The sequence below is a fragment of the Momordica charantia genome, assembly GCF_013281855.1.
Source record: "Momordica charantia cultivar OHB3-1 chromosome 8 unlocalized genomic scaffold, Mcharantia_2.0 BLBB01000008.1, whole genome shotgun sequence".
Taxonomy (NCBI): Eukaryota; Viridiplantae; Streptophyta; class Magnoliopsida; order Cucurbitales; family Cucurbitaceae; genus Momordica; species Momordica charantia.
The window spans coordinates 10,259,968-10,327,380 of record NW_028275166.1 but is presented as its reverse complement, the minus strand read 5'-3'; the positions used below and the strand labels follow the sequence as shown (position 1 = coordinate 10,327,380).

At 31.2% G+C, this 67,413-nt stretch overlaps 6 protein-coding genes across 10 annotated transcripts in view; 2 read left to right on the top strand and 4 right to left on the bottom strand.

The window, feature by feature from the left end:
• Positions 1 to 715: 715 nt before the first annotated feature.
• WRKY45 (WRKY DNA-binding protein 45) lies at positions 716 to 3,165 on the bottom strand. Its single transcript, XM_022300835.2, has 3 exons — positions 2,809 to 3,165; positions 2,095 to 2,248; positions 716 to 1,155 (listed from the first exon to the last, which is right to left on the bottom strand). The coding sequence occupies exons 1-3, from the start codon at positions 3,062 to 3,064 to the stop codon at positions 975 to 977; spliced, it is 591 nt and encodes a 196-aa protein (XP_022156527.1). The 5' UTR covers positions 3,065 to 3,165; the 3' UTR covers positions 716 to 974.
• A 17,796-nt stretch (positions 3,166 to 20,961) lies between these two features.
• Positions 20,962 to 26,992, bottom strand: LOC111023414 (NAD(P)-binding Rossmann-fold superfamily protein). 3 transcript variants are annotated; one of them, XM_088128222.1, is made up of 6 exons: positions 26,843 to 26,992; positions 26,574 to 26,665; positions 26,217 to 26,416; positions 24,868 to 25,100; positions 21,637 to 21,935; positions 20,962 to 21,235 (listed from the first exon to the last, which is right to left on the bottom strand). In XM_088128222.1, exons 2-5 carry the CDS (start codon positions 26,663 to 26,665, stop codon positions 21,657 to 21,659), a joined length of 804 nt encoding a protein of 267 aa, XP_087984348.1. In that variant the 5' UTR covers positions 26,843 to 26,992; the 3' UTR covers positions 20,962 to 21,235; positions 21,637 to 21,656. The 3 variants fall into 3 exon arrangements, with proteins under 3 accessions (XP_087984348.1, XP_087984347.1, XP_087984349.1); XM_088128221.1 differs by having other exon boundaries at positions 26,763 to 26,987; XM_088128223.1 differs by having other exon boundaries at positions 24,868 to 25,097; positions 26,574 to 26,983.
• Positions 26,993 to 33,973: 6,981 nt separating this feature from the next.
• On the bottom strand, positions 33,974 to 41,860 carry LOC111023366 (protein LAZY 1). 3 transcript variants are annotated; one of them, XM_022300789.2, is made up of 6 exons: positions 41,702 to 41,860; positions 40,850 to 41,147; positions 37,365 to 37,431; positions 35,981 to 36,717; positions 35,157 to 35,439; positions 33,974 to 34,277 (listed from the first exon to the last, which is right to left on the bottom strand). In XM_022300789.2, the coding sequence occupies exons 2-6, from the start codon at positions 40,874 to 40,876 to the stop codon at positions 34,258 to 34,260; spliced, it is 1,134 nt and encodes a 377-aa protein (XP_022156481.1). In that variant the 5' UTR covers positions 40,877 to 41,147; positions 41,702 to 41,860; the 3' UTR covers positions 33,974 to 34,257. The 3 variants fall into 3 exon arrangements, with proteins under 3 accessions (XP_022156481.1, XP_022156480.1, XP_022156482.1); XM_022300788.2 differs by having other exon boundaries at positions 40,850 to 41,857; XM_022300790.2 differs by lacking the exons at positions 40,850 to 41,147; positions 41,702 to 41,860 and adding an exon at positions 37,510 to 39,395.
• A 519-nt stretch (positions 41,861 to 42,379) lies between these two features.
• YSL6 (YELLOW STRIPE like 6) lies at positions 42,380 to 48,344 on the top strand. The gene is made up of 7 exons (XM_022300797.2): positions 42,380 to 42,984; positions 43,690 to 43,862; positions 44,482 to 44,579; positions 44,739 to 44,876; positions 45,676 to 45,865; positions 46,110 to 46,242; positions 47,194 to 48,344. The coding sequence occupies exons 1-7, from the start codon at positions 42,621 to 42,623 to the stop codon at positions 48,123 to 48,125; spliced, it is 2,028 nt and encodes a 675-aa protein (XP_022156489.1). The 5' UTR covers positions 42,380 to 42,620; the 3' UTR covers positions 48,126 to 48,344.
• Positions 48,345 to 60,786: 12,442 nt separating this feature from the next.
• On the top strand, positions 60,787 to 62,511 carry TCP20 (TEOSINTE BRANCHED 1, cycloidea, PCF (TCP)-domain family protein 20). The gene is made up of 2 exons (XM_088128277.1): positions 60,787 to 62,118; positions 62,213 to 62,511. The coding sequence occupies exon 1, from the start codon at positions 61,067 to 61,069 to the stop codon at positions 61,880 to 61,882; it is 816 nt and encodes a 271-aa protein (XP_087984403.1). The 5' UTR covers positions 60,787 to 61,066; the 3' UTR covers positions 61,883 to 62,118; positions 62,213 to 62,511.
• Positions 62,512 to 66,100: 3,589 nt separating this feature from the next.
• LOC111023368 (cation/H(+) antiporter 15-like) overlaps positions 66,101 to 67,413 on the bottom strand; it is a 3,278-nt gene continuing 1,965 nt past the window's right edge. The window contains exon 3 of the mRNA XM_022300791.2: positions 66,101 to 67,413. This exon is cut by the window's right edge and continues 291 nt beyond it. Within this exon, the coding sequence (XP_022156483.1) occupies positions 66,556 to 67,413 (858 nt within the window). The 3' untranslated portion in view covers positions 66,101 to 66,555.

Here is a 67,413-nt window from a genome sequence, read left to right as displayed (position 1 = left end):
CACCTTGACACACTAATAAGGACCTTTTTTCTGTTATTTTAATTGATTTTAATGATTTTTTTTTAACCAAGATGACACAAATTGTTTAAAATTATTTATTTACATGTTCACTCAAGCAATAAAGTTAGAGTACTCTTTCGAGGATTCATGACTTGATAACAATCACAACAAGAAATAAAGTTTTTCTGATGCTTCAAAACATCAAAAAAATCTTTAAAATGGATGAAATAAAAACGTCAGGAAAAACATCGAGTAAAATGTGTCAGGAAAAAGAACATTCCCGACGTTTTTACAAAAAATATCGAGAAAAGTGATCTTTTTCCGACACTTGAAAAATCGTTAGGAGAAAGTCATGTTTTAATAACAAATGCTTCTGATATTATGTTTTAATTTATGACAATTTAAACCGAGTGAGAGTAAGAAAAAACCCAAAAAAAAAAAAGTCATCATAGAGCGAAACATCAATGTTTACTATAAAACTAGCACATGAATAGCAATTACCATAGGTTTAAAAAAGAAAATAATCACACTTTTTGAACTTATGAAAATGCTCTGTGTTACAAATTAATTCAATTCCAACCAAACTAATTTTAAAAATAACCAATTTTATAAACTTAACTCAATCCATTGAAACCATAAAAGAGAAGAAAAATACCCAAAAAAGAAAAAGTATGAAATCACTTGAAAGAAAAAAGAAACAAACGATGGATATATGTTTCATATCATATCTTCAAACATATATTATTTATTACCAGCTAGCTGCCTTGTGCATAGACTTTATTAATTTCTACAAAAATAACAAGAACAAAAACAAAAACAAAAAACAGCCTTTGTTCTAATTACATGATCCCCAAGTAGCAACTAATGATTGGATTCCATGGTGAGGCTTTCTTTTAAAGCTTCTTCTTGATCTTCTTCTTCTTCTTCTTCTTGTTCTTCATCAAAAATCATGGAAGATCATCAATAATAATTTCTCAGAAAGGAGTGCTGTAAATTTGCATTCTACTCAAGATTTGTTCAAAGTTGTCTGAGGGCTTGTCACTGGGGTGGGTGTGCATGCCTTCATAAGTTGTCACCACCACTCCTTCATCTCTTGTTAGCCTTTGCACTTGCTTCTTCACATTGCACCCTTGGTGTGTGCACCTATAATAGCTCCTGCACAATCAAACACGTGTTCGTAACGCATAATCTCCACACGTGGGGAAGGTACTTGAAGTGGCACGATAAATAAAAGTGTGTCGGTAATATCACTGATTTCTTCGTACTTGTTTCAAGTTTATATCAACGACGATTATGCATACATGTGTTTGTAATATGTAATTTCGAGACCTAGGAAACTAGTGATTGATCTATTTATGCATGCATATGTTTGAAGAAGAGGTGGTGGTACATCCATTTCAAGTTTAGATAGGGACCTTTTTTGTTACGTGTTTTCATATTTTAGATCTATTGAATATCGCTATCCTTTTCAAGAGCTAATTGTTGTCAACTTGTAAACGTTTTCACATGTAGGCCAATCAAGTTTCTATATATTTTATTTGATAATTTCAATAGTTAGACATATTTTGAGATGAAGAAGAGAGAAGTTAATAATTGATGAGTTAAGTGATCAATTATAACACGTCAACGTCGTCATCATCGTCTCTCCTATATATTCTTGATACCATATGTTAAAAAGATATATCCTAATAATGTAGATTAAGATCAAAAGTTCAAAATAATTGTGATGAATGATATTCATCTTTCTATTAAAATACACCTATAAGCTAGAGTCCAGTTAACTAGCTAGACACTGTTAATTAACTACTCTTTTCGTTTTAGTTATAATTATAACTAAGTTAGTTTTAAGTTAAAAGATGATAAATAAGAAATCGAACCATTAACATTTGAGACGACAATAAAGATCTATACTTTGACCGACCGTTACAGCTTTTACTTTACTAAACATGATTTTAAATTTTATGATGAAAATGGAGCTGTTTTTTTTTTTTTTTCCAAAATAACATGCATGCTGATTCAGTAAGATCAAAGAAATGCCAAAAGAACAAAATCAAAAACAAAAACAAAGACAAAGATATTTAATAATTAATTTACCTGGGAAACTTGTTGTTTTTGACAGCTTTTTGACCATATTTTCTCCAACGATAGCCATCGTCAAGAATGTCAACTTGGCTCCTTGTCTGAAATGCATATCTTGGTTTCCTCACCTTCTTCTCCCCTTTCTTTTTGCTCAATTTCACTTCTCCTTCTAAAAATAATATAAAATTACCATCAAATTATATGTACCGTAATTTACCATGATATCAAAGTAGAGGTTCGATATTCTATTTTTTTTCAATTTTATTTCCTCACATGTTCCATTCGGAGTGTCTAGTTTTTAATTATCACACACACAGAGAAACATTCTTATATATTAACATCAATAAATAAAAAGAAAACCAAATATATCATAATCTATCAATTTCTAAGTAGTTTTTTTAGTGTCATCTATAGTTTAACATGATATTAGAACATGAGATTATGTATTCAAACTCAGTTAATTTAATTTCTTCACTTATTTGAATTAGTAATAAGTGTGAGATTAGTCTTTCTCTCCGATATCCTTAATTTTCTTTATCTCTCGAGCATTCTCAACTAAAAAATGAAATGACAAAATAACCCTCTCCTAATTCTTGAATGAGAAGCATAAACATAGTATAAGTCTCAAAATATAAAAATTCAATAAAGAAAAGAAAAAAAAATTAGAGGGAGAAATTAATTAAAATCTTTTTATCTTTTTTAGTTTAATTAGCAACAGTTTTAGTATACCTTCATGGCCGCCGTCACAGCTGATCTGGTAATTCTCGCTGCCATTACCGTCGGCGTCGACCACGGCCATCGCCGCCGCTGCCGCATCGACCTCTGTCTTCAGCCCCAAAAACCCACCTGAACGGAGATCGCCGCCGTGAAAACCGGCAAAAACGGGAGACGCAGCAGCCGCGGCGTCCATGGCGGACGGCAGATCGGGATGATAAGGCGGCAGAGCGCCGCCGGGGCAAGGGAAGAACATCTGGTAATTCTCCATGAAAAATAAAGAAACTGCGATTGTGGCGGCCGCCGGCGAGATGGGTATGGCGGTTTCTGGAGAGATGGAAAAATTGGGGAAAAAGAAAAAAAAATAATGTGGAGAAATGAAGAGGACTAACAAAGTAAATATATAGCCGCCAGTGGTGGCGCCGCGTCGGTGCCGTAGACGCCACGGAATGTGGTTCATACGGATTGGAAAATAAAGGTCGGAATTACAAATTTAGCCTCGGCTCGGGACATGGAGTCGAATTTGGATCATTTAATCTCTATACTTTCGAAAAATTTATAAGGATAAAATTTCGAACCTTCCTCCTTAATTCCTTAATTCCTGTATACTCAGAGTAACATATAGATAAATGGACCATGTAGGAACTATACAAAATTAAAAAAAAAAATTTAGTCTATATATTATTGGACCACGCAGGAATTCAGGAAGAGCTTCCTCTTGAATCTTCGCGAGGGAAGTTTTTTCCAAATTTATAATGAACGAATTTTAAATAAGTTTTGATTGTATACATATCTATTTAGTTTCGTGGCTTTCAAAAAAGAACAATATCTAGGTGCTTGCTAGTTAGTCAATAATGTTCATCTTCAGATCACTAATAAAAATTTGACAGTTTTTTGAAAATTCAAAAAAAATCTCTTTTTGTGCATTTTTTCTCATGCTTGTTAAAAATTTAATAATAATCAGTAAAATATGGAAGCTAACTGATAAGCGTTTATAAGGAATTTTCTTTTTAAAATAGCCCATAAACTTTCAATTTTAAATCATTTGATAGTTATATGACACGGTTAGACTATAGAGCTCAATTACTTCACCATTTACAACCTTCATGTTGGTTGAAGGTTCAAATTCTCACTCTTTCGAAAAAAAGAAAGAAGAAAAAAAACTTACTTAACAGACTAGTGATGTATTATTATGTTCCCAAGCATAGCTTCAAAAGGAGGACGTAGATTTGAATGGATGTTCACACTCCATAGCTCTGATCCGAGGTTATGTTAGAAAATTTTCAAAATAAAACTAAATAATTAAATATTTATTAAAAAAGATTTAAATTAGAGAGGCTAAATAGACAAATTGATCAGAAAGTGACTTGTAATTTAGCCATTGGAAAATAAGAAGAAAAGAGAGAGGGAGAAATGGAATTCATGGGCGGATGTCAAGAAAGAAAAGAAGGGAAAAAAATGGAAAGTAAGGTTTGAAAATGGTGGCGGCTTCATCACTCGACAGCGACACCACTTAATCAAACTTTAAATTAATCAAATGATTGTGCAAAATTTAAAATTACTTGATCGTATCTAAGTTACGATTATCATCTCATATATTATTTAATAAATTTTCTGCTTTCTCCTTTTCTATCGTGTAGACGTTATATAATTTTGAAAGTTTATAGACTAAAACTCGTTATCGAGTAGATTCTAGACCTACCAAATAGACCCCCTCATTTTGGAACACAAGTTCAAGCCTCAACTCGATTACGTGAAGGATGAAGTGGAACGGGTAAAATTACACGTTATTGACCAGAAACAGTTTAGTTTGTTTTAGACCTAAGAACATATGATACCTCCAGCGTGAATCGTGCCAACACCATCCTTGGACAGACGAGTGGTACGGTGTTTGGCGGAAAAATTGATTACACTAGATATAAGTTCCAAAGTAGTAGGGATGCACCTTTCAAAGCTCTCTATGAAAGGCAGAGTCCCACGATGTGCCATCTTAGTAAGTTCGACTCGACATCAGCTTGAACTAAAGTTCTAACTTAAGCTTCAAAGTACATGTGGTCGTGAGCACCACATCAATACAATGTTCTATTTGTGGATAGCCCATTCATCTCTCTTCCATAGCCCACGTCGACTTGTTCATGTGGCATCTAGCTTGTACACATTCGTGCATCAACAATGACCACTATCACGATATTGTTTGACTAATTCTAGATTTTGTTTGACTTTTTGACCCTTGTGATCTAACTCGAGAATTTTCACCCGTTCGTTTGTTTGAATTTTATACAAGAAAATTAATATACTTACATAGGACATGAATTCTAGAATTGTGAGTGTTTTGTTATATTGACATATTCGTGTATTTAATGACTTGTAAAAATTAATGTTATTGTGTAGGACGCATAGAAAACACTATTCCCTACTTCGTAAATTTTTTAAGAATAATAAATAACTCATAAGAATTATTTATTATTATTATTTTTTTTTTTGAGTAAAAGTGGGTGAAAGATTTGAACTCATAACATCATGCGTAAAGACAAATGTTACTTACTGTCATAGAAGCTCATATTAGTTAAAATTAATTTTTTAATTAAAACCATTAGGAATAAATTGTAAAAGTTAATGCATTTTAAATGGAATTAGAACAAGTTATTGAACAAATTGAAAGCTAAAAGTGGTCTTTATATGTTGGTTTAAATTAAAGGTTTAATAATTACATGATTAACTTTATTAACATACATTACACTTTTGTCCCAAACAAAAAAAACATACATTACACAAAAGACAAAAACAAACAATCATCAAGAAAAAAAAGAAAGAAAGACAGAAAGACAAGAATTGAAAACCTATGCATTCAAAAATATTTTGAAAAAATTGGATGTTTACTAGAAAACAAATGAAAGGAGAGAACTAAATTTGGTTTATAAACGGATTATGAACCCCTTTCCATTTCTAGTCAATATTATGGTACAAATCTTAAGTAATTAGAGATGAAACTAAAATTTTATATCGGTAAAAAATAAGAGATCAAAATAAGAAAAATATATATATAACAAAATTGAAGAGAAAATATTAAGTTTAAATCCGTCTTAATTACTAAACGCTTTTTCACATTTATTTTATTTTAATCCTTAATCTTTTAAATATTATATATTTTTTTTAGTACAGGAGAAAATTTGAACTCACAGCCTCTCAATTAAAGATATATGTCAATTACTAACCTATACTACTTTTACTTTTAAATATTATGTTTTAGTTCTTAAATATTTCAAAAAGTTTATTTTAATCCATTATTATTACATTTCATTTACAACAAAATCCTCACCATTTATTAATTTTGTTAATCCTTTAATAAAAATTTAGAATCCATCTTGAATGTCTATTACTTAACCAGCTGCATATAACTTTAAATATTTGCTCATATACTTCTGGTATGAATAAGTAAAGCAACATGTTACAATAATTTATAGGATTTTTTAGTACAACAATTTATTGGAAATGAATGATAAATAAAGGTTAAAATTTAGAAAATAAAATAGAATTATTAGATGAATTAATGGCTAAATATGTTAAATGATCTCTTATCTTTTAAATAATTCTCAATTATATTGCACCCTCAACGTATTAAAATTTCAATTTAAATTCCGTTGTTAACAACGAATAGAAGTTGTAGAACTAAAAAAAAATCCTAACACCATTAAGTATTGAGAAGTAAAATTTGGTACGAAATAACTAATTAGTAGATAATTTTTAATACAATAAAGATAAATTTGAAATTTTGGATGATAGGTTGCGAAATTGAAACCAAGAGGTAATTTGTATGTGTCTAGGGTCAGACGGTTGTCCTAAGATTAGTCGAGGTGTGTGTAAACTGGTCTGGACACTAATAGTTATATAAAAAAAAGAAAAAAATTGAAACCAATAGGAAATAAAAAAAATAAATTTATGAGAGGGGCAGAAAATGGGAAAAGAAAAAATGGGGCTGATTTCATGTGATGTGTGAGTCAAAGGAAAAGACTGGGAGCAGCTGAATTTGATTTTGGACTGCTCTTTCTTAATAAATCTTTTTTTTATTATTATTATTATTATAAATAAAATAAAAGAAAAAGACAGTAGGGGCACACGTGTACATGTGTCTCAAATCTTTGATTTTTTTTCTTTATAAAATATTTAAATATATACTTTATTTTATTTTATTTTATTACAGTGAATGTCTGCGACGGCTCTCTTCTCTCAGTTTCCACGAACTGCCCCTTTTGTTTCTTCATGCATTGCATGTCTCCTGTTTTTTGTTTTACTTTTAAAATATTTATTTTGACTCATAAATTTTATTTACGTTTAAAATATCTATTTTTAAAAATTAACCATTTTAATCTTTTATTTTTATTGTTATCTTATTTCTTTTAATTATAATTTTAATATAATACTTAATTAATTCACTGAATTTTTTGAAATGTAGTCAATGAATTTGTAGTCAAAGATTTTTGTTGAATATAAAATTTGTGTTAAATTTTACAAGAAGAGACCAAATTATTGGTTACTTTCTAAAAATACATAGACTAAAATATATGTTTTGAAAGTACAATGATTAAAATGAACAAAACATGAAAGTAGGGATCTGAATAATTAATATTTTGAAAGTATTGACACTAAAATGAACCAAAATAAAAAATAGAGACTAAAATAGTATTTTAATTTTTTTCTTATTTATTTATTCGTTTTTATTTACACTTAGGTTCTTGCCTTCTTCTTTTTTTTTTCTTTTTCTTTTTTTTATTAGAAATTATGATCTCGCCTAAACGGTGAATCTATGATGTTACTATTATTAAAATATTAACCACACACCTGAACATACAAATTTTGAATCATGTTTTAGTACCAAAATTGAAGATATATGTAGGAGGATATTCACATTTCTTTAAAAATTAATGAGAGTGTGTCAAAAAAAATTTTTATTTCATAATAGTATTATATCTTTTAAGAATCACTTTTAAAATTTGAAATCTAAAATATAGCCAATTAATTAAAAATTTTCAAAAGATTTAGGAACAGATATGATTAAAATGAGAATAGTTTACTCTCATATATAATTTATCAAGATAGAAAATGGTTAGGAAAGTAATCATTCAAAAACTAAGAGATAAAGTTAATTATTTATTTTGTAGAATCTTAAAAGAAAGGAAAAAAAAATCAAATGCTATTGGCCACGATCAAATTGTGGTTCTAAAACCGGAGGAAATAAGCAAAAGAAAAAACAATAGAGAGGGAAATTGATGAATTTCGCCAAGAAGGAAAGTAATTTTTTTTTTTTTGAAATAATATAGTAATAGGCAAAAACACTTTTGCTATTTTTATTGGTGATATCATCAAAAATTAAAATTTAATTTAATTTAATTTATGGTTATATACCTTTTAAAAGATAATATTAATTAAGCCAATTTGAACATAGTTCGACTAATTAAGGCATCTATTATGGACTAAAAATCGTTGGTTCGAATCTCCACCCTCACATATTGTTAAATTAAAAAAACTATCACATTAATTAAGTTTCTAGATCTTTAAATAAAGTTTTAAGGCGTTATTTTGGAAGAAAATAATAAAATGGTAGAGTTATTTATCTCGCTGCGAAGTTGTTGCAATTGGTAATGCTTATTGAATTTTGCTATAACTTATTTTGGGATTCAAACTACAAATAATTTACAAAACTTTTGCAATGTCAAGGAGATTTTGAAGATAAGAGCGATAATAGAATTTTAAAAAATGTAGACTATATAAACTTCAAATTCAGTTTGAACATAGCTTATACTATTCTATCGTAAAAAGTATTATGGATTAAAAAAATTAATACTATATAATTTTAGCATATAACTTCCAAAATACCTCAAATTTTTGAAATTTTTTTATACAATATTATAAATGTGAGGAGAAATTTTGAATTAATTAGCAAAAGTTTTTAGAAGATGAGGGTGTTGAATGAGTTTGGTGGCACATTTCTCAAGATAGTGTTGGTCAAGTTCTTATGGTCAATAACCTTTTAAAAAACAAATACTTAATTTAATGAAAATATATATAATAAGAAAAAATAGAAGGAGAAAGAAGATAAAAGAAGAAAGAGGAATTACTCAAAAAAGGAGAGAAATTATTATTCTATATTTATAAATGATATTATCCTGGTTCTGAATAATCACAATTACCAAAGAGTCCATTCTTGATTGCTAACTTGTTTGAATTCGCACTTCCATGCAGGACCTGCCACGTGGCATTTTAAAGTTCATTCTATAATTTATATTCTTTATATATATATATATATATTTTTTTTATTTATGATATTAAATGTCGAGGCGAAATATGGATGGGAAGATTCATGTGAATAGATATTTTTTAAAAGATTATAAAAATAAAAATTCATTACAAACACTTAAATTAACTGATAAATATTTTATCAGTTTTAAATAAGTTAAAAATTACTAGTATTTTGTTGATAATGTTTATAATTTGTTGTTGGATTTTTTTTCTTTATACTATGGAAATATTGATTCGGATGTCGATTTTGAACCTACAGACATATGAAAATTTCAACATGTCAATAAAAATTATGATTATCCCTCATGTAAAATTTTGGTTAAATTACAAGTTGATCCATAAGATTGTGTTGAATAGATCTTTCAATTTTGAAAAGTATTTAATATGTCCAATAATTCTTAATATTGGATCTAATAGATCATTAAATTTAAAATGTGTCGGTTAGTCCATGAATTTTTAATCTTAGGCTTAATAGCTCCCTAACCCTGTTAGATTTTTATTTTTTGTTTTTTTCTTAATTCATGAACATATTAAACACAAAAATCAATTTGCTATGACCTTTCAATTTTGTGTGCAATGGTCCTTGAAATTTAGAAAATATTTGGATACAGAATTGAAAGCCCAAGGATGAGCTAAATACTTTATAAATTTTACGGATATCGTTTGGTAATGTTCCGTTTCTTGTTTTTTGTTTCCAATTTTTTGGGAACAACCAAAACAAGTTTGTCCTTTCTTGTTCTCATTTCCAATTTATTCCAAAACATAAATAAAAAGATTGTTTTATCATAGTTGAATTCTTGGAGGTTGGAATCATGCAATACATTTTTGTTTATTAAAAATAAAAAAACTGGAACAAGAAACTGGAATGTTACCAAACGAGCCCTTAGAAACTTATTGATACTTTTTAAAATTTAAAAACCTATTAGATACCATTATGAAAGTTTAGAGACTACATTTGAAATTTAACTTAGAAATTTTTATTAATGTGTCAGCTTTTTCGTAAATTAAAAAGTCCCCTGATATGTATATTAGTTAGGGATATTTTAATGTAGCGATCATTTTTTTATTCTAATAATGCTTTTTACCGTGTGCTCGATCAAATTGGAAATTTTCCAACCCGATTAGGTTTGTTCCCCAAATTTTTTGTCATCCCTAATATTAACATTCATATTTTGACCTTCATGTAATTCTTTTTTAATAAATTGAAACAATCTATTTTTATTAACATTAATATTTATTTTTTATAACATTGGACTTTTATTATATGATATATTATAGTTAGCTCTAAATAAATATACATTGAGTTCTTTTCTTAACGCAAAAGAAAGGTTCATGGTTGAATTTTGAATCATATAAAATGTTATGTGACTTTCATGTGTGAGCTAGTAAATAATTTAATTTTATTTCTTCTACAATTAGTTTAACTCTTTGACATTTAAAACCTAAAATATTTAGAGAATTTTTAGCTCACAATTTAAAATAAACATAAGTCTACAAAGTTCAACATGGGAAAGCTTGGGTTTGTATATAATATGTATTAGATTGGTGATTTGTAAAAATTTGTAAATAGTATAAATTGAAAAGGTCGATTTTATAAACTATGTGATTAGTCAATTCTTATGTCATTAATAATAGTCAAATTAATGGTAGCCAACTCAGTCAAAGTTTTAAATGTTCGATGGATATTTCTATAACAATTATAAAAATTAAAAAATTGTAAAAAAATATTTAAATTTACAAATAAATATTTTCTCATTTCTAAAATAGTTAAAAATAATTAATATTAATATTATATATATATATATATACTAGTGAGATTTTGTTGATATTTTTCATATTTTATCGATTTTCTTGTATTATGATAGAAATGTCAAATCACCCCTTATGTCGATGTCGAACCCATGGAAACATGAATACGGCGATGAAAATGTCGACGTGTTGATGGATATTTAGAACCCTAAAGTCAGCATAGTTCCACTGTATAATACATTAATAATCAATAAATTTAATTTTCACCCAAGTTTGAATGGTCATATTAGGAGGAAACAACATATATATATTGTAGAGGAGCAGATTTTTGTAAATTATAATTTGTAATCCATAAATTTTCAACTTGTTCAAATATATGTGTTTTTTTACAAATATTTAATCAAACTTTTTTTTCCATAAAGTACTATAATATAAGATAATATTGTATATATTTTAATATTTTTCTATCCATTCAATCAGCATTGAAGTTAATTTCATGAGATAAATATAAATTGAAAGATTAACATTAATCTAATTCATGACATGGATTTTATTATGGGACGAATATAACTGGAAAATCATGCTTCTAATTGTACTTATTAATAATTTATGAATACATATTTAATTTAATATTTCCTTGGTACGAGTTTATATTAATTTTATAAAGTATATTTAAATTTATATTACAGAAAGATAATACGTAGTATTTGCTATATACTCAAATTCTTAAAAGAAAAATGTACTGGTATAGGATAACAATAATTCAGGGCCCGTTTCATTTCTCTTTTTGGTTTTTTCTTTTTTAGTTTCTGGTTTTTGGTTTTCTGTTTTAAAAAATAAAAACCATATTTGGTAACAATTTTTTGTTTTTTGGTTTAAAAAAATAAAAAACCAAACATGTTTGAAATCATTTTTAGTTTTTTGTTTTAAAAAATTAGAAAGTTGAAAATACATATTAGAGGGAGAAAATTCTATATAGAGTAGAGACGATAATAGTGTGGGTGCGAGTCAGGATGCTCTCCCCATTCTCGTGCGAGTGAAACTTTTTAATCATCGTCTCCACCTCGTTCTTCCGTTCAAAAGATGTTCTTGAGAAAAATCATCGGTTTTATAATTGTTTTTTACTATTTTTAAAATTTAAAAAATAAAAAAGTGTAATAAATATATATTAATTATTTAAAAAATAGAATCAGGGACGAGGTCGGGACATGCATTTCCTATTTTTGGACATGATCCTGTGAAAAATTTTATCATCTTTCATGTAGGGACATGAAAATAAAGTTTAGAGAGATGTAAATAAACTTTTGAAAGATAAATTTTAGAGAGATAAAAAGATTAAAAAAATGAAAAGAAAAGTTAAAGAGAAAAAGAGAAAAATTTTAGAGAAAAAAAGTAGGAGGAAAATATATGTTAAAGAAAAAAAGAAATTAGAAAGAAAGTGAATAAAATTTAGAGATAAAAACAAGATTCAAAATATAATTTTGGAGGAATAAATTGATTAGGAATAGAAAGAAAAGTTTAGAATGAAAAAAAATTTAGAGGATAAAGAAATTTTTTAGCATAAATATGAGGAAGAAAAAAGAAAGTCGAGGGGAAGAAAAAAAAAGATTTTAAAAAACAAAATTCTATTTTTGAAAACCTTCTTTTGTTTTTGAAATCATAGAAATTTAAAATAGTTTTTGAAAAACAAAAAACAAAAAAATGAATTGGTTATCAAACAACTGTTTTTTAAAAAAACTAAAAATTAAAAATTAAAAATTAAAAACTTAAAACGAAATGGTTATCAAACAACTGTTTGTTAAAAAACTAAAAATTAAAAACTTAAAACGAAATGGTTATCAAACAACTGTTTTTTAAAAAACTAAAAATTAAAAATTAAAAATTAAAAACTTAAAACGAAATGGTTATCAAACCGGTCACTCAACAATGCAAATTTTTTTTCCACTCAAAAGCATGTGCTCAAGAATTCTAGCCCAATTTTAGTAACTTAGAAAAATTAAATTACAAACAATTTTTTATAGGAAAAGTTTCACTAAAATTTCATAAACGATTTTACAGAAAATATAACCAAAAATAAATTTTAGTCTCAATTTGAAAAATAATTAATTTTGGTTTCCAAATTATTAGAAAAAATGACTCTTTTCTTTTGTTATTTTTTTAAATATCACTAAATGAAATAAATGATTTTTGGGACAAATTTAAACCATTTTTCAAATTTTAAGAGTAATATATTACTTTTTGAAACTTTTTTTTTTTTAACTTAGGCATATACCAAATGAATGACTTTTTGAATTAAACAGAAAATAGCACTCTGTTACTGTTAAAGTCAAGAGCCAATATTGAAGATATTTGATTTCCTGAAGAGAAAAAAGAGAGAAGAAAACTATTATGAAGATACTCAGACACATTTACCCATATTTTAATTTTTAATTTCACTTTTTTCCAATTCTAACCATTAAATTTTAATAAGTGGTAATATTCTACCCCAACTATTTAAGTGTGTATATATATATATATATATATATATATATATATATTTATTTATTTATTTATTTTATATATATATACTTTTCCTTTTTTTTACTACAATTTCGACTAGCTATTAAAATTTATGTGGCCGACGAGATTTTTTTTTTTTTATTGTGAGTTTTGAGTTTTTACTAGAGCTTTAGTACCCTTCATGTTGTTTGGGGCTGAGTTTGGATATATACTTCAAAGTATAGTTGATTTTGAGTGTTTTATTGGTTGAATTTTGTCTCTTTATTACTTCTTTAGCAACTTAAAAGATTTTGAGAAAGTAATATACTAATCTCAAACCTTATTTAAATATAGGTTTCATCCGAAGAAGTTGAAGTGTTTGTAATTAAAATTAACCCAATTTTTTAGTAACAAATATAGAAACCTCCAACCTCAAATAAAGGAGTAGATATCATTTATTGTTGAACTATGCTCATGTTGACATTAACTCACTTAATTCTAGGTATGTGTGTGTATACTGAGAGAGAGAGAAAAAAAAACCTATCCAGAGTACAAATAAATCCCAAAAATGAAAAATCAGTCACATAATGAAAAAATTTTACCCTAATATCTATAGTACAAATAAATCCCACAAATCAAAAGCATCCCATAATTACATAGTTTCTAAATTTAATTTTCCTCCCTCAACTTTCAATGTTATTCTATTTTTTCTCCAAAATTTTAGAAGTTCTATTTTAACACTACTTGAACTTCAAAAAATAAAATCATTTTAGTCAATTTTGAAAAATATTTATTTTATTTTCTAGACATTTAAAAAATAACCATTTAATACTCACCTCAATGCCAATCTCTTGGCCCAAAATACATATCCCATCGGCAAGTTAATACACGTACTCGAACTTAAAAGAAAAATAACTACTTTTTTTTCTTCTTTTTTTTTGAGTTCAACCATGCAAATGTGAGAGTAGGTGTTTGAACCTTCGATATTTTTGAAAAGGTATAATACGTATTTTATTAATTGAGTTATGTGTGGTTGAATATTTTTTTAAAAGGTTCATAGATTAAAATAGGTATTTTGAAAGTTGAGAGATGACTAAAATGTAATGATACAGGCTTGAAAGTTGAAGAATAAAACAAGAGACCAGCCTTGAAAGTTCATTTCGAATATAAAAAGTTGTAAAAATTTAGGACCCGTTTGATAACGTTATTATTTCTATCGATTATGATTTCTTGTTTCTCGTTGCCTCTTTTTAAAACAAGAAAAATAGAATTGCATTTGGTAACAGTTTCTTGTTTCTTATTATTTTATTATCATTAGTATTATTGAAAAGAAAAAGAAACAGGTAACCATTTCATTGTTTCTTGTTCTCTCGAAAAGTTTTATCCGAAATCAAATTTTCACATTAAATATTCAAAGTTTTTATATCATATTCATTTTTTATATTTATTATGCATTTTATAAGTCAAGAAATATAAAATAATACTTTTGAAACAAAAAAAATGTGAACAAAAAACAAGAAACTTGATTTGATTTTTCCCAAAATATGTTTCTTAAAAATAAAAAAACGAGGAATAAAAATAGTTATCATTACTTATGTTTCTAATGGCTCGAGTAGTTATATACAAGCTCAAACTCTATGCTAATTACAGCGTTGATCGATTCAGACATAACAAGCCTCGGCTATAGCAATCCACTAGCGCAAGTCACAAGACATCGATTGCATAAGATTAGGAAAAAACACTTATGTTTCTAAAAAAAATTGAAGATGAAAAAGAAGGAAGAAACATTACCAAAACCCGCCTTAGAAACCTTATTATTTTCCATATATGATATAGTTTCCAAACTAAGAACCCTGTCACACTCTTAATCAAATCAAATCAAAATCATTAATGTGCTGAATCTTTTGATTTTGATTTATTCCCACCACCTCCTCCCAAAGGGATACATTGAATCTCTCTCTCTCTCATGTGGGTTTGAAAGATGGAAATTTGAAGGTGTTGGTTAAAAGCATGCATTGGTATCACATTGAAAAACAGTGCATATAAAGGTGTTAGGTCATTGGTTTTGTTTGAATTTTATGTGTGTTTTTTGAGAAAATAATTAATCATTCAAATTCAAAGCCCCTATGAAAATTCCCAACCATTTCCATATATGCAATCACTTGTGTTGCCCTCTTTTAATTTGGTCTCCACTTTCCAATCTCTTCCAAATTTACCCCTCTCTCTTTCTCTCTCTTTTCTCACATTCATTGAAGAAAAAAACAAACCTTTTGGCAGCTCCAACAAGACAAAATTTAAAGAGCCCCCTTTCAATCTAACCATGACCAAATAGAGATCTATGTGTTACAATATTTTAATAATATAGGTCAAACATGTAATTGTTTAATATATTTTATGCTTTTCCAATTAAACTAAGAGAATAAGTTCTTTTTTTCTTTTTATAGCGGGTAATTATAAATTGACCCCAGAAGAAATAACAAAACCTTGTAATTAACCAATGGGTTTTTGGCTGGTTACACAAGGATTATGATCCCATGTCAGATAATCATTACGATCGTTTTTCTGTTATTCCTTGGGGAGGATTTCTTCTTCTTGCTTATAATAGAGAGAAGGATTTGAAAAAATAAAAATTTGAAATCATGATACATCTAAACTTGGAAGATCTAATCTCATCGACCAGATTTCAACTATGCATTCAAGTACGTTCTCGCTCCTATTAATTTACATTCTCTTGAATTCCACTTGAAAAATAGACATGAGGCTTTAAAAGCTATTTGTTTGGCAGTATTAGAAAACAAACACCTTGAAAGGTGTCTGCCATGGCGGTGGCCTCCTTTGTCTCATTCATGACGTAAGACAAGAGCGAAACGAACAAGGAGAAATCCTCTAGGGCCATTTATTTCACAGGAGTTCAAGATTTTCGTTGAACGGATAATAAACAATTTTTTACAATTAATTATATTTATACATTACATTTACATCTAAAATATACTCTCATTAAATTATATAATATCTCCACTAATTTTTAATATTTCGAAAAAATTATATTATTAATAATATTTCTATCATAAATATAATAATTGCAAAGCAACATTTTTTTACGATCAACATGTATGTGATTAGGCGGACATCTAGATTTCCACGTTTGTTCTGTGAGAATGTAGAATATTCGGGCATCAAGAATACTTAGGTATCTTAGGATGTTCATACGAGGCATCAAATGCCCTTTTCAAACATGGGTTTTCAAGATTCTCGTGTTGAGGGCATCTAGTTTTTATATTTTTGCACTTTATTTTTTTTTCTAGATATTTTTCTTTCAACAAATTTTTTTTTTATTTTTTCCTAAAAAAAATCTATATTTTTATTTTTAAATTTATAATTTAAATAAATTAATGTACTCATCGTCTAATAAAAAACTTTACGTACATTACATATAAAATAAACTGTAATTAAATTACAAAATATCTCCATCTATTTTTAATATTTTGAAGGAATTGTGTTATTAATAATATTTATATCATAAATATATAATTTTAAAGCAACATTTTTTGTACTATGGACATGTATGTGATATTTTTCCTCTTAAAAAAATATATTTTGATGATAAGATAAATAAATTTCACAGAAGATAGCATCAATTATATGATTATCTTTTTGGAAAATTACTAAAGTTGAAAATGAAATTTATATTAAATTAATATGAATTAATTTGTTCTACAAAATAGATATGAAAAATAAAATATTAAGATAAATAAATTTCACCAAATATAACATCAATGATATGATTGTCTTTTTGGAAAAATATTAAAGTTAAAAATAAAATTTATATTAAATTAATATGAATTAATTTGCTCTACAAAATAACATATAAAAAATAAAATAAGATAAATAAATTTCACCCAAATAACGTCAATAATGTGATTGTGTTTTTGAAAAAATATTAAAGTTGAAAATGAAATTTATATTAAATTAATATGAATTAATTTGTTCTGCAAAGTAATATAAAAAAATATTAAATTGGTTCAAATAAATCTATTATATTAAATGAATTTATAAATTATATAGAAATATTCGTAAGGGTATTTTTGGAACATTCTATAAATTTAACGGAATAAATTTTGCAAAACAAATATGGCTATTTAAATATTCCGATATATTCTAGAAATATTTAGATAACCATATTTGTTTAGCAAGATTTATTAAGTTGGAGATATATGCTCTCCTTTTGACTTGTTTTATTTTATTTGATATGTAAAGGTAATATATAAATATATGTAATTGCACAAATTGAGTTCAATTAGTACATGAATTTATTAAATTATAAAATAAAAAAAATTTATGAAAGTAAGTATATGAAAAAAAATAATGAAGGGAAAAAAAGTAAAGGAATGATGCACTCGACATGGAAATCTCGAAAGCCCATGTTTCAAAAATGCATCCAAAATATGTTAGATTTCCTCTGATATAGACATCTTAAGATATTTGGACACCTTGAAATGCCCAAGTATCTTAAATTCCTACAAAAGAAATGTTGAAATCCAAATGATCGTGTAATGAGAACAGGTAAAATTTTGCCACTCAAGAAAATTTCTAGCTTCACCCCTTAAGAGAAAGAAAAAGTTGGTTAATTGTTGTTTAGCTCAAACACTTTTAGAGTTGCATCTAATAAGTCTCCGTATGTCTAAAAAAATTTCCTAATAAATCCTTAACCTTTTAATATTTTATCTATTTAAATCCTTATACTTTGAAAATTTTCCAATAAATTCTTCAACCTTTTATTTTGTCCTAATAGGTCGGCCTATGTTAACTATGAACTTTAATATTTTACTAGGCATTTAATGATTAAGTGGCCAGTAGATTTTGAGTAACGGTGAAACTTACTTGACTTGACGTAGTTAATAATAGAGCCTCATTAAATAATACAAAATTAAAAGTTCAATGAGTTGTTAAAAATTTTTAAATTACTCAGATTTGATAGACCAAATACACATTAAAAACTTTTTAAAATATAATACTTAATAATAAGTTCAAGACCAAAATTGAAACTTAATCGAAGTTAGCATGTGACTTCCATGATTTATTTCAAAGAATTGGTGAACTATAGTCGAGGAAATTGTGAACCTTAAAAAAACAAAAAATAAAAACGCCAAAAAAAACTTTGATTATGACATTACAAATCAACTAATACTTAGAATTTTGATAAGATGATAGAAGGTCAACGTTGAAAAGTCCTTAAGATATTTAAAAGATTAAATTCTCAAACATTATTAAAAATGACATCAAGTACTAAAAAATAAAAACAATAACTATAGGAAAAAAATGTCACGTTGAAGATATATTGCTGATATTTTTATACTTCATTGATGTTGATTCTACCAAGAAACATCACACATTTGATTCGAGTTGAAATCCTATTTTCTTTATGATTTTGATGTTTTTTTAGAAAATTAAATATATATTATAATATTACACCAAACACAGAAAATGAAATGAAGAAAATGGTTATCCATTCATTTCATTTCTCGGGTTTGGAGTTTCATTTGTTTGGTCGAGTATTTTGAGTTTAAGGTCAAGATTATGTATGTAAGCTAGCCTCAATGTATGTATAATTGAATATTGTAAGATTAGATAATTGACCGTGCATAATTATACACATTTTACTCTGTTTGGTACTTACTACAAACAAATATTGTAGGACGTCTAGATAATTAATCTGTGCATAATTGTACACATTTTACTTTATTTGGTACTTATTCTTTTTTTTTTTCAATTCTAGGATTTTCATTTGTTTGGTCTAATATTTTGGGTTTAAACTGATCGATCATTGGCTGTTTTTGCATTAATTGTTACTTCATCAATCTTACTGATTAGTGTGTCTGTTGTATTTGCTTCTCCTGATGGTTGGTCGGGTAACAAAAATGTTGTATTTTCTGGTACATCATTATGGATTGCATTAGTCTTTCTGGTGGGTATCCTTAATTCTCTTATCTCTTGAACCTGTTCGTTCTCGATACAAAAATGAAATGACCCTCCCCTAATTCTTTTGAATTGTGAGACACATTAAAATGCAATATAAGTCCTAAAAATTTCAAATTCAAATCGAGCCATAGCCACACAAAAATTAGTTGGAATCTGTGTTGGTTGATCTCAACATATGAATATTGTAAGATTAGATAATTGGCTCGAGCATAATTGATGCCTATATTTGTTGCTTACTATACAAAACATAGATGATTGAGTAATGGGTCTTATGTGTGTTTGAGTATGGTCTGTCTGACCATAGAAATTTGTTTGTTTCTTTATTAAAAGCTGTCTCAAAATGGAAGATAGAGAGGGAGAGTTGTGTATTTTTGGAACATCTTCCTATTTACATATTCAAGATTTTGTTGGCATTTGTTGAATAGGAAGCCAACCAGCTGCCTCCTATCACACAAATCTTCAATATTTTCTAGAATGATTTGATCAAATTGTATGAAATATGGTTGAATTTGAATTGGTCTTTGAGCTTTTACATCAACATAATGGATTGAAAAGTGTAGCCAAATATGAAGAAAAATAAGCTTCTTTTAGATGGAAGAAAAATAAGTGAAAAGTAGCTCAAACAGTTAAAGTTGTTAAGGGTAAAATCTCATCTTCCATGTGGTCAAATCCCAAGAGGCCATGTAGACCATGGGCCCGACCCGATTACAAGCGAGGACGAGAGATAAAGTCCCGCATAGTCGACCTTTGGGCATAAGAAGCCTAGCAAAGGATCCCAGACCGAACATCGATTGGCAGCGAATAAATGATTGATAACACTTTGGCCAATGGTACGGTCCCGGGGATTATTATAAATTTTTAAGATTTTTATTTATTTTATTTTATTTTTTACTCATTTAACTTCATCACCCAACTTTTCCTAATAAATAGGAGAGTTCCTACAGTAATTTCCAACAGAGTTTCCCACAATTATGTAGTTTTCCATTAAATCAAAGTGTTTTGTTTTTAAGTTTTATGATTTTGAACATGCAAGCAATCGAAAATGCGTAAGAAAACTTAGCTGATACACAATGTCTCCTGAGGATTGTATACTAATATTAGTTCAGTTACTTGAGTTACTATATTTAGTTGTACAGACTTTTCCATTCCACAAGGTACACTAACTTCTAGCACACAATTCTCCTGCTTTCCTACCTGCTTTACTTTGATCCAAGTACTAACTTAGACATCGGAGGGTTTTACGGCAACACCACACTAGTGTTTAAGTATGGTTAATTGCAGGTAACCCCATAGTGAGAGATCCCGAGTCACCCGGTATCTTGCCTACTCAACTCAACCAAATTTCAGCATAACAAAAGCAAATACATCTCCATAGAACTTTTGTTCTAAATGACAAAAGACAACTTTTTGAGCTCCAACTCTAGATTACTTGTAAGTTGTAATACACTTGAAATCACTATTCATAAATTCATAGTTTTCTAAAGAACAACTTTAGTTCTTAAATGACGACTACATCCAGACTTTATTCTAATTTAGATGACTTGTTACAAATGAAGTTATCATAATCACACACTTGAAATCGCTATTCATAAATTTGTGGTTTTCAAGAGAACAATTTTATCTGTTCTTAAATCATGCCCGAGTCCCTACTTTGTTATTATTAAATGACTTGTAAAGATTAAATTTATTATACACTTGAAATCACTAATAGTTTAAACAACGATCACGATTGTTTTGAATGAACCAAGAATAGATAACATACTGTATTCATAGTATTAACTGAAAACAACAGTCATGTTTGATCAATTGAATCAAGAATCCTCCAGCACACTTACCGCGACTTTATTGGTCGGTTGAAGGAATCAAGAGCCTCCCGCCACGACATTATACACGAAAACAGTTACAGTTGGTTGGTTTGAACCAGGAATCCCCTGTTCCCCTGCAGAACCAGAAACAACAGATTCAATAACTTAAGATAAGAACTTGCTTCCTACATTGCAACCAAAAACAGAATCTAGGGCAGTATGTTCTGCAACCAATACAGCAGCTGAATCAATCATTATGGGTTAAATTACTAGTTTAGTCCTCACCGTTTCATATCTAATAGGTCTTAAACTTTGAACTCTGTAATGCACTTTCAATTTTGTGTTGAATAGATGTTTGATTTATTCGACATTTTTTCTAAAACTCTTGGGCACAAAATTGAAAGTTAAAAAATCTGTTAGACACATTTTAGAGCACAAAATCTTATTAGACACAATCCTCAAATTCATGTTCTAAACTTACAGACAAAGCAAAATGTTAAAGAAATATCATTTAACTTATGGATGTTGTTCTCACCTGAAGCTGTCTAACAAGAACTACATATATGAACGCATCCGCGGCCTCACTAGAGACTGTGCTCCATCAACAAATATGGTTGTTCCAGTCATGTAGCGTGACCCGTCGCTGATGAGATAGATGACGGTTGAAGCTAAATCGTTCTTAGCGTCAAGCCATCTTTCCAGTGGTGCTGCATCCTTGACCAGCCTCTTCGCTCGCTCCTTCCCGACTGATATGGGGTATCCATCTTCAAGGTGCAATCCACGGGCAATCGCGTTGACCCTGATGTTATACTTTCCAACGTCCATAGCTGCAGCCTAGAACACAATCCACTATATGTGTTATAACAGGGAATTTTATTGAGAGATCATGCTATGAAGTTCACCAAACAAAGATCAGATATTTTTTTTCATTAGCATTTTATAAATATTTCTAAAACTTGGGGGAATCGTACAATTTCGAAGGTCTTAGGAAAAGAACTTAAAAATGCAAAGCTGAAAGTTGCCAAAGATTGCAACTTCATCCGTGGTTTCATGCTTCTGCACTCAAACTAATTTAGAAAAGCAGGTTGGTCAAGTTTGTTTCAGACATGATTTCAAATTGCAACATTGCACTATATCGATACAATTGTTCAAGATCTTTTGTTATAATTCTCTAAAGATCAGTTTTGATTTCATTTTAGTCCCTGTACTTTCAAAACATTCATTTTTATGTACCGTTAAAAAGTTACTATTTTGGTCACTTTTTGCAAAATTTTAACACAAATTCCATACACGGCAAAAATCCTTTAATGTCAAATTATGGCTACATCTCAAAAAATATATTGAGTATAGTATTGAAATTGTGATCGAAAAAAATAGACAAAAAATAAAATGAAGAGACCAAAACGATCATTTTTTAAAATTACAGTGACCAAATTGATCGTTTCAAGAGTATATGGACTAAAATTAAGGTTTTAAATGTCGATGTCGATGGAAATGTCAAGGTCTCAATTTCATGGAAATATCGATGTCGATGGATATTTTTGTAAAAGTTAGAAATATTAAAAAATCGTAAAAAATATTTAAATTAACAAATAAACATTTTTCATTGCTAAATTAGTTAAAAATAATTAATATTAATATATTAGTGACATTTTGTTGATATTTTTCACATTTTGTCGATTTTCTTATACTATGATGGAAATGTCTATTCACCCTTCATGTCGATGTCGAACCCATGGAAACATGGATGTATCGATGGACATGTCGACGTGTCGACGGATATTTAGAACTATGACTAAAATAGACAAAAGTTGAAAGTATAGGGACCAAAATGGGCATTTTGAAAGTATAGGGAACAAAATGAACAAAAACTGGGCAAATTTAATCATTTATAATTATAAGATAGCTTTGATATCATTTTAAACATGTTAAATCACCCATCAACCTAAAAGCTTAAGCTAATGGGTTCGGATAAATTTAATCATTTATAGGATATCTAACCTATAGGGACTAAGGAGGCGTTTGTTTTTCGAAAATGCAGATGCCCGACATCTTCAAATGCCTAGAATTTTAGATACCCAGAATTTTATATGTACGGCATCTTCAGATAGCCATGTTTGTTTGGTAGGAAAATTTATAAAGATGTCAGAAAATATTTAGATAACCCCGTTTGTTTGGGAAGATTTATTCGTAGAATGTTGTAAATTTATGTAATGTTCGAAAAATGTCCTTACTAATATATTCATGTAATTTATATATTAATTTAATATAATAAATTTGTTTTAATTAATTTAGTATTTTGTTTTTTTATATTAATTCCGTATATATTAATTTTTTATGTTAACTATGTAAAATTCATATTAATATAAGACTTTTAAAAAAAATTTATTAATACTAAATATAAATTTCATTTTAACTTTAATATTTTTAAATATTAAAAAGACAGTTATATAATTAATGTTACATGACATGAAATTTATTATTATTATTTTTTTTTGACAAAAACGTGAAATTTATTTATCATATTATCAAATTATATTTTGTTTAAGAAGAAAAATATCAAATATACGTTGGTGGTTACAAAAACGTTGCTTTAAAATTATATATTTAAGATAATAAATGTTATTAATAATAATTCCTTTCAAATACTAAAAATAAATCGAGATATTATATAATTTAATTTCAGTTTATTTTATATGTAAATGCAATATATAAATATATTTAATTGCATAGAGTTGTTTATTAGTCAACGAGTACATTAACCTATTTAAATTATAAAATTAAAAATAAAGATATAGAAAATTGATGAAAGAAAATATATGAAAAACGAACCAAGGTGAAAAATGTAAAAAGGAGATACCATCAACATGGGAATCTCGTAAACCCATGTTTCGAAAGGGCGTCCAAATTGACTCAAATGCCTTGTATGAGCTTCCTAGGATACCCGAGCATGAGATACCCGAGTATTTTACACTACCGCAAAACAAACATGGGGATCCAAATGCCCGTCTCACGAGAATCTTGGATTCCCACCAAACAAAAGGCTCCTAAAATAGTATTTTAACCTAAAAAAAATCATTTGAACTGCTAGACTTGGCTACATAAATCTTTCTGCTATGATTTATACACCACAACAGTACATCACCTTCGTTCTGAAATCAAGGAGTTCTTTAGTTCGAAAGATTGTCAAAAGTTTCTAAGATGATGCCACACAATTTGCGGGCAAATTTTTGGCTTATCTATCGTGCAGAGATTGAGCATCTGTTTCTTTCACCATTATGTGACTTATTTGGTTGAAAAGGAAGGAATATGAGAACATTTATAGGAATAGATAGTTTACAGGAAGATGTTTGAATTTTGGTGCATTTTAAATCTTCTCTTTGTACTCTTAATTCAAATCTATCTTGTAATTTGTTTTTTCTAATCTCAATATTTGTAATGTCCAAGCCAACTTGCACGCACCTTCAATTTGTAATGTCCAATCCAACTTGCACGCACCTTCAATTAGTCTCACAGGACAATTGTTTTACCTACAATATTTAGTTGCGAAAAGAACTCGCAGAAGGTCACAAAACCTCACAACTTCAAGTTACATAAAGGAGTGCATTGAGGTGCCAACTACGGGAAGATGAAACTTGAGCTTCAGATAGCTCTTTCAAACAAATAATAATGCAGAAATACACTCAGGCAAAAGATACTTAGAAGCAAAAAGCAATATAGCTGTAATGGAAATAAAAATAAGAAGAATCACTGGTGAAGAACTTACCCGAGCTAACTGCTGTATTCCTGCAGAGCATGACGCGAAGGCAGCTGCTCCAGGATACAGCCCCCTTTCTGCACCATTTATGGAGGACAAAAAAATTACCGAGCCTCCCGATTTCTGGTCCCGCATTCTTCGACAAACGGCCTTCATCAGAAACCATGAAGCCATGAAATTTATCTTAACAATCTTTTTGAATTCATCTTCAGATAGCTGTAGAGGATCTTGTATGGAACCTGCTTCAAAAATGCAGTGCACTTTAACACAATTTACAGTAGAATAAGTTTCAGAGAAGTTATACATCCCAACTCTCAACCAACCGGTGCCAGAGCCAAGTATATATATCATATCTTGGAGAAAATACAAATACAGACTAAACATCAATAAGGAAACAGCTGCACACACCATTAAATCTAACTAGGGAACTGATTTTCCTTCTATTCTGGCCAAGTTCTTTAGGAAGCATTGGCTCGACTGGCTTGACAGAGTGAAATCTATACTAGAGGACGGTAAACTTATCTATAGAATCCATCGTTTTTTATGTAGTTTCATGTAGTTTCATGTTTCAAGAGACATCACCTCAACATGGGGTAGAAGTTTAAGAAAGACAAAGGGACAATCATTCTATGATTCTTTCATTGGATCAAGGGAGGGGCCTGAATAAATCTTGGCTTAAGAATGACGAATTTTTTGATCTTATACTTTTTAGATTCACCAGTTACTTTCAGTCCTGTCCTGCCCTTTTCATGATTAAGCAAGATCAACATCAAATAAATGGACTTCTTCTATTGGTAATTTGCAGACCACTTTTTCCAAGCATTCTATGACACTAAAGAATATAAAATCAGCATGCCAGTAGAAAAATGGAACAAATCCTATATAGATTAAAAGAAATATAATTAAGACTTAAGAGAACAACTCCTTTTTGGACTGTCATATTCAGATTCTTTTCCTTATTCCTTTTTAAAATACATTTTTTCTTAAAACACTCATGTGGTTGGTTACATTGTCTTAATAGTGCTTTTAATCACAAATTCGTTTGGTTTTACTATCTCCAAAAGTAACTCTACTAATCACAAACTTGTGTATTTTTTTTCTCACTACATATTTTAAAATGATTCTTAGTCAATCACTTGTTTGAGAATCAACTCTCAAGTGTTTCTTATGAAAATGTTTTTAAATCGATCTGATTTTCTTAAAAGCCCTTTTTTTATTTGTTCCAAACACTATAGATTTGAAAGGGGGGAAAAGAAAAAAACTTATAGTTGTCCAAATCAGATCAGAAACTACGAGAAGAGAATTCAAACAAGCTATGAAAAGCAAATATGAGTGAAAGAGTTAGAGAAAAGCTGTACCTTCATAAGAATAAGCATTAACAAAAGCATCCAAAGCTCCCAAAATACTACATGCCCTGTTCACAGCCTCATCAAAAGCTGCCTCTCTCTCTTCTTCCATGTCCAACCCAACCACGTCAATTGGCAGGACACCCTTTAAGGATTCCACAATCACTTTGCTCGTACTTTGAAGAAGACTCTCATTTCCAATCAAAACGAGTCTATAAACATAGCCAAGAACAAGATGGTACACAAGGTTAACAACTGATAAAAACAAAAGCAGCACATTAATGAAAAGTTTCGTTGATGCCCCTTTTCCCTCAGTTTTCTCAGCAAGCAAACAAGTAAACCCAGGAATTTCAAAGTTAGATGCTGAACCTGCAACCCCGTTTGGCAAGGTTAATGGCAAGGCTCTTGGAAATCTCGTCCCCATTGGAAGAAAGCAACACGTTCTTGGTCGCTCTCTCCATCTGTGGAAGCAAATGGATCCTCAATTCGTGGGCAAAGAGGGAGAAAGTGGTGTAAGAAGATAAAGAAAATGGAGAAGAAAAGTTAGAGAAATGGAACGGAATTCAAGCGGAAGGTCCTGTAGATTTCTGCAGAAAATTCACTTCAATTATTCATATGAGTCAACAGTTGACGGGTACCAAATGAACTGCATCCGGGTCGCCAAATAACCCGTTAATCCAGCAGAAAGAAGAGAAGAGGACCAGAAATAATGGAAGAAATTGAAGAATCTGGAGAGACCCAGGTCCAAAAACAGGGACTTGATGTGTAAGTGAAAGTTGAGTCAACAAATGGGAATTGGTACCGCGATTTCTAATTTTTTCAATTTAAATTAATATTTATTATAGAAACTTATATTATATTTTATTAATATTTGTTATTTTCTAAATTGTAAAGGTTTTTTATTCCTAAATTATTTGGATCTATTTCCATGAATAATCATTCTTCCCATTTTGCCATCACAAATAAAAAATCAATAGTCTCAAAATCTATGTCTTTTCATTTTTAAATTTATTGGGAGCTCAAACTCAATTTCGTTCCAAACAATACATCGTATTTCTATTACTTCCACGTTCAAATATCAAAAATTCATCGCAAGATAGTGACATATTTGATCAATTTAATTTAAAATTATTAAAGACAGTCGTAAAAAGTTCTAATTATAAAATTGTTAACGAATTATTTGGTAATAATTAAATATGCTAGACCAAATTAGAAGTACACCTAACAAAAATACTTTTTAAAACTTTTTTTCAGTTCAATTTTTAAACTTTTTTTTGTAAGATGGATAAAAATGGAAATTAAGTGTGGTGGGAGTTTGAGTTTGAAAGTTGTTTTAAATAATTATTTTTTGTATTTAGGACAACATATTTGGTCAAGTGTTTTTTCTTTTGTTTTTTTGTGCTGTCTTGGCCGATAATTGAATTATCGCCAAAATTAGTTGAAAAATAATTATCTGTTCTAACTAAATAATTCTGAATCAAGTTTTTCAAAAAGAAAAAAGAAACATAACTATAAATTGCTATACTATAATAAACAATATTAAATTACAAATAAGTGGTAAACTTTTAGAATGATGTCTATTTTAGTCTGTTATTTTTAACTTTTAAGAATTTTAACTACTGTTTTTTAATTTTCAATCATGTGTATGATATAGTTAATCAGGTAAGTTGACGTTTATTTGACATGTTGATGTATTTATTTGGAATTACGTGTAATAACGATAATGGAAGTGTGCGGGATTCGGGCTCATTTTGATAGTGTTTGTACAAATGGAAGCGTGTGGGATTTGGACTCATTCTCATGGTGTTTGTACAAATTGAAAATCTAGTTCTCTAAACTCTAAACTTGCCTATTAACCGTCTACACGAAATTGATCCATAGAACGTTTTACTTACTATACTACATCTCACCGTATTACCAATTACGCACCATCTTTTGAAAATTAAAATTATAGTTTTTAGGTCAATGATTTGTGTTAATATGGTAGTATAAAATACAATTTTCACAAGTTTGGTATTCTCAAATGATTTACAAAATTTGTAGCTTAGAGGTAAGTAAATTAACTCCTAACAAAGAAAAAATTATCTCCCGTTTGTTAGGCAAAAGTGAATCGGTGGGGATGGAGTGGCCAGTGACTTGATCTCCTTCTCTCATTCTCCTCTGTGTGAAGAGTGTGTGTGTTCTCTTAGTTCTCCAACTGAGTTTTTCATAGGTCATTCATCTTTGTTTTGTTTCGATTCTTCCATGGTTTTTTTTCAAAAGATAAGTTGTATGGATCGAGATATCATGAGGATCTCTCTTGCTGTTTTGGAGGAGATTTTCAGGGAGGATCCTTCTTCCATGGTTTGCAGGGAGGCGGGTGGTGGCTAAGTTTCAGGGATCTCCCCATCAGATGTTAATAGTGGTGTTGTGGCTAATAAAATCAAAAGAAACAATGTTATATATGATTAGTGGCTTTGTTATCAGGATGCTTTCAATAGTTTTTAGGCATCGAACTGGAGAGGGCACTCGTTTGCGATATTTTGGGATGACTATTCATCTTCATTGAATCCTGGTTCAGAAGACTTCCATGGTCCAAAGGCAATGATGACAGAGCAAAAGGTGGGCAACAACAGAGGTGCGGCAGAGATTAGCTCGAACACAATTTTGGTATATGGGAATGCTATCAGTCTTAATTGTATTGAGATTCGTAGCGTAATTAGGAAATTTGTCTAATGTAGCTTTTATGTCTTTTCCTTCATTACTTGTCATGGAGAATAAAACAACTATAGAGGAAATTATTTCCTTTCAAATCTTGGATAGTGGTGCCATAAACGATAAGATTTCTCATTAGTTAAGGAGTCTCATCTAATAGTATTAAATGGGGTTAATGATGTTATGACTTTGTTGAAAGAGATGTTTCGTTGGTTGAAATTTGTTCCCAAGGAAATTGGGATATATGACCCTCTCATAAATCATTTCGGATTAGTAACCCCTTTTTGAAAAAATCTTTAAGTGTGACCCCTCCATTCTAATTTGTGACCCTTTTCCATTTTTTATCTTTGTAAAATTACCAAAATATCATGTGTTTTTTTGAGTAAAATTATCCAACAATCTCTCACCGACCTTTCAATTTCTTTTTAATTTGAATTTAATATGGAAAAAAATCAACATTTTAATTAAGGAATCAATAAAGAACAACAACCGAATTCACAAAAAATCCTACAATAAGTAAACAGTAAACCACATAAATCCTCCAATAACTAAATTCGGGTGAAAAATGATTTTCATGATCCAAGAATAAATGCATAAGATTTGTCCGGATTTAATTAAAAAAAAAGTAAAAATTTTCATAAATTTCGGGCTAATATTGCATTAAATGGTCAAAGATTTAATTTACGGCAAAATGGGAGAGAAGGCAAAAAAAAAAAAAAAACTGGAATGATGTGGATCTCGATCCGGGATAGCACAAACCCGGACCGGGATAGAACAACCTCAGACTGGGTTAGCATAATCCCAGATCAGGCTTGTATGGATACTGACCTGGTCTGGGATTGTGCAATCCCGATCCAGGTTTATGCTATCTCGGATCGGGATCCACTCCCGTTTTTTTTTCTTCCTTCCCTTCGATTTTGACTTTCTTGAAAACGTTGTTTTTCCTAAACGATTTATAACATCGTTTTTTTTTAACTTAATTTTGATCCTCTTTTTAAATTAAATATGTTCAATCTTGGCCTAAATTTATGAAATTTTGACTTTTAAATTAAATTCGGATATATATGAAATCGTTTTTTTTTCAACTTAATTTTGATCCTCTTTTTAAATTAAATATGTGCAATCTTGGCCTAAATTTATGAAATTTTGACTTTCCTTCTAAATTAAATCCAGGTATTTATGAAATCGTTTTTTTCCTAATTACATAATTTAATTTTGATCCTCTTTTTAAATTAAATCTATGCAATTTTGGCGTAGATTCATCAAATTTTTACTTTCCTTTTTCACTTATTCAATTAACTAATTTCAATTTTTCACATTAATTTTTTAAAGTTAAAAAATTCGATTTTCACATTAAACTATTTTCCCATTTTTTGACTCATTCAATCCCAAAAAGTTGGGAGGGTTAAAATTTCAATGGGAGGGGTCATACATACGAGTTTTTGTAACTGAGGTTAAAAATCCTAGTTGAATTATTGGAAGGTCAAAAATTCTAATTTCTTCTATTCCTCATTATTTGAATAGGAAAGCTGTTTTATTGGCAAAGTGTATCATTTCTGATCGTTTATCTATCTTTGGACATAGTTATTTTCTTCCGTGGATTCTAATATGATACGTAATTATCACTATTCTTATATAACTCTCAGTTAGTTTATTTATTGAAATCTCGTTCACTTTTACCCAAGGAAAAAGTTATTCCTTCTTAATTACCCAAACTTAATCCATAACCACAATAAACAATGTTCCACATGTCTCATAATAATAGAGATTATTGAATCGATACGAAAAGAAAGGAGAACAGATAATAAATTACAAAATTGACTTTGGCAACCACATCTTGAAAAGGACTGTTTTAGCCAATGAGGTTATATTTGCGTCTAAATAAACAATTTCATAAAATATTGCATTCTTATTAAGTATTTATATGAAGTTTAACCTTTTTTTTAATTAAATATTCAAAATTTTTATGTTATATTCATTTTTAATATTTATTATACATTTAATAAGTCAAGAATAGGATTTTATTTATGTTTTAGAAAATAACTAAAAACAATAAATTTGATTTTGTTATTTCAAAATCTCTGCACAATTTTAGAAACGTTTCTTGAAAATGGGAAAGGAGAAATATGAACAATACCAAATATTATATTCCTAAAAAATTGAAAACAACACATAAGAATTTTACTAGACGAGTCTTAAATTCTATCTGGTAAATATAGGAAGTAATTGAAATGAACATTTAACTTCAAATATCATCGTTCCAAGTATGTATTCTTTAAATTTTAAATAATAAGTTATTTATGAGAATACCCTCAAAGAAATTATTAATAATAATAATAAAAAGTTAATCAATTGTTGAATCGAAAAAATGGAGTGCTACTATAAATATTAACTAAAAGCCAACTTGAGTTTAGTTCGTTAAGCCATCTATCTCTAATGAAATGTCGAAATTTTGTTAACATATTTCTTAAACTGATCAAAGATGGCCAAAGCGAGCCTAGCTAAACGATAATTGCATACATCTCTAATGAAGAGATCGTGAGTTTCATCCCACCCCACCCCACATGTTATATTAAACAAAAATATCAAAAGATGCACTTTTATTGAACTAGAAGAAATGCACCTATTAACTTTTTTTTTATGTCTATATAATCAATGTCAATTAATAAGTTGTGAAATTATTTATATGTATTTATTGAAACGGAAATTTTTTTTTTATATAATCAATGCCAATAAATAAGTTTGATTTTCTCTCTCGCCCCCAAGAAGTTATTTATTATAGTTTGACACAATTTAGATGTATTGAATAATTGGTGGGTAAATATTTAATTTCATCAAATTGAACCTAGATTTATTCGGGTTGGCGTCTCGAATCGGAAAGAAATGATTTCAAATTACAAGATTCTAAATTATAGAAATGATTTCGTATTCTTAATTGCTTTTGGAATTTAATAAATTTTGATGGATTTCAAATTAGTTAAAAATAAATTTTTTTATTTGGATGAGGGTAGGAAATGAAAATAAAATATTTATTTTAGTGTTACGCTCTTATAATTATAAAACAAAATCCTAACTACCTTCCTCTATATCAAAACCATACTCTCTTTCTATCTCGTTGCCTCCATTTTCTTTTTTCTATTCCTCCTCTTTCTTCACCTCCCTTTTATTTCTTCTGTTTATACCTTCTTCCCCATTTTATTTCCTCTCTTTTTATCCCACCTTCTTCTTCATTTCTCTTTCTATATTTTCTCTCTTCTTTTATACATCCTTCTCCATTTTCTTCTCTTTTTATCTCATCTCATCTTCATTTTCTTTCTCTCATTTTATCTCATCTCATTCCCCGCTCGTTTTAAAATTTATTTTGAAAAAGCTTAAAATCACTTTAAATTGATTTTTAAAGTATCAATCCTATCTATTTATTCCCAAATATATGTTTCATAATTCATTAAATGCAGATAAGAATACTTATTTATGATTATTTTTTATTTTTATATCTGTGAGTGTCCGAACTAGCTTACACACCTCGACTAATCTCACATATACTTGTTTTTTTAATTATTCTTTAAACGAAAACTTATCGCAAGATAAATATTGCAATACTTCAAGTTTAAGATAAATAATTGCAAATTTTATCTAAGTTTAAGATGTAATTTGATGAAATTGAAAGTGGTAAAAATTGATACATCTTGCGAAGTTCAAGTTAATAATTCAGTTTTGGAAAAAGTATACTTTTTGGTCCGAGTTTTTAGCTATAGGTTCATCTGGTAGTCCCTATGTTTCAAAATTGTGCATTTTTTCCTATAGGTTATCAAAAATAGGTTTAATGGTCCATCTACTAACATATTGTTATTAAAAAAAAAAAAGATTAACAAATTTGTTGAGTCTCTAATGAAAACATGTTAACATGAATGAAAATTATTTTTGGCGCATTGTGAGCATGATTCGATTCATATAGCTAAACAAAGTTGTTGAAATATGTTATTTTAGTGTATGTAGATTGATGAAGTTATTGGTCGGCCATTACTGCGATATGATTTCATATTGTGTTCATCAATATAAGGATGAACATCATGTTGTTAGACCCTATCATGACTATACTCAAAATAACAATCATAGTGTTCATATCATATCGTGATCCTGCTACCAAATGGTCGCATAATATGGTTGATGGAAGAACACCACAAATCTCAGTGTTTACTTAATGCGGCGAACTTGTAACTCGAATTTACCATATTAGCCCAATCATCTTTTCATTAGGGACCTAATAGATATGTGTTGGAATGTCAATTTAAACCTATTTTCAAAGACTAATGAACCAAAATAGCACTTTTCTCCTTAGTTTTTCTATGATGCATCTGCCTTGCCTGACAATTCACATTTAATAATTTCTTCTCACCCACTGCAGATTTAGCTTTGGTAAAAAAGAAACCATCGACCAAAAAGTTTTCACAAAGTAAACTAATAGTTATCCAAAAAGGAACAAAATTGAAGGAAAAGGAAGTCGTAAAAATAAAGTTTTTTCATTCAACTATAGGCAAATTACTATATGCGAAAACAAAGAAATGGACCTGTTTGATAGCGATTTCATTTTTTGTTTCTATTTCTATATGGGTTTGCTTTTTCAAAATTTAGGCCAAACTTTGAAAACCAAAAAGAGTAGTTTTTCAAAAACTTGTTTTTTCCTTTGAAATTTGGCTAAGAGTTTAAATATATTTTCAGTGAAAAATTACTAAAAACAGAAAACTAAAACCGAAACGGTTATCTGACATGGGATATTTCACTGAAAAATATAAAGGTATTTTTGCACTTCTAGAGGGAAAAAAAGGGTAAGAGATAAAGTGAATCTTTATCTTAAAAGAAATCTTGGTCTCATCTTTCAAATAAAGAGAGATTCTTGGAAATAAAGAAATCTTGGTCTCATCTTTCAAATAAAGAGAGATTCTTGCAGAAAATGCATTGAAGTCCTGGAATTCAGAAGATTCAAAAGGGTTTTGTTTAAAAAAGAAACTCAAAACTTCTAACAGCTTTATTTTACTTTTATCTACAACAACTGTACATGAAAAGGGAAAAAAAAGGAAAAGAAAGAACACTTGGCATTTCACAGAGGAAACTGATTGTGACAGGAATTCAAAGAACTCTAGCAGACAATCCAATTCATGAATAAAAACTTACAACAAAGGCCAAACCAAAATAGAGTTTTAACTATCACACTTAGACACAATTAACATGAACATTATTGATTTCGCCATCGATTAGCCACTTGCCCAAAGATTATTCAAGATGATTTTATAAGACACCAATCTTATCCTTTTGCTTGTAGAGGAACTCTGGTATTTGCAGTAATCTTCTTCTCCTTCCCCTAAAGCTCCAACACCAAGTCTATGATGCAAAGAACAAAACTGATCAGTCAAACTGCAACTTTCATGGTTGAGAACTCAAAAGAGACAAAAAGTAAGAATGGGATGTTCTGATGGATTCCTCTAAACAATGCAAACCGATAGAAACACCCTTTCTATCATTCATGATCAGGGGAAATACACGGAGCCAAGGAGAATTAGAGAGCTCTCGAACCCCTCCCAAATATTCCTATTCAAAATAGCCAAAAGATGCCCCTTTGACCTCACTATCCAAGTGTATACTCTTACTACAAATACCACACTCCTTCGGCTAATTTTTTTTTTATCACTGGGAGTCGGAGTTTTGCTCCTCTATACCTAGGGGCACCAGCGCCCGCCCCAAACTGTACAATGGTCCCGTCCCTTTCTAACGGTTTTGCCTCACTTTATATGCCCTACCAGCACGATCCCTTTTTTTAGAACATACATTATTAATCTTAAGCTTATCACAAACTTTCCTTCCAAAATTTATAAATACTAACAAATTCTCTCTGGAATGAGAAATTAGAAAGAGTTCCCATACAGGGCCTAAAGTTTGCTTTGTGTACCTTGTTAATAATTTAATGTATGCTCATAATAAGAGTATTAGTCAAGTTTTGGATTTGCTTTTAGTTTAAAAGTCACTAATTTCATATGCCTATCACATGAAGTTGTTTATCATTTACATTTACTCTAAATCTTGGAAGACTGGTTTTCTCCTTTATCCTAGTTCTCAGCATGATCACTATGATAAAGAAGTATCTTGTCAAATTCAGCAGAAACAGTTAATATGATAATCAATATTAAACATATCAAAGGGTAATGCTTAATAGTTCAGCAGTTAAGATGATTCCGAAATGAGTTAATATGAAATGATGCTTACACTCTGCATCCGTCTTGATCCAGTGCCCTTTGTTTGCACTTGAAACATTGGTCTCTACCCCATACAGAGGCAGGCCAAAGTCGGTACTCCAATAATACATTTCATCTTTTGAGATGAATTCCTGACAGAAAGTTATTCGGTCCTCTGCTGGGTTCGTCACACGTCTGATTTTGTAATTATCATCAAAAGAAGCATTATTGAATATGTATTTTTGGGACTTTTGACATTCGTCTGTAGCAGTGGAGCTTTCAGGGTGTACTTTTCTACAGAACATACGTAGCACCTGAATGTCAAAAAAATACGCTAAGCAAGCTTAACAAAGAAATTAATTTCTAGGTGAACTAGTGTGCGCTTGGGCACCAAGTGTTGTGAATGAGTCTGCTGCTTGATATGATAATAAAGTTGTGTTTGGGAATGCTTTTTGGGCTTATGGACATGGCCAAAAATACTTTCCCTTCCATCATGTTGGGAAGTAAATGAAAGTGTTCTTGGAAAAAGGTAAAAAGAAAGCAGTTATTGCTGAAGTTCTTATAATTAAAAACACTAAGTGTAAAACCAACCACCAAAATAATGTGCTATTAAGCACTTATTACTGAAGTTATTATAAATAAAGTATTTTTGCTAAAAGCGGCCTAAACACACCTTTAAGGTATCAAGAGTTATGCATAACATATATTTGGCCGTATCAGAATTTTTTCCCCTCACTATGTCATAAAATGGTATCAGTATATACATGAGCACTGCATGCCTGATTAATCATAGTGGAAATTCAAGAATACGACTTTTATTTTATTTTTTTTAAATAAAGCTATAGGGAAACTAACCTTATGGAGTTTCTTCTTGGTTGAATATGAATCACGTGAGTCATTTGTGCTAGAACCATGTGAAGAACTACGAAGTTTCTTATGCATCTTTTTCAAAAAACTCAGAGCAGATTTATTTGAATGCTTGACTAATACCTCCTCTTTCGCAATATTCTCTTTAGAATTCTCGTTTGCTGTCATAGTCCCTTGGAACAGCTCTGCAGATGAAGGTTTTTCTTTCCTCGTGTCAATCATCTTATCTGGAAGTTCAATTGTAGATCCAAATAAATATCCCTGAAGTGGACATGTTAGAGTCTTCCCCTCATTTTCCTCTTCAGTTTCTTCTATATGCTTCCCTGCAAGCGTGATAATACTAGCATGACTCGTCCTCCCTGGAGATTGATCGCACCTGTCCTCATTAGTTTCAGCTTCAAGAAACTTTTCTAACTCATAATTTATCAGCTTCAGGTCATCCTCTGTCACCTCATTTGGCAACTCAATCATGTTTTCGAAAGCCATGGAGAATGTCGGGGTTGCAGGCTCAGAACCCAGAGTTCCAATAGTGAGAAATCCATGGAAGAAGTCAGATGAATTCCATAAGTCTCCACATTTTTCCATTACATTGTTGTTGGCTTCAACTCCAAAAGATGATTGTTCATAATCCTGTAGCTGCACAGTTTTGGAACCAAAACCTGGCTTCATATAGATGTCTTCATCATCAACTGATGCTTGTACTGACAGGCACATACATGGGTTCGCTGAAAAGTGAAACCAAAGTGAAAAAGGAGCTCATCATTTTTGGAGTCAACTACTTTTTTTTAAAAAAAGAAACAAATTCCCCTTTTGTTCATTAGTGCAACAGTGCTAGTTGAGTGTCGTTGTCTTGTTTCCATTCTAGTTTTGGAAAAAACACAGTGGACCAATCTAGTAAGTGATGTAATTCTGAAGTTCTTAACAGTTGAGAAAGAGGCTTGAGAGTGAGAGGTTCCTACAGGATCCCAAGTGGCCCCAACTGCTGAAGAGAGAATGGAAACTGTCATGTTTCCTTGAAACATCATGTTCTCAGCTATCTTAAAGACTTCTGGCTTCAGCTAAACTGATTAGAACAGTACGACATGTTGTCGAAATGGTTAGATGTTATACTTTGTGACGGTTAGATTCGAAGCTGCCTATCTCTACCTCTGTTCTTGTACAATTGATTGTTCCCTACTTTAAGAAGTTTTCAATCAGTATACTACAAATCTTGGTGTAGGATATCGAACTATGACCACCGGATAAATCCCGACAACAGAACTTGAAGAGTACATCTAAATCATCATGTATGTACTATAACCTGCTCGTTTTTATTGTTGAGATATGTATTATAGGAAGAAATAAAGATGTTAGCATGAGAGCGTTGGAATACCGATTGTGAAATCCTTGACTGACTCGATTCCACTTTGCCAAAATTTGTTGTGCATCCATCCTAATAACTGCAGCAATGAAATGCAACGTTAAAGGATAAGATGAAAAGAGTATAAATTCTTGAACTGCATGGACTCTTCACATACCTTCATTGTTTAGCTCTCTTCAAGGGCTTGATACTCAATTGCTTAGCTTGTCATAGGAGGCATAAATAGAGGACTAGAGGTAGGTTTAGATATTTGAGGAGAATATATCTTAAGAGTTAAACATCCCAGTAACATCCCAATAAAGAAGAAAAATGCAGATTAATTTCCCTTTTAACTGTTAATGAGTTGGAATTCAGTGGATTCCTAGAATGGTCTAAGAGAAGTGAGCAGAGAAAACATATAGAAAGTTACAAAACTTTTGGTTGGCAATTCTTTTCAATATCAAATCATGTGGACAAATAGGAGAGTTGTTTGAGACCCTCAAGTTGCTGGTTATAGTGTATTGTGAATTCGCATACGTGCCGAGATTAGGTTGCACACACTGCTGAATGCGTAGTTATCCTCGATGGACATACCAAAAAGAGAAAAGTAGAACCAAATATCTTTTTTCAAACAAATTTAAACTATAATGGTTGATAGAATCTCATAATTGAATAATGGCCATCATATAATTGCACATATCACAAAAGGTGCTTTATATGGAAAGCCTACTGTGTCATTCTAGATAGATAGAAAGAGAAGTTATGCTTGTTTGATATTGTTGGCTGCAGAGATGATTAACACAAATGGTTATGATAATAAATATTTAGGGGTCCCAAACTGGTATGCTTTTAGACTTTTTAGTTCTTTGCTCCCCACTAAAAAAATATTGTCAGGTTCACCAGTTCCACTCATTGCCATTGGCAAAACTCTGCTACTAATTCATTCTAATCTAAGATCTGCCAGAGAATCCTTGATACATTGCATGATTGAGTCACTGGTTGTCTACCCAGGATTCCTTCATCTCCAAAAATATAAATGTCACCAAATACTCTTGCTATTGTGTAAGCTAGTAGTTCCTTTAAGCTCTCTACATTATCCAACCAAGAAAATTTTAACTGACTACGAACTTAAACTCAGCTTGCTATCATTTTTCCCACTAAGGTTTATCAGATCCACAGTATAGCATAATGATATACATCAGGCTGTTCAACTAAAGCCAAATGACTAGAGACTGTATTATTCCTCTTCAACTTACCAACAAAGCAAACATATTAACGTAAGAGTTCACTAAATGGTTTGTTAAGATAATGACATAAATTGGCTTCGATTGGGTTAGTTCTAATATCTGAAAGCAACTCCATATTACAGTTCCTAGATTTAGCAATTGCTTAAGTTCTCTCCTATCTATTACCTATAGCAGTTTAATGATTGAAGGTTATGTTTCTCCATCATGATGTTAAGATCAAATCAAGACGGGACAGTTTGCTGTACATTTTTACTAAGGCCGACATAAGCTTAAATTATTTGAATTGAAGTACAATCCTTCTGTTGGGTAAGAAGTTTACTCAATCACTTCCAAATGATTCCAAATGGATCCATGGCGGAAATATTAACTGGATTAATCAGATTGATTGTATGTATTTTATGCTATGTTCCTGCTATTCAAAAGTCTGGGATGGTTATGATATTTTCTTTTTATGTTCTCATGTTTTGGGTGAAAGAAAAAAAAAGTGAGACGTGCTTTCTTGTGCTATAAACACTTCATCAATATGTTAGTTAGAACTGATACTGATCGACTTTATTCCCATAGAAAACCAGTCAGTATCCATCAGCGATTGTGGCAGTCATTTTTTTCCAGACTCTTCTTTTTGAAGTGAAGAGCTGGATGATTGCAAAATTCCATCGGCTTTAATCGCTTTTCTTTTCTGAAATCATTGAATTCAAAATAGAAAGTGAATTCTCAGCAGGTTTCCAAATATGACAACTTTCACAAGCATAGCTTCTTCTTCAGCCTAGAAGTTACTATTAAAGACATGTGAACATGTTCTTTCCAACCATCAATGAAAACTATGATTGATGGGGGTTGACAAGCTCTGCCATTAAAACTCTACCAATGAGCTCTAAGTCGGTAAGATAGCATCCTTATTTTCAGCTAAGCTACAAGTTACTAAGAAACAAGTGAGTTGCCTTTGGAGGGCAGCAGAGAAGGCATCCACTCTAAAACAAATGCAAAACTGTGCAAAATGTGAGTCATTTGGTGGGGTCTGGCTGTAGCTGGATCCATCCATGATCAGATTGGGGACATGTGAATTCCACGTGGAAATCTAGACATTGGGAGATTTCCCATTTCCCAAGGGCAGATGGACAGACAATCCATTTAGACACTGTACCTTTGAATTGAGGATTTTGGCCGTGTTCCACAGGTCCAAAATTGTTTGTTAAGCAATCCGAGCATCATCTAATACAGAACAACAGAGAGTACTTTACAGCTTCTGTAAGAAGTCCATTTTGGAGGAATTAAGTGATAGCTTTCATGTAGCTAAGCCACCTTCATGATTTGAAGTACTAAGATAAATGTCATTCCCCCCTACTTTTTTTATAATAGTCCACTAAATAATTAGTTAATGAATGGCCAGTTAGAACTGATAACAACAGACAACTGCCACAATTTTCTCAGCAGTCAAGGTGTGATGTCATGAGTTCAAACTATGGTAACGATAAGTTTCTAAATACCAAATGTTGTAGATTATCCGATAAAATTATTAGAGATGTGCATAAGCCGGCTCAAAAACTCCCTCTTTTTTTTTTAAAAAAAAAAACTAATATATATTTTTTTAGTGGTAAAATTAATATCTCAAGTAGTTAAGTTACCATCTTTTTGAAGATTTATGGTTAGTTATAAGAATTTTTATGACTAGACAAGATTATTTGTGTTGGTATTGATTCTTTTGGCTATAGTAGATGCTTTGCTAGGTTTGGCCAATTTTTAAACAGCTTGATTTTATGGCTAGGTTTAGGTATTTTCCTAGTTGAGTTTGAGCATACATGTAACTTGATTTTGAGTACTTCAATGTTTAAATTTCATATGATTTGGTTGGTTCATGGGCAATTTAAAACTCAGTTTTAAGAATGTATAATTTCACAACCATCTGAAACAACCATCATCTTTTATTGCTTATCCCCTTCTTTAGAGTGTTTCTTTCTTCCTAAATTCTTGCTTGTATCTGTACTTCAAGCAAGCAAAGGTGTAGGTTTACTGACAGTTAACTACCTAACTTGTCCTTCTTGCCTCCTTGCAATTTTATTGTTATCCCTTTCCTATGCACATGCACCACATAGCATCTAGGTTCTGTGTATAAACATCTACATGTCTGAAGATTGTTTGTGATATACAACATGCACATTTTATTAACAGGTAACATTCAGCATCTCACATGCAGCACTTTTGTTCCTGTAGTTGGCTGCTAGATAGAGAGGGAAAACAAAAAGAAAAAGAAAAAAGAACTACACAACATACTGTGGGAAAGATGAGCTGAAGCAACATGAAGGCACTTGAAGGTTTGAACTGGGCCAGAGATTTGAGATCCCAACTAGCCTTTATACTGGGGCCAGGCCGAGTTTCGTGTCAAACAGCGGCATGGCCCTGCCAGCCTCGTTTCGCTACTTCTATTTTTTACTTGGGAAGGAGAGTGGGAGCTGATGGAACTTATCATACATTGGAAGTGGATGTCTCTGGGTTGAATCTCAAACAGTCAAACTTATCCATTGCACATCCCTCTGGGGTTTGTAGCTATGTTGGAGTGGATGACAAACAGCTGAACAATAACAAAAAAGGTGTTGGATTCCCATGATAAAACACCAAAAAAAATGGCCAACATCAAGAAAATCATTTACTTCCATAACTTTAACAGGAAAAGAGTCAAAATAACAGACTTCTCTTTGATAATTTCCATACTTCATAACCTAATGCCTTCACTAAGGGACTGCTTAAATTGACTCTTCACCTAATTTTTTCTATATCCTTCAACTTCAAGTGAGGTTTCCAACAACTTCCTTGAAGATTTCTAGTCAGGCACCTGTTCAAGCAGATGATTCTTCTCTTGATACCATAATTCCTGCTACATTCATTGCTTCAACTTTACCTTAAAGTTTGTTAAATGTCAACACTCTCTGTAGTCAGATTATATTTTGCAGTTCCTGTTCCTAGTAGACAGTACAGCAGAAAATAGCAACAGTTCTCCATCCAAACAATTTATATTTCAGATTCTGTAATATCTAATGTTTGAATTCTTGGAAACGGCCCCTTCGGTAGAAATCTCGAGAAAATTTGTAAATCGAAGTTCTTCAATGTCGAAGGGAGTGAACTCACATTGAAGGAAGGGCAAATTGGAGATGAACCCTCCATCACTCCTGAACAGAGAGGATTCTAAGGAAATTTTCCTGGAAAATATCAGAGCCAGAAGAAAATGATGGAAGATATTATTGTTGTTTTTCAGAAAAGTCCATCAGCCAAACGCCCTCTCTCTCTCCCTTTTCCCCTTAATTATTAAGTGGGTCAAGTTCATAATTAACCAACTTTATAATACAAAGCGATAAAAATTGATATAAACAAATACAGAACGAGGAAACTACACATGTTTGAAAGTTAATGGAAATCCAAATGGGTGTCAAAATAAAATAAGGAAATTTACCCAAGAAAACTGATTAATAGAGAAAAAGGAATCATTTCAAAAGCTACCCATCAATCGATCCCATTCGAAAATCAGAGAAAGTAGCTCACTTTTGTTGGGTTTTGTTTTGAAAGATTAAAAAATGGTGCTTTTTTTAGTTACGTTTAGTGAAACATCCACGGATATGACTCCCGATAACATCTCCACGCATCAGAATTTCCGAATAGAAAACTCGAAAGAAACCAACGATAAAATTAAACCAAGATGGTTACTTTTTAAAAGCAAATCTCATTGGCAAACTAGCGGTGAATCTTTGGTAATGTTCTGACCCGCGGGCCGAAGGCGAATAAAACAAACAACCAACCAACCAATTCCACTACAGTCGCAGCACACAACCCAACGAATCAATTCCGTATGACAGCGCCTTTCCGCACCCATTGGCCATCTCATTCTAATCCGCTCGAATCACACAACCCAATAACGCATCGAGAGGGATATCCGTCCAGTTAAAGAATCAATCTTCGCGCTTCGAATCGTAGGATTGTAAGATTATTAGCTCCATTGAATCTCGGGTATCGGGGGAAAAGGGGAAGAAGAAAAGAAAAAAGTGGGATCTCAATGGGGACGGAGAACACGCGATTAGAGATCTCGGAGCCGCTATTATTGGAGCCCCAAGATTCTAAGTCCGTGGAATCTGATGATTTGGAGGAAATCCCAGGATGGAAAGAGCAGATCACGATCAGAGGGCTGGCTGTGAGCGCTTTATTGGGGACTTTGTTCTGTATCATCACCCACAAGCTGAATCTTACAGTGGGGATCATCCCGTCGTTGAACGTCGCCGCCGGGTTACTGGGTTTCTTCTTCGTCAAATCCTGGACTGGGGTGTTGTCCAATTTGGGATTCTCCGTCGTACCCTTTACCAAGCAAGAGAACACCGTCATTCAGACATGTGTTGTGGCTTGCTACGGCCTCGCCTTCAGCGGTAATCTTTCCCTCTCTCTCTTTTTCTTTCTTCTTTGCCATGGACCATTTCTTGTATATGAGCGTCCTCTTTTACTATCGAGATTACTTTTTGTAAGCGCTTGTCTGTTGCATATTGTCTTCCATTTCTGAAGCCATGTGTCTTTTGGTGTTCTCCCCTGAATCACACCCTTGAAAAATGTTTGCTCATATTTTTCGGTGGTGATTCGTAAGTTTGTAACATAACCCAATGGACGTAAATCGTTCTTACACATCCCTGCATGTCGTGTGTAAGCGTCTTCTACTGGTTTTCTTGGAGTCTTCTGCTTTGACTTGACTGTAGGGGAAGCATTTCACCATCAAAAGCTGAGATAGGCTGGCTGTAAATCTGTGATTTGTATCTCTATTAAGTGATTTCACCCTTTTTTTCTTATTGGAACTTCTCCCACTTGGTGACTTTTCTTGGGGTATGTTGAAGATTATCTGAGTTTTACGTTCATTACATTTCCACTTTTTAGAAACTTTTTCTTGCCTGGTGTTGATGGTACTGTATGTCTTTTTCTACTTTGAATTGTCAGCAACCAACATGTTGACTTCAAAGAGAATAAAATGCATTCATCTCAATCTTCATGTATCATGAGCAGTAAATATTATGGTTCTTTTGACCCTTGTGGGTTCCTTATATTTTTCTATTTTATACAATTCATAATTTTTCGTCTGATTTCAGGAGGATCCGGTTCTTATATGATTGCAATGAATGAGAGAACATATAAACTAATTGGCACAGATTATCCGGGTAACCGGGCAGAAGATGTGATAAACCCAGGATTGACATGGATGATCGGTTTTATGTTTGTCGTTAGCTTCCTTGGGCTGTTCAGTCTTGTACCACTGCGTAAGGTGAGTTGATATTCAGCATAATCGTTATACTGTTGAATGTTCAACTTAAACCTTCCTACTCTCTCTCTCCCCCTCTCTTTTCTTTTTTGCTGTTAAAAAGCTTATTGGCCGAACCAATTAGATTACCCCTTACCATAACCATATAATCTATCTTTTCTCACAGTTAGTTCATCTGATCCACTCTCTTCTTCTTTGAGAAAACCATGCTTTAAAGCACTTTTGGAGGAACTATGGAGAGCTGGAACATATTCCATTGAAATCCACTATGAAAATTTTGTATTAGATTGGCTGCACAAATAAGCAAAGTGAAAGATATACGATGCTTGGGGCATGTGAAAAAAATAAAGGGACTCTAGGAAAATAGGTTCAAATCTCATTTCAGCTATCTACCTAGGATATTAAAATTCTAGAAGTTTCGTAACAACTATATGTTGTAAGGTCTGTGATTAATCAAGGTGTGTGTAAGTTGATCCATACACTCATGGATGTTAAAAATAATAAAAAAAAATAATGCTTAATCACCTATTGAGAATTCAGTCATTACAATTTACAATGTGCCTCCTAACCATGACTATTGTTTCATTAATTTTGATTTTATTCTCTTGTTGGATGAATCCAGGTGATGGTCTTGGATTACAAGCTTACATATCCCAGTGGTACAGCCACCGCTATGTTGATAAATAGTTTTCATACGAACACCGGAGCCGAGCTTGCAGGGTAAATATTGTTTAATCTGGAGATAAATGGGATCTTCATTGTGCCCAATGCCCACCTTTAATTTTCCAAAATATTTTCAGTTGATGTGGTTTTGTGGATATTTATAATTGCAGCTCACACATTTTCTTTGTTATTTTCTTTTCGTTTTCCTCCTTGCAGAAAGCAGGTACATTGTCTTGGAAAATATCTAGGGATAAGTTTCGTTTGGAGCTTTTTTAAGTGGTTCTTCAGTGGCATTGGAGATTCATGTGGATTTGATAATTTCCCCAGTTTTGGCTTGGAATTATATAAGAATACGTAAGTCTTGCTATTTCCTTCCTTCTTTACCTCTTTCTCCTTTCCAGTAAGAGAGGAGATAAACACTAACAGAGAATAAAATTTGTTAAACTGGGCTTCTTAGGCTCCAACAGGAACATTCCTCCTCTATTTGTTGTTGTCATGACTCATTTCCCTATGTATGTAAAATTCATAACCAAAATTATTTCTATTTCAATGGAAGCAAATTGATTGCGAATTGAGCCTAACTTAACGGTTAGGACACCTATTCTTTTTCTTGAGTTCGGAGATTCAAATCTCCACTGTACCTTTGGTGTACTAAAAAAGTAAATGGTTAATGTGTCTTAACTTATCACCTTCGTAACACAGATACAGTTTACTTCATTAATTTATATGAGGTCCAAGGAATGATTTATGATGGTCTATGGATGAGATCGAACCACACTTATTAGAGAAAATATTATTATAAGAGAAAATATTATTATAAATAATATTCTCAAGTATTACACCATGCATTCATGGACAATCAGATAATAACTCTCTAGTTGACTTTATTGATACAATTTAGATTAGAAAAGATACTATAGGATTGGGCTGAACTTTGAAATCTTAAAGCTTTGTTCCAAAATATAAATGGGCAAAGCCTCCCTAAGGAACAGTAGGGGTGGGTCATGAGTATAATGTAAGGAGCGGGCGCCCAACACCTCGGTTAATAAAAGAGAAAAAAATCAGCATAATTGAAGTATTGGTAAGCTTCTTCTCTTCAATAAGGTTCATGTGGCTGTCTGATTTTTGTTATTGATTATTTCTTTTATGGTAGGTTTTATTTCGACTTTAGTCCAACGTATGTGGGTTGTGGCCTCATTTGTCCTCACATTGTAAACTGCTCTGTTCTTCTTGGAGCAATTATATCATGGGGGTTTCTTTGGCCATTCATTACTCAGCATGCTGGGGACTGGTATCCAGCCGACCTCAAGAGCAATGACTTTAAAGGACTTTATGGATATAAGGTACATTTGAAGTTACGAATGTTCTAGATTTCATGCCGTGGACCGATACTTTATGACATCGATTTACTATGATTTTTATCTAATCTTCGGGTTTATGTTTTATGAAATGAGAAGGTTTGTGTTGCCTCCAATGTTTTGCTACATACAATTCTAGACCATGTCTATGATCTCGGTCTAGTTGAATTCTTCTAGAGTATCAAAATCTAGTCTGCGTCAAAGTGCTTTTCTTTCTTGTCATCTGCAGGTCTTCGTAGCGATTTCCATCATCCTCGGCGACGGTCTGTATAATTTGATCAAAATTATATCCCTTACTGTCAAAGAAATTTACAATAAAAGCACCACACAGAGTAACCTGCCTGTCAAAGAAAAGGCCACAGGTGAGTATTCTACATGTACCTGATCTTTGAGTCATTAGTGCTGAGATTTTCTTTCCAATTGACCTGGTTTTGGTAACTAACCGCGAGGATCCGCATTGAAAAGTTCTGATGGAATATCGATAATTGTTTTAGCAAAGAAGTCGATGGTTAATTAGCATCGAGTCCAATGACATCATATGCCAGTATTTGATAACTGTTTCTGTTTCTCATTTCTCATTTTAAGAAACGTTTTCGAAACTGTATATAAATCTTTGAAACAATAATCAAGCCTCTTGTTTTTTCGTTCTCGTTTCCAGCTTTTTAAAAACATAAAGTACAAGCATTTTTTTATTAGTTTTTAACTTATAAAATGCATAATTATTAAAAGATTAAATATAACCTAGAAATTTTTAATACTTTACTTTTAAAAATTAATTTTCATGTGAAACTTTTATTTTTTTAATTAATATTTGAGAAAACAAGAATCCAAATGCAGTTACCAAACGCATTTTTGTATCTTTTTTCAGTTCAGAAAAAAACAAGAAATACCAAACACATTCTTGTTTTTCTTTGTTAAAAAAGAAAACAAGAAGCATGAGATAAAAAACAAGAAACGAGAACGTTATCAAATGAGATCTTAATTAATGATCTCGTGTTTGAGTATAGAATTCATTTAAGTGACATTTCTGAAGTATTTCATGGCTTATCAAATGATTTGTCTAAATCCATAATCTTCTTATTTGAGGAAGTTTGATCAAGATTAATTTATAAAATAGCCATATGACTTGTATGAAGGCAGAATAACTTGAATATTTGTGGGAACATGGTGTTGTAGGCATTCTGTTTTGTGATTCTAGATGTTTCAATTTGACATCAAATCAATACGTTTTATGAAAAACTTGCATTTAGAATACTTTGCAGCGAAACTGGATATGATGGTCATGAACTGTTGTGATGTCTATATGTTCGCAGATGGTGAGAGTTCTAAATTGCTAGCGGAGCAGAAAAGGAAGGACGAGGTATTTCTCAAAGACAGAATACCGTCATGGTTTGCAGCCTCGGGATATGTTGGCCTAGCAGCGATATCAATAGCGACAATTCCGATAATCTTCCCACCCCTGAAGTGGTATCTGGTTCTTGGCGCGTACATTGTCGCCCCTGCCCTTGCATTCTGCAACTCCTATGGCACTGGCCTTACTGACTGGAATTTATCGTCTACTTATGGGAAGATTGGTCTTTTTCTATTTGCTTCTCTAGTCGGAAACAATGGCGGGGTTATTGCAGGATTAGCAGCTTGCGGTGTTATGATGTCCATTGTTTCTACGGCCGCTGATCTCATGCAAGACTTCAAGACGGGTTATCTTACTCTTTCTTCAGCCAAGTCCATGTTTATAAGCCAGCTAGTAGGGACAGCCATGGGCTGTGTGATTGCCCCCCTTACATTCTGGTTATTTTGGAGCGCTTTCGACGTCGGTTTACCTGATAGTCCATACAAAGCCCCGTACGCCGTGATATTCAGAGAAATGGCCATTCTAGGAGTTCAGGGCTTCTCAGAGCTTCCCAAGTATTGTCTAGCCATGTGTTGTGGTTTCTTTATTGCAGCTTTCCTCGTGAACCTTTTAAGAGACATCGGTCCAAAGAAGATATCACCATTCATCCCGATTCCAATGGCCATGGCTGTACCTTTCTATATCGGAGCTTACTTTGCCATCGATATGTTTGTTGGGACCGTTATCCTGTTTGTATGGGAGCGGATTAATCGGAAGGATGCAGAGGATTACGCTGGAGCAGTTGCTTCGGGTTTGATATGTGGCGATGGAATATGGACGATCCCATCAGCTGTGCTTTCTATTTTAAGGATCAATCCACCCATCTGCATGTCCTTCAAGCCTACAAGTGGCTGAACTGCAAAACTGAAGCAGGGTCACATTCTAAATTATATATCAGTAGAACAAGCAAGCATTTGTGTTTCAGTTTGTATATACAGGTCCATTGTCCCTTAAGTTTTAGGGTAGTCTTTATGATCTCAACCTTGAATTTGATGTACTTTGGATGACTCTTTTTCACCCCCATTTCATTTTTAAAGCCAAAATGCCAAATAGTTCAGGTTCCTTTGTCTGATATATTGAAGCTATGCCAAACTTACTCAATTCCGTGAAGTTTGTCCACGAAGAAAAAAACTGAATTTCGCAGCCTACTTGGGAATGTTTCTGTTTCTTATTTTTAATTTTTGAAAAAATAAGTATTTTGATAATTATATCTCGTTTCTGACTTTTAAGAAACATTAATCATGTTGGAAATAAATGAATTTTTTTATTTCTTGTCATAAATAAAAATATTATTTTATCATAATTGACTTGTAAAATTTATAATAAATATTAAAAAATAAATGTAACATAAAAATGTCAAATATTTAATATAATTTTTTTAAAGTTGTAATTATAGAGGGTGAGAAAGAAGAAATGGTTGCGAAATATGTTTCTATTTCTTTTTTTAATAAAAAAAAAAAGAAAGCGAAAACTAGGAATAGTTTATCAAATGTAATTTTGAGTGAAAAAAAAATAGAAATATTATCAAACGAGTTTTTAGTTTTTCTGTAAAATCTTAATTTTAGAAGTCGCATCAATCAACTCGCTTGTAATATTGCATTTCTATTTCACTTTTATCTATGAAGAAGAAACTCAAAAGCAAGATATTTTGGTTCAACATAGGCATTATTAGATTCTATTTGTGAAAGGGATGGGAAATCTATCCCCTTTAACTAACCTTAGGATATTTCAAAGAACTAAGTTTAGCTATCAAGCACATGGCACATATAGTGACCATTCTATTTGCATTCACTATCTATCTTCCAAATTGGAATCTTTTTCTCTTTTTTTTTTCCTTCTTTGTTTCCTTTCTTTGTTGGTTCAAATAACTTTGAACCACCACCCATTTTGGGTCCTCAATATCCAAAATCATTACCACCAAAAACTAGCCCTCTTATGATATGGCTATTCCAATTCTTTTCAAAAGTGCTTTTATAGCTTAGCTATCTAGTTAGCAATTGGGATAACTCTATGTAGTAGAAGTTTTGACCTTTTTAAGCTTACTTATTTATTTATTATTTGGTATTATTCGTCGGCGGTCCAGCATAACTCTCACGAATTTGCTTTTGGTTTCACCCAAAAGGTCTCATACAAATAGAGATAATTGTCTTCATCTATATACCATGGATCATGCTCTTTCCTAACCAATGTGGTATTGGGACGTTGTTTGCATTCCCCTTACAAACTCAACGCAACATATTTAAAACTTTCGTTATAGCCCCTATGATTTTGTTGGGCGTGTGAGAAAGAGAAGATTAGAGTGGTTTTTGATAGAAGTTAAGATTCCATTAATAAGTTGAATAAAGTAAGAAACATAAAGAAAGACCTTGATGTCCAAAGAGCCATAACAAAACTTAGAGAAGTTTCAAAGGGCCAAAACAAAAAAAGGGAGAATATCTCATATTTCAATGTTAGATGTGACACACATGCATAATAACAAAGGATAATGGTAAAGGTCCATTTTACCCCCAAAGAAAAAAGCAAAAAAAAAAAAAAAAAGAGGACTTGGGTTGGGTTATAGATTCTTGCTTTATTGGAAGCTCAACAATTGGTGGGTGTGTCTTCTCCTATTTATTGTGGAGTGGAACTTACATCCATCACTTTCCCCCCAAACTTTGATTCTTCCTTTGGCTAATCCCAAAAAAATTGCCCAAAGAATGGCATCTCAAACCACAAAAAAAGAAAAAAAAGAAAAAAAAGTGATGTGTGGGTTTCAACTTCTTTCTTTTTTCCTGAGAAAGACAATCCACAATAGGGTAATTATTTCCATGAAAATTTAACCTAATTCTTGCACCTAGGTTAAAGTTCAAAGTAGAGTTTGGACATGCCCAATTGATTATAATTTATGACTTCAACGAGTCCGCCATGTCATATTTTGATATTAATTATTGAACACGTGGATAACGTGACTTTGAATATAAGTTTAAATATTATATTTTGGTGATTGGATTTTTAGCTTTGGTTCATTTTGATCCTTGTAGTTTCAAATGGATCATTTTGGTTCCTATAGTTTTAACTTTTGTTTAGTTTAATTCTCGTACTTTCAAAATATCAATTGGTCTATGCACTTTTGGAAAGGACCATTTTAGTCCATATTTACAAAATTTTAACACAATATCTATACATAATGAAACCGTTTAATATAAAGATATGACTATATTTCAAGAAATTTATTGAGTGTAGTGCCGTGTTGAAATTGTAATTAAAAAAAATTAAACAAAAAAAGAATGTTTTGAACATTTTAAAAATACAAGGACCCAAATGAACGTTTTGAAAGTATAGATATCAAAATGGACAAAAGCTGAAAATACATATATTAAAATAGATATTTTGAAAGTACATAGACCAACAAACAAAAACAAAAACTGAAAGTACATGAACTAAAATAGTATTTAAATCCTGGATACGGACATGTTGATGGAAACATGTATCGAGGGTTATGCTAACGTGAGTATTGGACGGATTAGATAGCAAGATATTAGGAAAGATTAAAATAGTAATTTTTAAAGTTTGGGAACTAAAATTAACCATTCTAAAGATTAAAAGGTCCAGTAGTTACACCGACTTTCAATTTTGTATTTAATAGGACCTTAACCTAAATGTTTCAAGACCAAAGTAATATAAAATTGAAAATTCATGACTCGTTTGGTGACGTTTTTGTTTCTTATTTTTTGTTTATCATTTTAATTCTTTTTTTTAGAACCATAAATGTTTGATAATTGTTTCTGTTTCTAGTTTCTCATTTTTAAGAAACATTTCTAAAATTGCGTAGAAATTTGAAAAACAACGTAATCAAATTTCTTATTTTTAGCTTTTCCAAGATAAAAACATTATTTTATAATTTTTTTGTTATAAAATACATAATAAATATAACATAAAATTTTGAATATTTAATTTGAAACTTTAATTTTCAGCCGGAACTTTTACCTTTTCTAATTTAAAATTTGAGAGAACAAGAAACAAAACACGATTACCAAATATGTTTATGTTTCTTTTTTCAATAAAAAAAAAAGTGCAAGAAACAATTACCAACCGCAATTACGTTTTTTTTTTATCGAAAACAAAAAACGTGAAACAAAAATCAGAAAACGAAAAAAAAAATTAGAAACACCAACATTACTAAACTGAGTCCTAAAATCTAATTATAGCATAAGCTGAGAGTAATTCAAAGCAAATATACACTAAAGGATAAAATAGAATTTTAAAGTTAAAATCATATGAAGTTGGAGGTGAGTAATTTTAGATGCATAAATCTAAGTGCAAGACTTGGCTTTATAAGGGCCAACTGATTTTGACCATCTCATATACCAAAATAAAATGTTCCAAAAAGATGACAAATTTTGTGAAGACAACATCCATCATGGTCGGTCAATTATAGTGACATAAATTTTTCAAACATCTAATTACTAAATTCACATCATGGGATAAATTTTCATTTTACTTTTTGAGTTAAATCATAAATTTACTCCCTCCAACTTCTTTTTTATCTCTACCGCTAAATGTTAACTTGTCATGTCTATTAATTAGTGCCAACATTGCGTGAACTTAGTCAAAATTAGTTTTAGGTTAATTTATAAGTTTGGTTCCTATATTTTAGGTATACTTTCTCTGTAGTTTTAGAAATTTTGATTAACTTGTTATGGATTGGACTTAGTTTTAATTTGGTTCCTTTGGTTTAGTCTTAGTTTTAATTTCGTCCTTATAGTTTTGGTGAAAAACCTCATAAATCAACTCTAAATTGTGTTTCACACACCAAAAAAATCCTCTTATATTTTATTTTATGTTATTTTGTCTAAATGTTTGCCTTGGTTTATTAAGTCTGAGTTTGTTAAGCCTGTATTTGGTTGGTGCAGGAAATAGGTTTATTAAGTCTGAGTTAAGTCTATGTTTGTTTGGTGTTAAGTCTGTGTTTTGTATTTTGTTAAACTGATTTTATTAAACTTGTGTTCGATTGGTTAAGTTTTAATTTTTTTAAAAAAAATATAATTTATAAACTAATTATTTAAATTACATTTAAATTATTTTTCAAAAGTCAATTTTCTTACTATTTTAAGGATATATAAAATATTTTTAATATATTTATCCATCCAATTTTTTTTCCAATGATTAATTTCTAAAATAAATATTCAATTATCTATGAAAATACTTTTAAAACATTTATCAAAGTTTAATCAAGAGTATACAAATTCATTCGACATAAATTTTACCATAGAGAAAGTGTTATCAACCATTTATTTAATTTTTCACTATTTACTATCTTAAGTAAATTTGATTACTTAATTATTCTAAAAAATTATTACTTAATTATCATCAACATTACTATTAAATTTTACTTAGTTTTATTTGACAATTACATTTTATTACAAAGTGAAAACCTTTCAAATAATAATTGTTTAAAAACTATTAAGTTAAAAAGAAGATATAAAATTAAAATAAATAATTATACAAAATTATAATGTCTTTCATTAATTATGCAAATGACTTTTACATTTTCACAAAATACAGAATACTTACATTTTGTAGACCTTCTTCAAGATACATTTCAAGATACATTTGGTATGGTTTATCGTCAACAACAAAATGAAAAAAAAAGGGCTAGAAATAGATTACAAAAACAAAAAAAAAATTACATTATTCTTGGATCATTTTAAAAAAAACTAGATAAAAAAGTGTCAATATGTGAATTAATTATTTGTTACATGTCATTTTAATAAATTGATTTCCTTATTTATAATTATAATTATAATTAATTAAGTTTCTCATTTATTTAATATATTTAATTAAAAAAATAAATTCATTTTAATTAGGGGAGAGAATAAAGACAAAATATACACTGTAGCAACATGAAGAGTGAAATAGTATTTACGGTAACAAACCTGGGTGGAATAGTATTTACTATAGTAAACTTGGATTTATAAACTGTGAAACAAGCAAAAGGTTTGTCTTAACAAACCTTACCCGCCCGTTTTGAAAACGGGAAACCAAACACTCCCAAATAGAGTTAACTAACACAGCTCTTCGATTAGAAAAAACATAAACTCATTTAATTAATACGGTAATTGTAATGGTGATCAACGAAGATTGACTCAATCATAAGAACCAAAACTTATTTTAGAACGATAGAGACTAAATTGAAACTATGTTCAAATCAGATACACCAAAATAGATATGTTCTGAAGTATTAATCTTGTAATAATTATCAAGTTTTGGTTGGGTTTTGTTGCAAAAAAGGCTGTTTTTTTTTTGGGTAAGTATATCACTAGTTAATAATATGGAGAAAGGTGAGGTGGGCAAAGAAAGTAAGATTAGAAACCACAACATATAGCCTCATTGAAGAAAATTGTTTCAGTTTGGATTTTACCTTCAAATTAATACAATTTTAATTAAATTTATTTCGAGACTAACTTTTACTAAAATTCTATTATGGACAAAATTTGGTAGGAGAAAATCTTTAAATTGATTTAATAACTTATAAATATAGATGAAAGTTTTACTATAATATAAATGAGTGAGTTTTGCTTTACCTATTTTAGTTAGGTGAAAGCAAGATTTTGGCTTCGGTAATTTATCAGTTTATTTGATTGTAATCTCTAGATTTAAAAATTCTAGATTAAAAAAAAAGGAGATTTAAAAATTCTCAATTTTAAACTACATCTATACCTTGCATTATTTTATTTTATTTTTCTAGTCTAGTATATAGATTACTAAATTTAGAACTTGTTTGATTATGATTTTTTTTTTGGAAAAAATAAAATAAAATTATGTACTATGTTGCTTTGATTTTTGCTATCATAAAACTCTTCTAAAATCTTATTCATGTTGTTGGGTCATTCATGAGTGTCTAGGTCATCTTTTTATGTATACCTTGACTAATTTTATGAGACAACCATCTAATCCTACAATATTTAGTTATCTAAAAGATTTGAAGATTTTTTTTTATTAAGAGTCTGCGACTCTTTGATTTTTATGTCCCCATACTAATTTTAAAAATATGTGACTAAAGAGCTTTAAAATAAAAACATGATTGAAACATCTTATCTCTTGTATATTCATCAAAACCAACCATAAGTCTTTGAGAAAAAGATAAATCCATGATTAAGCAAAGATTTTTTTTTTTTGGGGCAATGGAAACTTTTGAATTTTAAGAATAATATATGTATATGGTTTTTGTTTTTTTAATAGCTAAGCTTTCAAAAGGGACCTCCTTTGTCTACATGATGGGATGCACATGTGACTAGCAACTCAATCACCAACTCACACGTATAACCCTCTTTCCCCTCCATTATTATTTTCATCACAAAAACAAAAACAAAAACCAAAACCAAATCATAATTCTTGATCTCTTCATCTTCTCAGCTTCAAAAGTATATAAAGCTATAGGGCTAGCTACTTCATTAAACTAAATTTAAATAAATGAAAAGAGAAATATTTGTATAAGAATTGGTTGTTTTGGACTTGAAAGAGAGATATTGGGATACCAACAAACATGTCTTTATTTATTTCTAGTATGATATATAGAGATAATAGATAAATGAAAGTTGATGACCTCATGGAATATATTTATAGTTTTACCCAATTTTGTTCGTTTTTAATTATTGGAGAATGCGATTAAAGTTTTATATATTAGCTGATAAAGAGAAGATCATACGTATATAACTGAGCGACCTCTTCACGACGTGTCTTCCACAACTTGATAGTTGTTCAATCTCTGTTTTTAGAAATATCTTTATTGATATGAACATTCAAAGTAAAACTAAAAGCAAGTAAGAGAGATAATTTATTTAAAACAAAACTGCGAGGAATGAAGCAAGAGGTAATTTTTAAAAATAAAATTAATGTCAAATAGGACCTTGGGTTATAACAAACTTTAAGAAGTTCTAATCTATGCGCAAATTCAATATATTTATATCATTATCTAAATGTTGACATAACATATTGATCATTGCACTTGACGCAGAAAAGTAGATAAGATAGATGAAATAAAAGTATGCAAGCTGAAAAATTTTCAATGGAGAGGTTGGACAAAATTCATTTAATTTTTTTTTTCACATCCCTTTTTTCTATCCAAATTGGCCAACTTCTAATATCATACGTTGTCATGTCATGTCAAATCATCACTTTTTAGTCTAAATAATATATTCTACGTTACACTATTTTTCATTTTTTCCTTTAGTTCAATAATGATAAGATTTGAAAATTGAACCTTCAACTTCAAAAGAGGGTAATTGTGACTCAGTAATTGAGCTATGCTCATAATGACTCAAGTGAACATTTTGTTAACGACAACAAAAACTTTGTTAAGATCAAACTTGTAAGTTCACGACATGATCGTCATTGAAACTTTTTAAAGTTGTAAAGATCACGTTTATAGTTTTATCTAATTTTTTTTCGTTATAATCGATGCGGCGGGATTTTAGTCGCACCCCTAATGAGTTTAATTAAAAAAGGAAAGCTACTCATAGAATAAAACTTGCTTAACAATCAAGTTGAGAGTATAAAACACGAAAAGTTTGGGGAAGAAAAAGAAGAAGAAAAGAGAGAGAAGCACCCAATAGCAATAATTAGAAAGAATAAGGATCACAAGATGGGTATTATGATGAGAAAGAAGATGCATGGAATTATAAGTTATTTATTTAAAAAAAACAAAGGGAGATTGTGTAAAGTCAAATTCCAAGTTTGATTTTTTTTTCTTGGTTTCTCTTTTAGTGGAGTGATTGTCGCAACCAAAGGAGGGGACAAAAAAAAAAGAAACATTTGAAAATTTTAAACAATAATTAGTTGAGTATTCATTTCCAATCCTTCTTTTGGTTTTTAGTCTAGAGTTTCTTCAATTATCCAGTGAAAAAGTTTCTCTTCTATTTTAATTTACTTTGATCTGTGTACTTTTAAAATATTTATTTTAGTGTACGTACTTTTGAAAAGTTTGTTGGGGTCTCTGTTCTTTTAAAAAGTGACTATTTTCGTCCCTTCATTTTGATTTTTATCTCATTTATTTCTATCAAAATTCTAAACACTTCACTCACTAAATACCATTGAAATGAGCCATAAATTTGTATTAGAAGATTTCCATTATTGTGTATAAAATTTATGTTAGAATTTGGGAGACCAAAAGAATTATTACCTTTTTTAAACTATAAGGACCAAAATAATGAATAAAAGTTCAAAATATAAGGACCAAAGTTAGTACACTTTAAAAGTACCGAAATTAAAATGAACTAAAATTGTTGGAAGTACAGGGACAAAATTAGTATTTAAACTAAAATTTTATCAGAAGATGTATGTCTCTATATTATTGATGAGTAATAGAAATTCAATGTTGTAGTTTGTAAATTTGGCAAGATGGTAAACTTTATGATATGACATATTATTTTCGTCGAGGGAAAAATTCGAGTGGACTACATATCAAGTGCGAAAGGGAAATAGTTGGATGGGGACTACATGCATGCTGTTGAAAACGTACGCCAAGGATTTCGAGCGTTCCCTTGTGAGAACAGTACAGGAGACACGCTGCAACTTGCAGATTTAGTCCTACCAAGGGAGACAGACTGGCAAGTGGGCAATGCCACCATCACGCGTCAAGGATGTCTGTTCCGAGAGTGTCTTTGCGCCCCGATCACCGTCCTTCTGAATCAGTCACGAATGCCTACAAAGGGGGAAGACCTCTACCACTACCAAATAAGCGAAAAATATGTTACTGAATTTATAGGTTATTGATTACTAACTTGATTGTCGGAGTCTCTTAGGTGAGACACACATCGGTATCGAAACTTGTGGTTGCATGCTCATTTATTTTCCGTTGACGCTCCATTCTGAGGGACACATTGTCCCCTCTAAAATTCACCATCAATAGTTTTAATTAATACACATGAGTCTGACTAGAGAGGTTGAGTTTTAACACATTATTTTGATTGAAAAATAAATTTATGCAAGGAGTTAAATTTGGAGTGCAACATTAAAAAAAAATAATATAATAATAATAATAATAAATAAATAACTTCCCACACATTAAATAATTACTTTATATTACTCTTTAGTAATAGCATAAGAATGTTTGGCAAGTTTTTACTGGAAAATAAGGGATGATATAAAATTTATAAAAGTAGAAGTACTAAATTGAAATTAAAGTTAAATGTATCGAACAAAAAATGTAAATTCATTTTTTTAATGAAGACAAGCCACATAAATTTATATAAAATTTCACTAATCCCTCTCCCTCTAAGCTTTTTAGCTTTATGAATAATTCAATTCCTACTCTAATTACTTGATCACCAAAATTTACCCACCCAATATCTGAGCATCACATACACATGTATTACATTTTTTGTTTTAGTTCAAAGACTGCGGAGGAGGGAGATTATTCGACCCTCGACTTTTGAGATGTCAATAAGTGTCTTATTTATTTATTAAATTATGTTCGGATTTATACGAAATATTATAATATAAAGCACACATAAATCAATACAAATGACCACCTAAACTAAAGTACAAGAGCACATGAACTAACACCTACATCATAGTATAAAGTAAGTGATTCTTTTAGACAAACAAGTATATACGTGAAAAGAACTTAAAAGAATTCGTAGTTAATATCTATACCAACAAAGTGCATCTTTTATTTAACCCGTCAATTCAGTTGAAATTTCAAAGTTAATTGTGTTGTACTTCGAACAATTCTAATATTATGCAAATAAAAATACAGGACACTATAAAGAACGGTTTGTTGGTCTATAAAAACAGTCTTTACCCACAAAAACAACTCAAGACATGACATGATGCACATAGAATGTCGGGGTCATCAGGTATCAGGTATCGAATTTAGATTCTTCGAGATGTGAAAACATGTCTACTTTTTTATTTTTTCCTTTCTAATGCCAAAATTTATGCATGCATGGCATCACTGATAACCACAAAAATCTGACATTAATATATTCCCATCTGTACTTTGGGAAGGCAAAGGTACAGCAAACAAAGATCCCTGCTCCTGCCAAAGACCAAACACAGACCTTGAATAAAGGCAAGTTGTTGAAATTAAATGTTGGAAAGAAGGGAAAAAAAAAGACAGCCTTAATTTTCTCAAAAACACACTACATTTTTTCTCTCCTCCACATTCCTCAAAATCTTCAAACTAAGAAAACTAAAATAACATCTTCATTAATCTTCATTAGCTTCATAAAATTTGAGGGTTTTGAATAATCATACTACTACGTAACTGAGTAAAAAATTATTAGCTTTCCTCGAACTAGCTGTAAATTATTATTAAATATCAATTTAAAAGAAAAAAGATACTCTAGTACACTTATGTTCAAACTTAATAAAATCCCTTGTTCTAGTTCTATTTCAATAGATTAGTACCCACCAAATCCAAAAATTTAAAATAATAGGCTTTAGAAAAAATATATTCTTTAAAAGTATATGGTCTTAGAAAACATCCCACAATCAAGAAAAAAACAGACCCAAAAAAAAAAAAAAGAAGAAGAAGAATTGAAAATGAAGAAGAGTGGCCTAAATGGGAGAACATTTACATATGCATATATTTTATAAAGAAACATTTAAAGAAAATAAAAAGAAAAATGGGGTATTTATAGGAGAAGGGTTATGCTTCTAATTATGGATGGTGCAAATCTATCCACACCCACATGGGCTACATCTAAGCCAAAAATATAATAAATATTCCCCTCCAAGTTAGGAAGGCTCATTATTGTGTGTATATATAATCATATAAATGGGTATTTTTCTTTGACATCAAGGCTTCATTAAATTATTGGGGCATCCACCTTTTTTCCTTTTTCTTTTCTTTTCTTTTTTTCTTCTTGGGTTAGAAAATTAGTTTTCGTCAATATACTTTCGTTTAAATAACGATTTAATCCATAAACTTTAGTGTGAAACGACGATTTAATTAGTCAATGTACTTTTAAATTTGTAACAATTTAGTTTTTGGAATAGTTTAATCTTGGTAGTTTGAATTTTGTAACGATTTAGTTCTTATTGTGAAAAACGTTGCTAAGATCTGATGGAGTTTGTTTTATACGAAGATCGATAAAATTATGAGGGACTAAATGTGTTTATAAACTACAATGCCGAAATTGTTATATGATAAAGATCGATACTTAATTTTGATAAGATTTACACTGCTGGGACGAATTGTTACAAATTTCAAATTACGAAAACTAAATTGTTTCATATTAAAGTTCAGGGACTGAATTGTTACTAGTTTAAAAATACAAAAATTAAATCATTATAAAATAAAAGTAAGAGACCAAATCGTTACGCTTTAATGAAGGTAGATGGACCAAAGGTGTTAATAAATGACAAAGTTTGTATGTCTAATAGCTCCTTAAAATTTAAGAAGTGTCTTAAGAAATCCTAAATTTTTAAAAATATCTAACAAGCTCTTAAACTTTCAATTTCATATCTAATAAGTCTCCGATCTATTAAACATTTCTTACGGTGCATAATTAAAAGATGAGGGAGCTCTTAGAGTACCTGGATTTTAAACAATCACAAAATTGAAAATTCTGAATCTTAAAAAGAGAAAAAAAAAACTTACCTAATAAAACAATATTAGAATTTAAAAAACCTAGTAAACTCAATCTTAAAATTTTTACTTTTTTTAAGGTTAAAAACAAAACCAAATTTTTTTAATATATTTTTTTAATTTGTGATGGGATAAATTCAAAGTCTCTTGTCATTTTCTTGAGGTGGGTGTTGGTATCCACTCAAACTGAAGTTTGTAATATCTGTCATCAGATGCTTACACAAAAACAATGCTCTCTCTCTCTCTCTCGCTCTGTTTTTTTCTTTGTTTCTTCAAAAGTTAAAATTTGCTTAATTTGATCATAGGGCAAAAAGGGGTCCCACAAAGACCATGCAAAGAAAATAATTAAAAAAGAAATAAAGAAATAAAAAAAATTAAAGAATGGATCTAATATATAAACCCTTCTTTTAATGCCAAAAAAACCAAACAACTCTCTATAAAATTCTGTCTCCCCTCCATGTCTTTCTGCTAAAACATTGACAAGGGATGGAGCAAGAGTGGATTAGAAGCAACCCCACCAAGCCAATCAAGGCTGTCCAAGTGGCACAATCTCCACACTCCGCGTGTCCTCAATTGAGTAAAAAGAAAAAATTGGAATCATCATATATGATGTTCTTGAACAGAGAGAGAGTTGTAGCAATTATAGGACACAGAAAAGAAGGTGGGAAATTATGAAATGAGAAATGAGAAAAAAAAAAAGAGGAAAATGGAATTGAATTGAATTGGATGGTGAAATATTTTTGACAGTTAAAGTTGCTTTCTTCTTTCATATCTGGCTGGTCAAAAGCCCAAAACAGTGAGAAAAGTGGTAAGAAAGGACATATCAGAGAGAACCCAGAAAGCAAAAACCAAAAACCAAAAAAAAAAAAAAAAAACTCCCCCACTAAAACCCACATCAAAATCAAAGCCAGACAGTAAAAAAATTAAATTTTGACAAATGGGTCACATTGGGATTTTAACTATTTTATGATTTTGTCTCTCATTCCTTGCCAAAAACAGTGAAAACCCATGAAAGTCTTGCCCTTTTCACCTCCCCCTTCTTCAATCAAAATCCCTTTTCTTTTTTCTTTCTTTTTCTTAATTTTTTTTTTCCTTTGCCCTTCTTCTCTAGTTCATGGATCCTAAAGTAGAGCCTCATCAACAAAGCAAACCCAAGAAGAAGCAGCAGTAGCAGTGCCCAAGTTTTTCACAAGAAGAAGAAGTATCAATCGATAATCCGATCATGGGGGAGAACAAACCGGCGGAAATCAAAGATTTCCAAATAGCGATTGCGGAGAAAGAAGAGGGCAAAAAGCAGTTGCCCCCAAAGCGAAGCTCCAACAAGGACCGCCACACCAAAGTGGAGGGCCGCGGCCGGAGAATTCGGATGCCGGCTCTGTGCGCCGCCAGAATCTTCCAATTGACCAGAGAATTGGGTCATAAATCCGACGGAGAAACCATCCAGTGGCTGCTGCAGCAGGCGGAGCCCTCGATCATCGCCGCCACTGGCACCGGCACGATTCCTGCCTCTGCCCTCGCCGCCGCCGCCGCCGGGGTGTCCGTTTCCCAGCAGGCGGCGTCTCTCTCCGCCGGATTGCATCAGAAATTGGAGGAATTAGGAGGGGGCGGGTCCAGTAGGGCCAATTGGGGGAATTTTGGGAGACCCCATTTGGCGACCACTCCCCCAGGGGTTTGGCCCTCCTCTGTTTCTGCCGCCTTTGGCTTTCACTCATCATCAACATCATCCTCTTCTTCCCCTCCATCAACCACAAATTTAGCCACTGAAACTTCTAATTACTTTCACAAACTTGGGTTCCCCCCCTTTGACTTGCCCCCCACCAATATGGGTCCTATGAGTTTCACCTCCATTTTAGGAGCCAACACCCACCAACAGCTCCCTGGTTTGGAGCTGGGTTTGTCCCAAGATGGCCATATTGGGGTCCTAAATCCTCAGATATTGAACCAAGTTTACCACCAAATGGGTCAGCCCAGAGTTCCTCACCATCACCATCACCAACAACAACCTTCTGCTAAGGATGATTCTCAGGACTCAGGGTAGTAAAATGGAGAACTAGCATATTTTTTCTTTTCTTTTTTTTTTGGCTTTCTTTCTTTCTTTCTTATTTCAAATGGGTTTTGTATTGTATTGTATAATCTCCAAGAAAAAAAAACACAAAAAAGTGAGGAAAAACAGAGATACCTGAGAGGAAAATTCTATAGGGATCTTCTCCATTTGGCTTGCCACCCCCCTTGTGAATTGCAATCTTTCAAACTCTTCTTCACATCCCATCCCAGGTTCTTTCTTGATTCCTTAAAGCTATGATGTACAGAACATGAAGCTCTTCTTGGTGCCATTGATCATTCCTTTTCTCTTTGGATTGTTTTGCAGGTGTGAGATTGTATACAACTGAGAGCAGCTTGGCTTGAGCTTAACTTCATTTTTTTCTCTTTTTGGCTGTTTGTTTCGCTATTCAAAAAGGTGTGTTGATCATATTTAAGGCAACTTTACTTGTTCTTCAGTTCTTCTCTAGTCCTTGATGCAATGTTTGAACAATTGGGTTTGTGAAATTTGAGATAGAATTTTTTTTTCCCAAGTTATCACTTTGTTCTTCATTTTGTATTTCTTCACCTATTATAAAGAACATATGTTATGAATTCTGAATCTCAAGTTGCTTGTTCTGCTTACAACCTTTGAATTTCGCTATTCTCTGCCCGAGTGCACTTGATATCGAAGGAGTGGTTTAGGATGCTTTCTTACCGGTGGTCGTACGGGTAGGTAAGCATCTGATGCATTCATTTTCTCAGTGTTCAATTCAGTTAGTTAGCAGAAAAAGGTGTTTATTGTATTAAGAGTCATTGCATTAATTCATAGCTCGAAAACCCGGTGTCTGCTTTTTGTTAACTCGAAAGGCGATTGTAACACTTGTTAGCTTTACATTGTAAAATTGAAAGAGTTCTCTCACTGAGTCATTTTGGCCGTCTTAAATTATGCTACTTTGTTGCATGTCTCTTCTGATATTTGTTATAGAATGTGCTCGTTTCTTATACGCTTGCTGGGGATACATCATTTGGTTCTTCTGCAGCTCCTTTTCCTCTTTGGCCTGAGCTCTATCTTTGTGACATCTGGGTTTCTTTGACTATTGTTTAGAAGAATCCATTTTGCAGCTTGCATTTGACATTATGCTGATTGAAAATTTAGAACAACTTCTTCTGGAGATGTCTCTCATTTATGTGAGCATGTTTTGGTAGCATTGATGTTTGCTTCTCGGGTATTCGCATCACGAAGTCGTTCTCGATTCGACATGTATTTCCTTCATTTACTGTTTGCATATGCTTGAAAAACTAAGGTACGATGTAAATGAGCATGTCACCTCTGCTGCCATCTCATACACAGACTAATAGTCCAACCTCTGAGATTATAAAGTTATAAAGAGTGAGGAGTAGTTATTAATTATTGGTTAACTCTTTAGTTCAATTATAAATTTGGTCTCCATAGTTCGCCCGAAGTTTGAATTTGGTCTTTATAGTTTGGATTTAGTTTCAGTTTAACCTTTACAGTTCTAAAGTTTGGTCCGTCGTTGTTGTGTTAAACTTCACAAATTGTCCATATTCTTATAACATTGATAATTTTTTTTCAAGTAACAGTTTTTTGTTTGGTACAGTGTTGAGTTAAAAAAATAAAAAATAAATTAACAAAAAAGAATAGGCGGAGTTTTCAAAGGGTAAAGCAGAATTGAGTGATGACATGTGAGATTTAGCCGATGGAATTGAAATTTTTAAAATCACAGATACCAATTGAAGCTCCGTTTATATCAATGAAAGCTAAATTGAAACTTTTAAACTTAGATCATTTTATAGGATTTTTTTTTTTTTTTGATTTTTTTTTGAAGGAACCAACCAGATCCAAACGCAGGGACTAAGAGTATGGTAATGGCAAATTGCTGTTTGATTTTAACGAATTCATATTGCCATTAAAACCCTAATTTTTTCCTTAAATGTTCTATTCAGGTTGACCTCTTTGTTAATTAAAAGATAGTTACAAATTACAAATATATGTGAAAAAAAAAGCAAAATACATAAATTAAGCGTTCATATGTAGATTAATTCGTTGTATAGTTTTTCAGACATGTGGTTAATAATTAATAATTTGTTAATTTCTCAGATTTTTTTTTTAATGGTAAAATGTACTTTTTGTCTATGAGTTTGACTTGTTTCAAGTTAAAAACCATCCCTTTTGATTTTTATTTGGTTTTCTTAAGTTTCAAAAGTAATATTCAGATTTGAGTTCGAATTTAGTTTTTAATTGGTTATTGAGATTTGAGTTTGATTCCTAATTATTTCTGAAGTTGAGTTAACCGTTAGTTGACCAAATTGTATATATATTGTTTAAATATATTTATAGAATGAACCGGTTCTGTTCGATTTGATCAATTTTTATCACTCCAACTATTAGGGATGTTCAAAAAACCCAATGACCTAAAAAATCAATCAACCCAACCCAATTCATTCAGGTTAAGTTATAAACTTGTTTGAATCGGGTGGGATTTAAATAAACAAAAATCTCAAATGGCTTATTTTCCATAAAGTTCAAATTAATGTTTTTTTTTTCCTAGTGGGGCATAATCATCAATGACCAATCCAATTATAAACAGTATTGGGGTTATTTGTTGCCAGAATTTGAAACAATTGATAGGTTGGCTATGCTCCTACTTTCAAGAAAGCTTTTTTGAAATATGATAAATTAAAAGATACCTAGAATTATTTAATTGATTTTCGTCCTCCTCAACTTTGAAAAATGCTTATTATATCATAAATTTTCAAAAATTACGAAAATCTTTAAACGCTTACGCTTTTAAAGTTTAATGACCTACAAAAACAAAATTAAAATTTTAGGGACCTATTTGTACACTTTTTATGATCTAGGAACCTTGAAAGTTCAGGACTAAACTTATGATATAACTGAAAATTAAAAAAAAAATTGGGTAACGAAGTTTCTAATCATTCTAGAAGGAAGATTATTGAAGGAGACCGTCGTAAGTTTTACATGGATGTATGAGACAGAAATTTAAAAAATGAAAAAAAAGTACTTTTTGTTTCCTCAGTTTTTGGTCCATCAATCAATGACTATGTACCTATCTCACTAAAAAGATATCCGACTAATGCGGCATATTCGAGTTTGAAAAATCATTTGTTATGTAAATATTTATCCAGGCAGTCGTTGGGTGTTAGACCGTCATGTTGCATGATCAACACGATTCCTAACGTGTCCACGTGGAGTGTAACATTGCCCTGTTAATCCAAACCATCATTAGGTGTTATCGGCTATCACATAACAAGATAAGATAACTTTTTAACACAATCATAAATCCTAATGTGTCTACTAGGAAGATAAGATCATGTTATGTGATGTTTGTATTCTAAGAAGTGTACGATGTTGTTGAATCTCTTTATTTGAGACATACAAAAGATCGAAATTTCAAGTATCCAAAATACTCATAGTTTGAGTTTCACTTCCTCTCTCAAGAATTATCTTGTATTTTTCTCTTTATATTTATTGTTTATTGTTTATGTTGAGAGCAAATGCCTAAGAGATCTACCAAATGTAGGGTAAATATACGCTGTATATATGAACTGTGTAGTACTGACAAATAGATTACAACTTAACTGGCTACAAACGATATAAATTTGAACAACTTGATGAACACCAAAATTTGATAAAAAATAATCGAGGCACGCTTCAATAGCGCTGACCTAAAGACAATTATTCGATTTGCACAAGTTGCTAGCAGACTACAGCGATCGTCTCAACAGGATACAACGACTAACTCCGGTAGAACTGCAACCTCGAACTACTCAGATCTGGCAGAACTCTTAGATACTTGCTCTCAACATAAACAAGAAGAACAACTCAAAAGAAGAGAGAATTCTTGTGGGAGGAGGAGAATACCCAATTGTGGTATGCCTAGATCTCAAATGAAGAAAACTACAACTATATATATTTGTTCATAACAAGTAACATCTCACAAGCATTTTAACACATATAAAGTTACAATTGTAACTTTAACAAAATAAAGAAAAAACTTCTCATTTGAAGTATGACTTCAAGTTTAACATGTAACTTTAACAAAATAAAGTTACATAACACAAAATTGAAACAAAAACTAACTTTATGAAATAAATAATGAAATTGTTACAAATGTAAAATAAATTTCAAAATTCTTAATATACAAATTTAATTTTCAGATGTTAAATTTGTATACTCAATGATTTTCTCACTTTCTTTCCCATATTAAACATCCAACACCAAATTCAAATAAGGTCGAGATTGATGTTCAATCGGAGTTGTCGTATCCTATTGAAACAGTCACCATAGTCTATAAACAATCTGCGAGGAGCGAATATTTGTCTCCAGGACAACATTTTTGAAGTGTACCACCACTATTTTTTTCATCATGTTTATAAAAATCCGTTCATTTGCTACTGTTGCTGTTGTCAATTTGATCGCATACGATCGTAGCAACTTTAGTATTTCTCTTATGGTTTAATTTTAGTTACACGTGTGTTTCTAACCTATACACTATCTAAACGCTATCTATAGTCTTATTTACATTGTCGTTATATGTAATTTCTTGTAATCAATTACATTATAATCTATTTGCTAGGATTACACAATTACGTATCTCACCCAACATAAGTGTCCCTAAGCACTCCACATTTCAAAAAGTCCAATCGTTACACAACTTCTTGGTGCTTCCCTTGACTTTCATTAAACTCTTTTGTGTGTTGGTTCACAACCAAGATTAAGGCATTGCCCATAAAATCTGAGGAGACTAGTACCTCCCCAATTGCCCCAAGTTCTGTATCCTCATTCCAAAGCACTAAACCTTGAACCAATGGCGAACTTGGACCATGTCGTCTTCCGACCATTACAATGTCAAAATTGTTCCCCATCGAACGAAGTATAGAGACCGTTCCTGTGCTATCCATCACCACCTCTTCAATGTATATCACTTTGCAATTGCCTGCTACAATTTCTCGAAAATCGCTCACTGCCTCGTTGTCGAGCCTCCTCTCTTCGACGTTATCGCCTGAAACATTCTCATTCGTCAGAAGTCGAATCACAGTTAAGTGGATATTGGGGTGCCCGACCATTCTTGCCCCGATGAACATTGCCTCACGATCATCTGGTCCACCAACGAAGACCACGGCTAAGTGAAAAGTATACAAGTCGATTGCAATAGTGTTTGAGACTTTCAAGAGTCCACGGTCGACGACAAGAACGACAGAGCAGGGTGCTTTATCAAGTATGTGGTTGTTAACTGTCCTCATCTTACTTTTGCATAATGACATCACACCATTGGAATGAAATCTCTTATGGAAAGGAACAAGAACCAAGGAAGTTCCTTTCTCGAGTGCAAGCGTACAAACGTTGTCATGCATAGTTGCAGAAGGAGATATTGCAGTGAAGGGATAAATCGCAACAATGTCACGATTGCTCTCTCCAAAGTATTTGAAAGCATTAACGATATGCTCCGAAGGGCAGGACCTCGAAGAACGCACCTTTGCGAGATTGTGGGAAATGAGTTGGGG

Bases quoted from the DNA above. Each gene is read 5' to 3' on its own strand.
- WRKY45 (XM_022300835.2), bottom strand. From the start codon at position 3,064: ATGGAGAATTACCAGATGTTCTTCCCTTGCCCCGGCGGCGCTCTGCCG. The intron at 2,249-2,808 runs GTATACTAAAAC...TATTATTTTTAG, and splicing joins CTGTGACGGCGGCCATGAAG to AAGGAGAAGTGAAATTGAGC. The intron at 1,156-2,094 runs GTAAATTAATTA...TTGATTGTGCAG, and splicing joins AAAAACAACAAGTTTCCCAG to GAGCTATTATAGGTGCACAC.
- LOC111023414 (XM_088128222.1), bottom strand. From the start codon at position 26,665: ATGGAGAGAGCGACCAAGAACGTGTTGCTTTCTTCCAATGGGGACGAG. The intron at 26,417-26,573 runs GTTCAGCATCTA...CTATGTTTATAG, and splicing joins CTTGCCAAACGGGGTTGCAG to ACTCGTTTTGATTGGAAATG. The intron at 25,101-26,216 runs GTACAGCTTTTC...GCATTTTTGAAG, and splicing joins TAATGCTTATTCTTATGAAG to CAGGTTCCATACAAGATCCT.
- LOC111023366 (XM_022300789.2), bottom strand. From the start codon at position 40,876: ATGTTGCTTCAGCTCATCTTTCCCACA. The intron at 36,718-37,364 runs GTATTCCAACGC...TTCACTTTTCAG, and splicing joins AGTCAAGGATTTCACAATCG to CGAACCCATGTATGTGCCTG. The intron at 34,278-35,156 runs GTAAGCATCATT...TTTGCATCATAG, and splicing joins GATCAAGACGGATGCAGAGT to ACTTGGTGTTGGAGCTTTAG.
- YSL6 (XM_022300797.2), top strand. From the start codon at position 42,621: ATGGGGACGGAGAACACGCGATTAGAGATCTCGGAGCCGCTATTATTG. The intron at 44,580-44,738 runs GTAAATATTGTT...TCCTCCTTGCAG, and splicing joins ACCGGAGCCGAGCTTGCAGG to AAAGCAGGTACATTGTCTTG. The intron at 46,243-47,193 runs GTGAGTATTCTA...ATATGTTCGCAG, and splicing joins TGTCAAAGAAAAGGCCACAG to ATGGTGAGAGTTCTAAATTG.
- TCP20 (XM_088128277.1), top strand. From the start codon at position 61,067: ATGGGGGAGAACAAACCGGCGGAAATCAAAGATTTCCAAATAGCGATT.